Below are 72089 nucleotides of genomic sequence, written 5' to 3' on the forward strand. Positions count from 1 at the left end.
AAACCCTGCCATGGTGTTGCTAGGAGCGGGTCTGGAAGACTTAGCTCCAGACGAAAGGATAGTAATATTCCATATAACTGTTACTGCCATATCTCTAATAGCTACCTTATGGAAAACAGATAAAATACCATCCATTGCAGAACTTTCCAAGAGAGTAAACAACAATTGTATGTTAGAAAGAACGGTAGCTTTTATGGAAGACAAACAGGAAAAATTTTATAAGAATTGGAGGCTTTGGCTTCAGACTAACTACTATAAGGCCTCACCACAATATGCCTTTGTGGAATCTAATTACTTAAACAGAAATAATCTTTGATTTATAAATGCATATTCTAGATTAGAAGGAATGAGAAAGGAAAATAATTTATTATGGAAGCAATACCACATGTACTGGTGTAAAGAACAAGATAGATACCCTACCAAGCCGAATGTTATTGTTCAGAAATGTTGTTGTAGTTGCCATCCTATGTTTTGGATGACTGTTGGAATCTGTAATATGGAAAATATAGAACCAGTGCTTGATGTAAATGATTACAATATATGTCAGAATGTGATGATGTAAAATGCATAATCTTGGTTCTAATAAAAATATTTGTAAAAAAAAAAAAAAAAGACTTCAAATATGTTTTTCTATGTTATTCAAAACACAAAGCAAACACATCATGAAATTCCAGTCTCAGTCCCTCTTTGTACTTCCCATTCCTTTTCCATCCATAAACCTGCTTTTGTGTAAAAAAGGCTGCAACTACCATGCCTACTATTAAAAAAAATATATGTAAAACTACAAAAAAACACTTTAATAATAAAAACAATTTAATAATAAAAAATTAGAATCACAAAAATATGTATGTCTAAAAAAAAGGTTTCAGTTTGATAAGTTCTCTGAAAGAACGTGCATGAGCTGTATAGCAGTGGAAAGTGGCTGATACAGACATTCAATGTAGAACATATGGCTTGAAGTTTTACAACATATAACAATTCTATGTCGGAAACGTTGCTGTAGAGCAATTAAGGAAATATTGTTTGTTCATTAAGTTCCTAAATATGTGAATTTAGGTGTAATGGGTATGTGTAACATTTAAAAAAATTTCCAGCATCATTAACGCTGTTCTAAAAGTGAACATCCATGGAGGTTTCCAGTTTATTACATTTGGATGTGTTACACTTAGATTTACATAGAAGTGACGGCAGTTCTGCTCAGCAGCTTTTTATCATACTGAAAGGTGTGATTGGAATCCATCCAAGTGAAAGGAATGTGTCCATTGCTCAGATTTCCACTTTATTTATGAAGTTTATACTTTTCTTCATTTCGGAAACGAGGATTAGCAAGTGTGGGTAGTGTCACTTCTTACAAAAACCAGAAAAATCTGGTCTATAATAGCAGACCTGGTTTTGATTACATCTAATAAGTATGTAGAGAATAGATCAACTTAATGTTTTAGAAAATGTTAATGTGGGTATTAAAAAACTACCTTTTTAGTATTGATTTGCAGGAAGGAACCAGGAGTAAAACCAAAGTGTCAATCTTTTAATCACTTCAATCACTTAAGCAAAGAATAGTCTAAACGTGAACCAGAAATCAGAGTACCAAGAAAAAGAGATCAGGATAGAAAGATAATCTAGAACTCTAATCTCTACAGTAAGCAAAGAGTGCTGAATCAGAAAGAGTTTAAATGCTGATTCATAGAGGTGATTGGAGGATCCCATCAATCACAGCAGGTTAACACTTAGAGAACCAGAACAGAGCATGCAGGAGAGAGGCAGGTCTGGAGCATTATAATCAAGACAGCAGTTTTCACATAAATTATGTCAGAGTTAACTATAATAACACAACCATCCTCAGCCTTACTCTACAGACAGAGGATAATACTGGCACAGATGTTACACCTCCAGTGGTCCCTTACACTGACTAGGCCTATGTCCTGAGAATCCTTGGACCTGGCATGGGGTGATGCAATGATGTAATTGCATTTGTCTCCACTGGACACTGTTAATGCTTTGGTCACCATTGTGGCTGCAGTTTGACACTGCTACTGGACATAGCTAGGAAGAGGTTGCTGCACTTCATAGGGTCAGTCAGACAGGCAGGTTAATATAAAATTAGTCTTTCCAGCTCACCCGATTAGCTCTTTGCCTTAGCACAGATTAACCGTAGCATGGATGTGTAGGCCTCCAGCGGAAGAAAAATTAAAGAAAAATGGTAATCATCAAGCATCATAAAAACAGCTTGCTCTTTTATTGTAGATAGTTAGATACATCTCAAATACTAATGATTGCCCTTTTCAGGACACTGTGAAGAACTGCACTAATCTACTGGTTCAGGACTAAGTACTATCAGCATTTACAGCATCATTCAACCAAATCTTAAAGGCACAGTCTTGGTATAGTTAGCAATTCCATCAACATCCTAAAGGTGCTGTTGCATTAAAGTATGCAGCTCCATCAAAATCTTACAGGTGATGTTACAGTATAGTTCCATGAAAATATTAAAGGTGCTGTTGCATTATAGTTTGCAGTTCCATGAAAATATTAAAGGGGCTGTTGAATTAGTAAGTATGTAGTATGTAGCAAGTATGAATATTTTAAGTATCAGAAAAATCAGAGGCTCAACAAAACCACAGGTTTTACAAGGGTGTGAACCACACATGAAAAAATCCATGGTGGTGTAACCATGTATGTCTTTCATTATCACTAGATCCCAAAAAACCTTGGTGTCGTTGGTGATATACGATTATCTATGTTTGAAGATTTTCTAGCAACTACTGTGCATCCTCTGGATTACAACGACTTGTCTTCTTGAAGAATCGGTAAGTATTTGTAAATAATTTCTTTTATATCATTAAAATGGTCAGAGTGTGATGAAGGTTACCTGTCTCCCCACCAAGGGAGGATCTGACACTATTACCACCAGATTACAATCCTTCAAATAATGGGGAGAAAGTGTTGCTGGTATAACTACAAAAACACAAAGTTGATGCGTATTAAACCAAAAAGCATAACAAATACAACTTTATTAAATTATATCTATGACATACAGTAAATGTACACTTCATCTCAGAGCTGGAAAAATAACTGCCCAAGATCCCCCTGTAAATACTGCCTACATATTACTAAGCAAGACTAATGTCAAAATATGCAAATATGCAAAACGTGCAAATGTCGTTTTGCCATAACTCAAGATCAATACAATGCAGTACCAATGTCAACATAAGGTAGGAGATAAGAACAATGGCGTAATGAGTCAGGGGGAGAGAACAGAACCTATGTGTATCATCACACAATGGTGACTTCTTCAGGGGTAAGTAAACTAAGTAATACTGATGCCCCATATAAATACACCTCCTACACACATACCTCTGTTATACCATATCTGGAAGAATACAAGCCACATGGAAAACAGCATGTACAATAGTTTCATACTCAGGCCCAGAAGTACCAAGTCCGGTGCTTAGATCATTTCCTCTTGTTATCCGGCTGTTACCAAGGAGACACAGACAACAGGGAGTATACGCATACACCAATAATTTGACAAAAATTCCAACTATACCATAAAGAAAAGAACAGAGAACATTCAAATAAGTTATAGTCACTTCCTAATGTCAGTAACATAAATGCCCTTACCAATTGTTGGTGGTATACTGATGTTTAAGCCACAAATATAACCTATTATGTGGTTGAGCAAAAAGTAAGAATATTCCCTTGAAAGAGGAATTCTAAATCCCGAGTTTGGGTCCTGAAGATCAACATTTCCAAATTGCTGGCCTTTGAAATGCTGCCATTCAAGTTGGTGGAGATGGACAGATTTAAAGATCTGATGGCGGTGGCTGTCTCAAAGCATGGAGTTCCCAGGTGCCGCTACTTTTCCCAGCAGTGATTGAGCCCAAACATCTGGCTGAAGTATGAGTTTGGGTCACTGAACAACGGAACCTAACATTGCATTTTGGATCCACTCAAGCCTATTAGATAATGGACATCAAAAACCAAGTAATAATAATAATATTCTGTATTATTCTGTAATAATAATCTGTAACATATTTCTTATAACCTGACACTTCACACAGCATATAAACAGGTTAAAAAAATACATAAAAAGAGAATATCAAAAATGCTAAGGAAGCAATGCACATTATTTTAATTCATACATTAAATGACAGAAGTAAATGATATGCCACTTCCAACCATCCCCATTACATAAATAGAAAAATAGTATTGGACAAACCCCAAAGGAAACGAAACATGTAAACATAATGGTAAAGATTTCATACATAGAACACAGATGAGAAAACTTAGTGGAATATAGGGCAAAGTAAACAATACAGGCAATGGAGCAAGGGGGGAACCAGTCTCTGACATAAGTTTTGCAACACTTCTTCAAGAGACCTTTTTGGTTTCCAGTATCACTTTTTCAGTGGTATTTGTGGTCTAGGGGAGTGCCAGATATTGGACAAACCCATCCCCCTTCTGCAAATATCTTAATGGTGCTTTTTAGCGAATATACAGACAAAATTAGTCATAGCTGAGTAATTCCCCCAAATCAACAGATGCTCCCTGTAATCACAGTTCATTTGCCTGATGAACATGCCTTACCTTGATTCAAACTTTGAATCCTCCCGCCATGTACACATCAGCTTGCAAATGTTCTCCTGTAACGGATGTTTCTGTGCTGCAGAAACTACACTTCCCACAGTGCTTTCTGCTGTAAACACAGTGCAGAATGTATCCACCTATAACCTCCCAAAGGCCAGTAAGCCCTCCAGGCTCTGCTGCATCTAGTCCACTACACCTCAGACCTCATTCACACTGCCATAATTGTGGCCCCAATAGATGTGTATGGCACCTGGCTCCGCTGCGGTTAGCGTATGGTTCTCAGCATACCTTTGGTTTCTCCTATGTTCCTGTTCCCATCCACCTGGACCTCCCGTTGCTGACCCCGGATAGGACTTGTCGTTGCATCTCTGCCACCAGCCCTGACCCTGTGCCTGCACCCAACCACGAGACTGTCTTCCGCTAAGGTACCTCGGCCTCGGCTGCCACCACGGGCTAGTCGCACCTGTGGAACGACCTGGTGGTACCCTGCCGCAGTTTGTCCATCCTGCTTTGCGGTGGGCTCTGGTTAAGACCAGGTGCCACTTAGACTCCAGTCCCAGGTGTCAGTTAGTACCATCTCCCGCGGTGGTCCAGAGGATCCATACGTCTGCTCTGGGTTGTCTCCACTGTTCATATTCATATGCTTTGGGAGGGGGGGGGGGTCTCCTGAGAGTAACTCTGGAGAAGAAGAAACTACTCACTTTGGATATGTTAAGTATATTAGAAAGTTGTTGATTTTAACTTTGGTCCCGCAGAACTCATTTAAGTGAGTGAGAGCCCTGCTCTGTAGATCTCACAGGTAATTAGGAAATCGAAGTAAGGCCATCTTTTATTGGATAAGGTACTACTTGTAAATAAAGCTATATGAGCCATGTTACATATTAAGAGATATTTTCATTTACACTTCACACAAATATAACAGTATGCAAAGGTAATAGAGTAATATATGGTTTTCCTGTAACATCTCTTAGCAGCTGAAGTTATGATATTGGCTGACTACTTGAAGATTGGGGTTAATAGAAGCCAAGAGAGGACAGCACTAAGCTGTTAGCTGCCACAGTATTGTATGCAACACTATATGGTCCACCAGAAGCTATTCCATAATGTGGCCACAACTTGCTTCATTTTAGTTCATTTATTTTGGTTTGTGACTTGTTCTCAATGTAGTATTGGTTTATTAAAATAGGAGATCATTAGATAGGCCAGTGGTGGCGAACCTATGGCACTGGTGCAAGAGGTGGCACTCAGAGCCCTTTCTGTGGGCAATCGGGCCATCACCCGAGCAAATCAGACAGAACTCAAAGAATCTTCCTGCAGTTCCAAGCAACTTAAAAGAAGCTGCTTTCACTCATATATTAAAGTGATACGTACATGGGACTGTAGAAAGAAGGGAATGTGTAGACAGGGCCAAATTATCTTTGGAGGACCTTCTGCTGGCCCCTCGATTCTCTGAGTACAGAGGGACACTGGAAAGAAGCTAAAATGATGAAGATTTTCCATCTTGTCCTTAGAAAGCCAATATTATCGAACATTGTTAAGGAAGAGGGAGCAACAAGTTACTGCTTTAATTTTTGGTTGGCACCTCGCAATAAATAAGGGGGGGGTTTGGGTTGCAGTTTGGGCATTCGGCCGCTTAAAGGTTCGCCATCACTAAGATAGGCCAATAGATGTAAATTGGATATTGGTTTTTAATGTTTGTGGTATTTGGGTACACCTTTTTGTGTTCTTTTTGGGAATAAGTGCATACAAATATTGAAATACTTAGAACATTTTCTTGAAGACATCCTGCACACATTGCAAAAAATAGTTTCCATTTCTAACAAATGAAGGGAAAATAAGTATCACAAAAACAATTTGTTTGTTAAATATTTTTTACAGGGCACCTTGTCTCTCTTGACGCAATTTGAACTCTACTGGCTGCAGATGTGTGAAATGAGGCCACATGTTAATAATTTTTTCCATCAATATAAAATGATTGAGTGTTTTTATGAGGCCTAAGGCTATTATATTTAGACATTGCGGACGATGCAAATCGATGATCTGTCTAAAATCCCCGGGAAGGTAAGATGAGGGGTTCTGGTTAAAATGGATTTAAAATTAAGTATGCAGATCACATATCAACCAAATACCAAAGTTATCTTCTATTTTGTTTATTACTATATTACTTTAACTATTGGTAAACAAAGTATATGGAACCACTTTACGACCAATGTTAATGAAATTAAACTCCAGTAACATGCATAATTTAGTAGTCTGTACCACCAAACACAGATTTATATAAGAAAATTGCACCATGTTTCATGATGATCTGTAAAAGAAAATAGCATGTTTTGTTGTAATATAACAAGTCAAATCAAATACAGACACTTTGGGACTTATCTACTAAGGGTCCACGAATTGCACTTTCGTCAGATTTTTGACATTTTCGGGATTTGCGCTGCTGTAACAGGTATTTAGTTGGGGATTGTATCGCATGCTATCAGATTGTGGAGAAGCTGCGCTGGCTTTCATGCGACAGAAATCAGGGGGTGTGCCGTCGGACGATCCGACTGATTCGGACTGAGGGCGGGATTTAGGATTCGAACACCAGGAAGAAGAAGGCGAACTCCAGGGGACCTGAGCGGGGAAGCAACACATGGATGATATCGGGTATACGATATTCGTGAATCGCGGCATTCCTGACGGCAATGCATTTTTGTGGATTGCGATAGGACAGGTAAGTAAATGTGCACCTTTATGTTCATTGAACAAAGGACCAGTTACAAGCATTCTAATTTGATCAGCTATATGAATATGTATCTACATATCATCGCCCCTGTAATGTAAATGGTATTTAGCAATCTGTTGGCAGTTTATTTCACAATGAGGTTATCAAAATCTGATGTGTTGAATCTTAAAGGGGTATTCCTATTTTAGCAAATTAACGTTTATATGATCAAATATTATACAATTTTCCAAAATACTTTCTGTAAGAGTTTCTAGGACTCTGCTTGCTGTCATTCTATAGGAACATTCATGGTTTACTTCCAGTGGATAGAAATAAGACCATGGTAACACAGGTGCATGGCTCATTATAACACACAGCTGAGATTACTTGGCACCTACAGTGCCTACAAGTAGTATTCAACCCCCTGCAGATTTAGTAGGTTTTATAAGAAGCAAATAAGTTAGAGCCTTCAAACAGGAGCAGGATTTATTAACAGATGCATAAATCTTACAAACCAAAAATTTATGTTGCTCAGTTATATTTTAATAAATTTTAAACATAAAAGTGTGGGTCAATTATTATTCAGCCCCTAGGTTTAATATTTTGTGGAATAACCCTTGTTTGCAATTACAGCTAATAATCGTCTTTTATAAGACCTGATCAGGCCGGCACAGGTCTCTGGAGTTATCTTGGCCAACTCCATGCAGATCTTCTCCAAGTTATCTAAGTTCTTTGGGTGTCTCATGTGGACTTTAATCTTGAGGTCCTTCCACAAGTTTTCAATTGGGTTAAGGTCAGGAGACCTTGAACCAGGCCTTGGTTTTCTTGGCTGTGTGCTTTGGGTCGTTGTCTTGTTGGAAGATGAAATGACGACGCATCTTAAGATCCTTGATGGAGGAGCGGAGGTTCTTGGCCAAAATCTCCAAGTAGGCCGTGTTATCCATCTTCTCATGGATGCAGACCAGATGGCCAGGCCCCTTGGCTAAGAAGCAGCCCCACAGCATGATGCTGCCACCAACATGCTTGACTGTAGGGATGGTATTCTTGGGGTCATATGCAGTGCCATCCAGTCTCCAAACGTCACGTGTGTGGTTGGCACCAAAGATCTCGATCTTGGTCTCATCAGACCAGAGAACCTTGAACCAGTCTGTCTCAGAGTCCTCCAAGTGATCATGAGCAAACTGTAAATCAGCCTTGACATGACGCTTTGAAAGTAAAGGTACCTTACATGCTCGCCTGGAACGGAGACCATTGCGGTGGAGTACGTTACTTATGGTATTGACTGAAACCAATGTCCCCACTGCCATGAGATCTTCCCGGAGCTCCTTCCTTGTTGTCCTTGAGTTAGCCTTGACTCTTTGGACAAGCCTGGCCTCAGCACGGGAGGAAACTTTCAAAGGTTGTCCAGGCAGGCAGCTGTTCAGGCTAACAGTAGTTCCATAAGCCTTCCACTTCCGGACGATGCTCCCAACAGTGGAGACAAGTAGGCCCAACTCCTTGGAAAGGGTTTTGTACCCCTTGCCAGCCTTGTGACCCTCCACGATCTTGTCTCTAATGGCCTTGGAATGCTACTTTGTCTTTTCCATGTTGACCATGTATGAGTGCTGTTCACAAGTTTGGGGAGGGTCTTAAATCTCCCACAAATAAATTAGTATTTAGTACTACCTATAATGAAGATTTTTCTATGGTTCGCAGTATTATACTAAATAATTTTCCACTGCTGCATTAGGATCCCATTGTTAAACAAATATTGTCTAATGGAGTTCAATTTGTTGCCAAACGAGCCACCACCATTGGCAACATTGGAGCAGATTTACTTACCCGGTCCGTTCGCGATCCAGCGGCGCGTTCTCTGCGCTGGATTCGGGTCCGGCCGGGATTCATCAAGGTAGTTCCTCCGCCATCCACCAGGTGTGGTTGCGCTGAAAAGCATCTGAACGCGCTGGAGTTCACCGGGCCGGACCAAGTGAAGGTAAGCACATCCCAAGCGACACATTTCTTATTTTAAATGCGGCGGTTTTTCCGAATCCGTCGGGTTTTCGCTCGGCCACGCCCCCCGATTTCCATCGCGTGCATGCCGGCGCTGATGCGCCACAATCCGATCGCGTGCGCCAAAATCCCGGGGCAATACAGGGGAAATCGGTGCAAATCGGAAATATTCGGGTAACACATCGGGAAAACGAGAATCGGGCCCTTAGTAAATGACCCCCATTGTGTCACCTAATATGTTTTCCAGCACACAAGGCACCAACACATCCACCTGGCTTCATCTGAAAGGTAATTTTTAATGTTGTCAACTAAGATGTAGCACTTGCAAATTCATGTCAAAAACCACCACCTTTCATAGCTACAGCCATCCCAATCCCACGTCTTATATTGTGACAGTCATCATGTAGTGTACCTTATTAGCTGTACCTACTGCCACTTACAATATGTGGGTTGTACGGCTAGAAAATTCACGCCTATACGAGCACATTAATTATGCGAACAAAACATCTTTCCGCAATGTATCTAATGTAGCTAAACACTTTAAAACTATCCATAATGGTTCTTTTACACATTTGTCAGCCACCATCATAGAAAAGGTTTCTGCACCGAAACGGGGAGGTGACTGGCGCAAGATTTTACTTACTAGAGAAGCTTTCTGGATATTGACTCTTAATACCAGTCACCCCCACGGCTTGAACCTAAGATCAGATCATTTTTACTAATATTGTTGTTTATTTTGATGTTATGTTTTGCTAATGAATGTTTTCCTTACGTCATTTCCTTATTCCTTCCCCTGTGGGTGTTTCCTTACCTGTTAAATGCCTTCTGTCTCCACACGTGTACACGCCACTATGACTAAGGAGTAACTTCCGAAACGCGTCAATGGCTTTTCCCCTCTCCATGTGCACATGGCTTTTTAATCAAATGATTAAAAGTTAGGTTTTAACATGTCTTTCCAAAACATTTTTTGATATCTCTATTTTTCACCCTCGCTGGAGTGCCTGCTTACTTCTCCTATATTGACTCAGAGCGGCCCAACTTCCTTACTCCGTGCGACTGGTGTGATATGGCAGCTTCTTCAATGTTTGGTGAGCTGAAAAAAATTGCTTTTTCTTTTGTCAAGGGTCTTAAATAGTCAGAAAAGGCTGGAAAAACAGATAATTAATCCAAACATGTGAAGCTCTTTGTGCCTGAACTACTTCTTAATACTTTAGGGGAACCAAACAGAATTCTGGTGGTTTGAGGGGTTGAATAATAATTGACCCATACTTTTATGTTTAAAATTTATTAAAATATAACTGAGCAACATAACTTTTTGGTTTATAAGATTTATGCATCTGTTAATAAATCCTGCTCTTGTTTGAAGTTTGAAGGCTCTAACTTATTTACTTCTTATCAAACCTGCTAAATCTGCAGGGGGTTGAATACTACTTGTAGGCACTGTATGTGACCATGGTCAGATTTTTGGTTATTGGAAGTAAACAATAAAGCTTCCTTTAGAATGACAGTGAGTAGAGATCTAGAAAACCCTGAGGAATTGAAACAGAAACTATATTGAAAAATTGTATAAGTTTTCATCAGTTAAAACAATAATATTAATTTGCTGAAATGGGAATACCCCTTTAACTTTTACTTGTCAATTTGGTTAAGTCCCATGACCTTCTTGACGAGGCAGTATGTAATGGGGACACATTGGTGCGGTATGTCTGTGGCTTCCTTTGATAATAGAAAGTGCTGAGATATAGGTGTGCCACAAGCCACCAGCTTATTTTACAAAATACTACTTTTTGCTCAACTTGTTCACTTTTAGAAGAACACACATTGGATTTGCACTGTGTGAGGGAAAGACATCAAGACCTGCACTCCAAATGCTGGCTTATTAACTTGCAAAGTAGAGGGGTTTTATTTCTTTTTGTGCTGATTTACACCAATGTTATCAGGGCACATTTACTTACCTGTCCTGTCAAAATCCCCGAAAGTGCTTTTTCCGTCCGGAATGCGCCCTTCCGCGATTCACGAAGATCATGCGCCCGATATCCTGCATGTGTCGCTTCCCCGCTCAGGTCCACCAGAGTTCACCTTCTTCTTCCTGGTGTATGTAAGTGCATTGTCTTGCGACACAATTCTAAATCCTGCGCTCAGTCCGAATCAGTCAGATTGTCCGATGGCCTGCCCCCCGATTTCTGTCACATGAAAGCCAGCGCAGCTGCGCCACAAGCCGAGTGAGGAGGAGGGGAGGAGGCTTTAAGTAGAAGATGGCTCATGCCGTTTGAACTGCCTCTCCCTCCCTCACAACACACTGCTGCCACCGAGAAAGGTAATATTAAAGAAAGAATTAAATATATGTGGAATTATTCAGCTGCACCCGAAGGCATTTTTGTGGCATAGAATGAAAGGAGCACCATTCAGGGTAGATTTGCATTGTCATATATTACAGGCTATAAAATGTTTATATTTTTGTAATGTGGATATATGGGGACTTATTTTCTCCTGGACTAAATTCACTTTTTAGGTACATCATTGATGAGATTTGATTAACTATTTCTTGGTTGGTGTTTTAGCTTTTTTTTTTATTGCCCATTAACTATACCATAGAAATTAGATTATATCTTTATTTTATTGGTCACCATGATTCTGGCGATACCCCATTTATGAAACTATATTGAGACAGGAATGATGGGATCATTACATTTCTATTGCCTGAGCATCTAGATCCCCTGTTAATGCACCCTAGACAATGGCTAATAACTATACATATATCATATTGTACCTCTAGGGGACCCCCCTAGAGGAAAGAAGCCAGACTAGAAATATACACAAGTAATAGAGAAAAATACTTTATTTAAACAATGCATTAAAACATTAAAATATCCGGGTGGTGGCAAAAGCAGAGGAACAGAGGAGCAAAGTGGAGGAACATATATGCACATATAAATAGGTAAGACTTATTTGTTAAGATGAGAGTGGGACACTTAGTATGGGCCAACAATAAGGCTATATATCATACATGCGTTATACATAGTGAACAAGAGACATAGCAACTCATCATGAAAAAGGTCTTACCCTGATGTTTAAAGGTAACGCTCCACTGTCCGGGAGGGTGCTGGTGATTCCCCCCTGTTCCTCTGCTTTTGCCACAACCCGGATATTTTAATGTTTTAATGCATTGTCTAAATAAAGTATTTTTCTCTATTACTTGTGTATATTTCTAGTCTGGCTTCTTTCCTCTAGGGGGGTCCCCTAGAGGTACAATAGGATATAGATACCCCATTTATATAGCTTTTTATAGTTGACTTGTTTTGCAGCATATAGAACTCATTTGCTTGTTTTTGAATCACCATGTTCTAAGAGGCATAACATTTTTATTACCGTAATTTTTGTGCTGAAAATTCCCCACTCGGATATATTAAAAAAAAATAAACTGAATACTCACCATTCCGATGGCAAGGGCAGCTCCTCTTCATCTTCATGCTGCAGGTCCACGACAGCTCCATGGGCAGCGCCTCTTCTCCGTAGGCCCCACATTTATCAAAAATAATGCGGCAAGCTTACTACTGCTACTTCCGGATATCTGAATGTACATTAAATCCTCATGACGTTTCGATTTAGTTGAAGTGGCTAATCTATCTCTCTATGTACATACATTTATGTAGGTACACTATCTATTTTTCATATATCTATCTATGCTGTGGATAGATACATAGATAGATAGATAGATAGATAGACACATGTGTGTCTGCAGAGATAACAAGAGATGGCGAGGGATAGATCTAGTTTTTCAAGCTTAGTGCCTGTCAACACATATTCAGCACCTTTGCACTTTTTCTATATCCTTCCAGAACTGGCTAAAGCCTTGTTAATCTATTTAGAACCTATCAGCTCTGTTCATCGGCTTATAAACGTATTACCTCAGAGGCAATGTGCTGAGGGACACAGGTGCCAGACCAGTGCACACAACCCAATTGAGTTATGTAGCAGACAGTAAGGGACACAGAATCATGAATCTGACTGCATGGGGAATTGCATGCTCTGTGTGGCAGCAGCCACTTTATTAAATATCGATTTAAATCACAGCCCTTAATCAAATCGGAAAGATTTTTCCACCTCTCTCTTTTCTCTTCCTTCCCTTTGTCTGGTAATAGAGGCTCCCTGGAATGAATAGTTAGCAAATAGTTTAACTGCAAACCCTTATCAACTGTAATGAGGCATTTGTGATAATCGGGTGATGAAATGTAAATGGGCAGTAATGAGCACAATTATATCCACTGGGGAGCCATCAAAGCGGCTTCTTTCCTCACAGATAGATGAGCTCTTTCACTGTCATTGCCCATTGCTGACTTCAGCGAGAGCTCTTGATTTGGGGGGGAGGCGTTGAAGATAAAGAGAGTGTCTCTGAGAACAAGCTCGATGACAGTAGTCAGGTGAAAGTCTGGCTCTCTTTAATCCTACCTTTGATGATTATCCATTGCTCCATTTGCAGCTTCTTTCATGCTCTGCTGCAGTCTTCTTAAGGGATGATTTGATTTGCAGTAATGTTCAGAAATTGCCTCATTGTGCTGACATGATTTCGATGACCCTCTGTGTGTTTGTTACACTGACAATATGCCGGGTGACTGACGCTGGTCTGTAGAAAGACTTAGTCTTGAAAATAATTGTTGCTGAAGAATAAGCTTACCATAAATAGCGACTCCCATTAAAAGAGTTAAAGTTTGACTGCTTATTAATATACATGTCATGTCCAGTGTCCAGCATATAATTTTCTGGAGTATATTATGTGGATTAGAGATGTCACAGTGCAGGAATACTGACATCAGAATATTCCCTAAAGAAAACAAGCAGTCTAGGGTGATATCAGATCAAGGTTGGTAGGGTCCCTGGGCTCAAAAACTGGTGGAGGCCCCCACTGAATATAGCCCATTTACCATCCATATAAAAGGTAACGTGCCCCCTTAGTCGGTAATTCATTTAATAGGCAGGATCCCTTTGGTTAGCAATCCATGTAGTTGGCAGGGTCCCCTCTTAAACAGTAATCAGGGTTAGTAATCTGTTAGACAGGGACCCTCTTTAAAATCCGCTAGGCAGGCCTCTCCCCCCTCTTAGTTAATATTTAACCCCAATGCAACATAATAAAATAACAAAATGTACTCACCTCCTGTGTCTTCTCCGGTATAATCTGCATCTTCATTTGGATGAAGCAGGAGCATAATGCCATCCTTGCACTCCTGTGTCTAAAAGAGGTTGTATAACAGGAGTATGTATTAAAACCCATTGCCGCACTTAGGCATTGCACAACATTTACAGCCTCCCCAGGTCCAGGATAGAACTTACCTCCTCATAGAAGCTGATCAGATAAGTCTGATAGGACCGATTCCTCAAAAACCTTTGCTAATGCTGGTTGCTGATAAGGTTAGTTACATTGGGATGCTCCAGGTTAGCATTTCTAATAAACCCCTCAGATATTTTCTCAAAAAAAAACAATATTAAGCTCACAGGTCTATAGTTCGCTTTTTTAAATATTGGCACCACATTTTCTATGTGACAGTCCTGTAAAAAAGAACCTGTCCTTAATGAATCTTTAAATACAAGAAATGATGATCTCCCTGTTACAGCATGCAATTTCATCAGTTGCCATTTCAAATCTTCCTTCATTTACACTACTAGGCGGAAGAGATAATGAATTTCTCCATGGTTCACTTTTATCTGGCAGTGTGAACAATGGTCTAGTTAATGCTGCTGAGTAAATTCATCACACCTGTCTCTCCGCAGCCATGAACCAGCAATTGTTAACACCATGTGACTGCCCCTACCACCTGGGACAGAGTCCCTGATCATGTTAAATACCCTGTGCTCAGTTTACCTCCTGCCAGTTAAAGTTTTCTTTGCCTGATTTTTATACTGTGCAAATTGTTCTGTTATCCAAAATTCTGGTTTCACAATCTGGGCTTACATTTTGTGATTATCCCTTTGTACCTCTGATTCTGTTCTACATCGCTATTTCTATTGTGACCCACATTTTTGGCCATTTGCTTGTTTTGTGTTAGTTTGTCTTATTTTTGGTTTCATTTTTGTTATAATATTTAGCATAAATTGTTCCTAGAAAAAAAATCCTTTCATCCATCTGAAGAAATGTCACTTTGATGTTATTGCTTGCAATTCATACAAAGTTTAATGCACATGCCAGGTGTTTTTGGCACACATCAATGCCAGCAGCGAATTTGTAATGATAAAAAGCTCTTAGACTGCTAAAGCAAATGCGATTTTAATAAAATGTAGTTGTTATCGCAGATGAACCAATGTTTTAATTCGCGGAGACAAAGGAATGCAGGTTTTATCTATCTTAAATCCTAATGACTGCTTTATTTTTAACTTTAAGGGATAAAGCGGTGTCACCTCCAAAATGTTTGCTAATATTTGTAACATATGCAGAAATTTTGGGAACTGGTTGAAACTGTTAAATGTATTTAGAATGCATCCAAAATACTTGTGTTATACAGTAAATATGGAAGGTCATAATAACTCATAATATAAAAAGATGGCAGTACACTAGGAGTGTCACCAACTCTGCTTTTTATATTACTTGTATGTGGAATTATTCAAGCATTTCCCCTCTCTGATTCTTAGATGTCACAGAGTTCTAGGTTTTATGACATTTCACATAAGCTACACCAGTGGTTCTCAACCTTTCTAATGCTGTGACCCCACAATACAGTTCCTCATGCTGTGGTGACCCCAAACCATGCAACTCGCAGTAAAAACACAGTAAAATTACGGCTCCGATGGCTTTAGGCGACCCCCGGTTTTGGTCGTTCGACCCCCGCTGGGGTCCCGACCCACAGGTTGAGAACCACTGAGCTACACAAACAGACAATAATATCAAAGTCCATGGAGCTATGGAGTTATGTACAGCAGCCTCTAGTTGACATGATCTTTGTTTCTCTCATACTCAACACCCCCCCTTTCTAGATGTTGGGATTTTGTAATGTTCTTTTTCATAAATTTAAACCCCCAAACAGATCAAAAGAGATTTTACTTAGTGTGCAAGGTCAGGAATTTTCCTTTTTGATTTAACCCCATTTCAGTTAATTTTTAGCATTAGGAAGTTGGGAATACAGTGGGAAATCAGACCTGTACTTGTGCAAAATTAAATTAATAAATATATTAAAAACATTTACAACAGTCCTGTGATGATGGTCCAGTGACCCCCCCCCCCACACCAAAAAAAAGCATAAATGTAAGGGTGGCCATACCCTAAAAGAAAAGGTGGCAATTATAGGTGTGGACACATATTGTATGTTACATGGAGATGATCATTTTTGTGATCTTAAAGATTGCATTTGTATAATTGCTGATTATTTCATTTGGATTTCTGAACATCAAAATTTGCATATCTAACCAAATTCCATGTAACCTCCTAACCCAATGTACAGATAATACGAAGAAATTAAATAAACTCATAAGCCTTGTTAGTTAAGGGCCTACTGAGATTGAATTATCAAGAACTCGGCTCAGTTACATGGCACAAATTAAAAAAAACAAATGTTCATTTTGTATTTATTACACAAGAAAACTCCTCATACAGGGTTAAAAAAGTTATGGGTATTAGAATATGGTCAATGAATAGAAGAAGAACTGCAGCACTGCACAGATAAGGTGAAAGTTCTTGAAGTGTTTTATTCACTATGCCAGAATGTTTTGACTACATTGCAGTCATTATTAAGCTAAAACATCTGTTACAATCAGTGGGTATAAAAGGGCAACATATACAGTATATACTCATCAGTAACATGGAAACCAGAAGGCATGTTGCCAGGCCGGGCGGAAGATGGCACAATAGCCATTGCTCTGCAAATGGAAAAATCAAAAAGTTATGAATTTTGGAGGGGTGCATATTACAGAAACACAAATATGGAAAAGGGTTGCATATTAAATACTCTTTTTAGGTAATAAAAGAAATTTAAAAAAATGTGTATAAAAATATGTACAAGGGGCCTTACTATGTAATACAGTGCTCACAGCATCCATAAGCAAATTGCATCATTATAAACAAATGTGGCACAGCTACTTAGCCACCTCATACTACACTTAGCTTTTTGTCTCTTTTCTACTAAGACATTCTAAAACTTCCAAATTATATGAACCTTTTTGTCAGGCAATGTGTAAGTATTTGTGTTTTATATCTCATGTCAGCTTTATCCTGTTAACATATCTATTCAGTAAGCTTGAAACTGTTCTATTGGCTTTAAGCAAATCTGTCACCAGGAATGTAATTTTTAGCTGGTGATAGGTTGCAGTAACCTTTGCTGACTTTTAAAAATGCCTTTTTCCGCAAAACTTTATTTTACATTACAGGGTTCCCTGCCAACAGTGTTTGGTGAGCCCCGGAGGGGAAACAGGGGACAGCCACCCCAGCCTGTGCCTCAGTCTCCTCAATGCATTCTTTCTCTCCTCCATTTCGCCCTGCCCTACCCGTCTCCCCTGCCTGCTCAATGCACATGACAGGAAGAGGAGGCTTGCAGTGTTGAGCTGAAGGGGGTAGGTACAGAGGTAGCTACATGAGTGAGGAGGAGAGGAAGTATGCATGTGGAGACTGAGACACAGGCTGGTGCAGCTACACCCCATTCCTTCCTGGGACTCACCACACGCTGCTGGCATGGAGTCAAGTAATCTGAAATAAAGTTTTATAATGTACTTAAATGATTCAAAATGCAGAAAAAGGCATTTTTTTGTTCAACATAGCATTGTTAAGGTAAACCTAGCTGATAGATCAAATCCTGTCATTTCTACTTGTTCTATTTTCCTAAAAGCATTGTAACAGAGACTTCATTTTAAGATGGCGCCGGCCTCGTGATCATAACGAAAACAATTAAGGCTAAAGAATGTCAACATGACGTCAGTAAGCAACAGCAAGGAAGTTCTCCAATCAAGAGACGACATGAGCTGGGAATTCTCCACCCCCTTCTGCTTCTTTCCTAATTTCTATATAGTTTTGTGAAACCAAATAAAGCTTGCGCAGTGCAGATTTGCCATGGCAATGATCGCATGAGTGAGATTTAAAGCAGCAATTTGTCTGAATTAATTTCTTATGATGTGCACACATGCTTATTGATTAGAAACACGCAGCCAACACACACTAAAAGAAGATGTCTTGAATCCTACCCTAACAGCATAGGCTATTGGAAACTTCCATCAGCTAAAAACAACATTCCTGGTGATAGGTTTGCTTTAACTATGAATTGGTGGACCCAATAGTGAATATTGAAAAGATTGTCCATAATTTTCAATATGTTATCACTATTGTATTTCGCATAAGCTTTCTGACCCTCCTGACCCCTTGGGCCCCAAATTAGATACTGCAGTTCCACCCTGGATAATACATACAGTACAAAAAAAAAGCGTATAATACAACCCTGTTCCAGATACATTGCAAAGATGGAGACTATGAGGGCCATTGGTAGTCTCTTGACTGCCGTAGAAACGTGATGGAAGAGTAGATGATGGCATTCACCTTTTAAAACACTTTAGATGATTTGGTCACTATTGACTGTATCTAAAGATTAAAACAAAGGATACAGTTACAACTAAACTACCCAGAGCAATGACATGGCATGGCTACTGTGTTTTGTACATACATTTTACATGAATCTGCAGTAAGAATAAACCAAATATGACATACATGTATGTCATTTTGTTCCAAGGGGTTAAAGCTTCCTGTACCATATTAGTGCTTAATTGACAGCTATACGTGAAGTAGAAGTATAATTTGGAGATAAGATATAGAACTGTAGATAGAACTATAATATAAAGGCTGTCCCCTACTTAAGAACACCCGACTTATAGACAACCTCTAGTTACAAACGGACCTCTGGATGTTGGTAATTTATTGTACTTTAGGCTACAATAAACAGCTGTAACAGTTATCACATGTGTCTGTATTGAAGCTTTATTGTTAATCCTGGTTTTTATGACAACCCAACATTTTTAAAATCCAATTGTCACAGAGACCAAAGGTCACAATTCTAAAATATACAGTTCCAACTAACATACAAATTCAATTTTAGAACAAACCTACAGAACCTATCTTTTATGTAACTTGGGGACTGCCTGTAGTTGCATTTATGAGTTCCCAACATACATTTTTACTGAAAAGAAATAGTAAAACATATTGTTCAGCAGACCGCATTTTAATTCAAACTAATTTAAATGCCTTTTGGTCATTTATTTTCATTTCCAGTTTCCAAAATAAATTGTGTTGCCTGATGTCAACACGATGTATAATTGTATAAGTTTTATTCCAGTGCTAGAACCAGTGCTAGATATGAAATATCTATTAGCGGATTTATCTTGCTGTAATCCTTCATTGGAGGAAATGACCCATACACAATTTTCCTTTGATCAAGAAACTGTTAATTGCAATTACTTTTCTCTCATGATTTATGCCCTGAACGGTGACAAATTCATACGGCACAACCACAAAGAACAAGAAAGTAGAAAGCATGCAACTTTTTGCCTCCAGCCAGCCCAACTTTGTTATTAACATATTCATGTCAAACATTACGCATTATGTGGGAACATTAATAAAAGTTTTAAAATTCAATCATTGCTTTAAGATTTTTTTTCTACCAGGAAATTGATAAATGTTTCTATTAACTAATAACCCGAGAATCAACAGCCTTATAATGCTGGTTTATTCTGCCTGGAAAATTAGGCAATCCATCATGACTGATTTGCTCTCATTTCCTTCAGCAAATAAGTGAGATGAAAACTTTTAAACCAATAAGATAATGCACTTAAGAAATTCAGCAGAGAGATAGATGTACTAGCTTGCCAATAGCATCAGCTCCAAGAATAAAGTAGAAATAATATCAAAATCAATCTACACAGCCCGTGTGTAGAAAAATCACAGAATCAACGGATTATAACTGGCAAAGCAGCTCAGTACAAATGTCAAGTAGGAAATTTGAAGATGGTTACATAGTATAGGGATACAAAAAGGAAATTGTAGCAATATTGCTATTGTTCAAGGTAACAGAAGAGGCCAGAGCATTTTTAATCAAGGTAAAATACTCTCTGTAAAAATTTATAACAGCACCTCCTACAGTTTACTGAATATAACCAAAATTCTATAATTTATAAATTCAGTAATAGGAAGCCCCCCTTTATAGGTAGATGTTTCATCAATGCACAATGTATCATCTCAATCCACTCTGCAGTAGCCCTGCTAGGTTAAAGCAACTCACCTCCTGTTAAAAGGGTATTCCCACAAAGACAAGTTTCTTATATGTACTCAGCATAACAAAATAACATATTCTCTAATTCACTGTTATTAACAAAAATGCAGCATTACACAGATAAGTCCAACCTGTCTCTATCAGTCCTGGTTACACAATTTCAGTTGCCCTTAGACATGACCCTGTAACTTCTGACTTAGGGTCTGTGTGATTTCTCTCTCTCTGCTCTCTGCCTGTAGCCCTGCCTCCTTCAGTTTAGCCCCACCCCCCTGCAGTACAGAATGGAGCTCACAGACACTCACTAATCACTTCCTGCCAGCAAACACATCATGAGAAAAAAGCATATAAGTCATCCGCGGAAGGGGGAGGAAGACAAATGTCTCTGAGAACAGAGATGTAGCAGGGCTGATAGTGTAAAAGTTTGTCAACCTCTATGGAATAGGTATATCATGCATCTCCTCATCTCTCATCTATCTTTTTATGTGTTAGTACAATGTCAGAAGACAGATGAAAGTGTATTTACACCTGTAAGCTGATAATGTTACCATATTGTCACCCCACAGAACTAGAGGGATCATGAAGTGTCTGCTTAGAGAGTCCCCACTCACACCCTGGGATTTTGCACTGACCATCACTGAGTGATAGCAGCTAAAACAGTTGTAAAGTTGTAAAGTAAGAGGTTAAAATGATAGGAGATTTGAGTATTTTCTTTCATGGGAAACCGCCATTAAAGGGGTTGTCCGAGTTTAAAAAAAAAAAAATATGTGGCCGGGAGCGGGGTTACTAAAACAATAAAGCTGTACTTACCTCCCGGTTCCCTCCCGTATCCAGCGCTGCTGTCGCTCCGGGGGCCATGTAAACAAACATGGCCGCCGGAGCAGCGCTGGATTCAGCTTCCGGCCGGCCGTGGCTGGGTACGCCTATCCGTCCCTATACACAGCATTGTGTATGGGGACCGGAAGGTTGTCGCATCCGGCCGGAAGCTGAATGCAGCGCTGCTCCGGCGGCCATGTTTGTTTACATGGACCCCGGACCGGAGCGACAGCAGCGCTGGATACGGGAGGGCACCGGGAGGTAAGTACAGCTTTATTGTTTTAGTAACCCCGCTTCCGGCCACATATATTTTTTTTTTTAAACTCGGACAACCCCTTTAATTGATTTGTTAAGCGCTACAGAATTTGATGGCACTATATAAATAAAGATTATTATTATTATTATTATTAATTCAAAACAAAATAAAGGGATTGTTGGGTTGTCAGACCTCAACAAATTTAATATTGATTATAAATATATGTTGTGCCCATAAAACATATTTAAGGGGTGGGCCACTGATACAGAAGTATATGAGGGTAAGTACAAGACACTAATAAGGTCACTTGGTTCATGTGACCAACCGGGAGCAAATCTGGAGACTTCCTGTGACGTCCCGTGCCCTGCAGACTTCCAGAGGACAAGGGGACCAAGTGCTCATTACTGTATTAAAGCCTCCTCTGTGCACATCACTCCCATACGGATGTCCTTAGCAAACAGGGGCTCTAATGGAGCTTTTATTGTGTTATTTCACTCAATCATGTCCCATTTGTTTTTGTTCCCCAACACATTGTTTGCAATAAATGGATACCTATTATACACATGGAAAAATGTAACAACATAGTACAATTTTATTTAAAGTTCTATCCGTTCACACAAATTTGATGTAGATGCAGTAGAGAAGTTGTGTGGCACTAAGTCATTTGTTCTTCTAGTTAATTCTATGATGCATTCCTTGGATAACATTACATTGACGAAACTGAATGTAATAAAAAATATACCAGGATGCATAGAAAAGCACTGCAATATTGTAGTCAAGTAATCCTGCTGTTGGTAACTGGGATAAGGCACAATGATTCTGACTGCCGGACAGTTATGTGCCCTATGCATGTGATGTCTGGCAGCCCTGCTTTTCCTGTTAGTGGTCCCCCTGTGGCAGCAGATGCATAGATTGATGCATTACATATTGCTTTTGAGTTCTTTTGACAGTTTATACTATTACCTGATTGAAGCTGCAATCATTCTAGCCGTTTCTAGTCCTTTTGCTGCCTGAGGACAAAACTGAAATGCCGCTTCCTTTAAAAATGTCCTTCCTTATTCAACCCACTGAATTTACAGACACATATTTAAAAAGCATTTAAAACCTTATTAAGTATGCTGACAACATTACTGACAACATCCCCACCGGATCACTGACACCTGTGACTAACACTACATAGGCTGATTCTGTCTCACACACTAGTAGGTTCCTCAGTAACGCACATTAGTGGCATCTAATACCTTACAGGTGGCATTCTGCTCCATCAGGAACAGGGCTTCATATCAATTTCTCCCAGTCAAGGTTTATAAGCTCAACAATCACATCTCCACACTGTGTGCATACAAATATCACAGTCACTTGCAGTGTAATGTCACCTGGAGAGATACACTGTGCTCCTAAATAGTATTTATCCCAAACTACACAGTATTAAAACATGCCCCTATTCATAAAACATACACTGTTTGGTAGTGTCCAGAGGCTGGCAGGAGACAGGCCAGTACACCAGGAGATGTGGAGGGGGCCGTAGGAGGGCAACAACAAAGCAGCAGGACAGCTACCTCCGCCGTTGTGAAGGAGGAAAAGAAGGAGCACTGCCAGAGCCCTGCAAAATAAGCTCCAGCTAGCCATGAATGTGCATGTGTCAAAGAAAAGATTGGGCATGTCCTATCTTTTCACGGCTACGGAATAGTACGGTGCCGCACATGTCACGGCCTATGGGGGACGTATATCCGGCGTATATACGTCGCCGTAAATACATCCCCCAGCTGCCGTGTGAATAAGGCCTAATTCTGTTCACTGCGTGTATATTTTTGCTTTCTGTGCTCGCTGAAAGTGATTTTTCTGAAAAACTGAAAACCCATCTGGAGTTTTAATAATTAGTAAGAAGAGGTTTATGTAAAATCAGAAAGCTCCACTAAAGGTATTCAGGTTTTGAATTTTAATTTAATTTTATGCCTAAGTAGATATTACCAATACTTTGTATAAATGCCTTTATAGTTTTCTCGAAATAAAATATTCTTCAGATGATTTCCATTTTATTTACATACACGCCATACAAGGAAATATTACCGCTCAGTTTTAATTTTTACGGCTTACCTGTCTGCGTATGTTTTATTTTTTCACAGCTGTTGTGGTTATGGTTATGTTAACACAATAATTATTTTAACAAATTAAAGGTAAAAGCTGAAGTCTCAGAATGCTCCATAAATTCAGCAGGGTCTTTGAGGTTTAGTTTTATTATTCACAAAGTGATTACATTATTTTTGGATTATATTTTTCTTTATAGTTTCTCATAAAATGTGCTATCTATACACATTGTAGTAGAATATATCATAATATGAAAACAGTTTACAGAATCTTTGTGAACCTGGACTTTCTTTCATCCAGTACAAAGTTTAACTTGACATATTTTTCCCCCTTATATATACCCAATGTATAAACTGTGGCTATATTAAAAAGTGTACTTAAAAAACACCTTTAAAATGGATATATCAACTGTTTAGCCTAAATGGATCTTAATGACTCCAACACTGTATTCTTTTGAGTTACCTCTCGAGAATTGAAGTATTAGTAGTAACTAGAGATGAGCGAGCACTAAAATGCTCGGGTGCTCGTTATTCGATACGAACTTTTCCCGATGCTCGAGTGCTCGTATCGAATAACGAACCCCATTAAAGTCAATGGGAGACCCGAGCATTTTTTCACTGAAAGAAAACATTAAAAGAACAGTGCAGAATAACACATTACAGATGTTTACAGATGTTTTCCAAGAACACATTGAAATAACACTATTCTTCACTTTGCAGGTGTTCGTGCGTGTCTTCCGCTAAGTTAGGAGATGCGTGCGCACATCTGGAACGTGAAGAATAGTGTTCTTTCAATGTGTTCTGCACTTAAATGGTCCTGTGTTCACTGTTTTCACAGTTTTTATTCTATTCTTCACATTGCAGGTGTTTGCGCGTGTCTTCCGATAAGTTCGGAGATCTGCGCGCACATCTGCAAAGTGAAGAATAGAATTAAAACAGTGAAAACAGTGAACACAGGACCATTTAAGTGCAGAACACATTGAAAGAACATTCACATTCCAGATGTGCGCACACATCTCCTAACTTAGCGGAAGACACGCGCGAACACCTGCAAAGTGAAGAATAGTGTTATTTCAATGTGTTCTTACAAGGAAAACATCTGTAAACATGTGTAATGTGTTATTCTTCACTGTAAACACTGTTCTTCACTGTCTTTTATTAATTTAATGCTCGATCTCGAGCCGGCGAGATACTCGTCCGAGCAAGGAGCCAGTCCGAGTATGCTAATAATTACTACGATACATATGATTGTCTTGTCGCAGTGCGGCAGGGATATTTTCTGCCCTGTGTTGCTACCCTAAGTTACAAGTAGCCAGTAACAACATCTAAGATGCTGAGATGACAAAATATAGCGGCCCTTGCTACTGTATAATTCTTCATTGGAGGGATGCAATATTGATTAATCATATGGTAGCCACTGTTCATTATAATGTAATCAGAGATGTATAAAATATCAGTTACTCAGAAAAGGGCTCTGTTCAGCGGGTCACTGGGGGTGATGTGTGAGGTCAGCAGTATGAAATAATGGCCAGGAAAAATTTGCTATGAAGTTCTGGACCTGAATGAATACAAATATCACCAGTAAATTACTTGATGTCACTTTTTCTTGTGTTTGATCAAGACTTTAGTTACTAACTGTCCTTCTAAAGTTTGAGATAATAGGAGTAATTTATCTTAGATAAATTTTATCTTTTTTTTCCTCATTTAGGGCAAAATTTGCATTTTTCCCACTCGTGAGCATAGTTCGCTGTGCCAGTGTTGCATCTGATAAATCTTTATAATACACATGTGGACATATAAAAAAGTTGCAATTTTGGCGGGAAATCTCAGCTTTGACGCAAATAAACTCCAGGTACAAGCAGGTGTAGGCAAAAGTTTAGAGGGGCTTGCAGCTGAATTTGTGACTTTTATGCAACCTTTAAAGAAAGTTGCAAAAAAACCCACATAATATAAATAACCCCCAATGATGTGAATGTGCCTAAAAGTAAGCTGTAATCTGCACTAGGATGGTTCCCCAAAATTTGCTCTGTGTAATGACTAATGTGCTGTTACAAACTCAGCTCTCATACAAAGAATACCAACGTGTGGAGTTACTATGCTGGCCACTACACAGACTGCTCCTGTCTCCATGATTTATGTAATTGCTGGACCCAAGCAGTTATAGTGGGTCTGCTCCCACCGATCAAATATTAAAGGGAACCTGTCACCATATCTTTCACAAATACAGCTTGTGGCAGCTTCCCATAGAGTCCTGGTAACTAACTGATACCCTTGTTTTTAGCTAAAACTTAGTTCCCTCAGATTCCCATATATTCAACTTTATAATTTTACCGGGTAACCAGATGTATATATATAGAAAGTCGAGGCGGTGTGGCCTCCTTTTGCGTAAACCAGCAGCTCATCCCCATGCTTTCTCAGCATGTAGCAGTAATGTCATGTGACCAGGGTAACATCATCACAGGTCTTTAGCCTTCTAACATTAGCTAACTGTACTCCATGCACAATCTAAGCACATGAAATCACAGCAGCCTGCATTGAGAGGGTAAGAAGTGATTTTATGGTCAGATATTTGCATCGTGTAAAATTTACTAATGTAAGGCGGCTAAAGGACCCTGGTCACGTGACATTAGGCCACTCTCCCCGAAGCTCTGTAGATACTCCTGGATACCAGGAAGTTTATGACTTTGATTTTATGGAGATGTAAAGGAAACAATTTTTAGCTTAAACAAGGGTGTCAGTTAGTTTATAGGGCTTTATGGGAATCTGCCACTAACTGTATTTGTCAAACTTTGGTTACAGGTTCTCATTAAAGTTCTAAATTAAAGATATGTGTCAATATTACTCCTGTACAACTCTTTAAATTTTCCTCAGTGGTAGCATTGGAGAAAAATAAGAATACAGATTACAGTTGAATATTTATTTGAGGTTCCAGCAGGGAAACACTTTTTTATTTGCTCAAGTTCAAATGTCAAGTCAGGATTAAGCAAAAATGCAATAATTACCACTTCATATATTTAAAAAGTGTGCCCACATATAAAGGAACAGCATACCTCTATGTCAGTCTGTGCAAGTATTCCCTGATGCCGGCGGTACAGAGCCTTTATAAAACTGTATGCATCATAAAACTGTATGCATCAGGCCCAAGGAGAAAGGATAAATTTTTGACTAGTAAATGTATGTAAAATATTCCAGTTTAGTAGATATAGAACAACTAGAGTAGTATTAGATGGATTCACGCAGCCTGTGCCAGGACAACAAACTTATCTCTTGCCATTTGTTTTCTTTATGTGCGTTAGTTGCGCTCCCTTGTAGAAGATGGCAAAAAGAACAAATATTTCTATGTAATTGAAACACTAACTTGAAGCCCAGATGCCATATTAAAAGCAGAATGCTTGGTCCCCTTGCTGTCCACACTTACAAATGACACTGTAAAATGGTAACTTTTAATGCTCACACACATTCACATATACATTACAAAAGGGACTGCCTGGGCAGTTTTGACAAAAGAGTTCTAATACAAAATTACAGTTTTTATACTGTAGTCAGTAGAGATATGGCTCTGTAGTGTGTCTTCAGTTCTCTTACTTTAAATCTACTTTATTTCAGTTTACTAAATTCTGTCAGTAAAGACACATAATATGTGATGTGATAAATAGGAACCTATAATGAATGCAGTAATTCAAAATGTGACTGTAAATTTACAAATTTGTGACATTTCCAGTTTTAAAGTCTGTTTTTAGATACATATTTTCTTCTGGACTTGAAATGGGACCTCACTCACGAGCAGTGACAAAAATATTATCAGAGATTTTATCCAAATAAATACTGTCAGTTTTGGGTTTAAATGGACAAGCTTTTTGGATTTATCCATGACTACTAGTAATGGTAGGAGTTTTAAAAGACGTTTTTATAAGAAAAATTGCTCAAAAGGTGACACCTAACCGAAAATGGTATAAAAAAAATGTTAGCCAGTGCCCCAAAAACTAACACTTAACACATCTCCAAAAGTTGCTGATTTCAGAATGCAGACATACCACATTATTTCAAAAGATTTTAAGGAGAAGCACTGCCTGAGCCCCCTCTAGGAAAATACCTTTAACCCCTTGCCACCGAAGTCACTTTTCACCTTCCTGACACGGCCCTTTTTTTCAAATCTGCCCTGTGTCACAGAAGTGGTTATAACTTTGGAACACTTTAACATATCCCAGGGATTTTTACATTTTAAACATTTTTACATTTCTACTTCTCGATTTTCTAAATTCAAAATCTTCTACTTTTTTCGACACATAGTCATAACAGCAAAAACAGTAGATAACTAACATTTACCAAATGCCTGATTTGTGTTGACTTTGACTTTGTGTTTTTTATACATCCGCTCATTTTTATAGAATGTTATGAGGTTCTGACCTTTAGGTACGATTTTTCACATTTCCATAAAAAATGCAAAATCACACTTTTTAGGTCACTTTCAGTGCAGGAAAAATCACACAGGAATGGACCCCCGGAGGAAAGGACCCCTCTGGTAAGCACCGATCCAGTTTAGAAGCTCCTTACATGCCACGGTCAGGCATGACCACAGTGTTTGAGGGGTTTAAGCCCACAATCAGAGAAATCTCAGTGTTAGAGACAAGTATCAGCTGTAATATACAGCTGACACCTGCAGCTTCTGGCACTGATTGCTAGAAGTGTGACATAAAAGTACTGCATAATGCAGGAACTCACTTCCTGCCATGCAGTGCTATTAAGTCGAATATCGGGAAGGGGTTTAGGCCTATTTAGAGGAATGTAGAGACTCAGAGGTAGCTCATAAATAACTAAGACTCTTGAAGTCCTGCTCCTTTGGCAATATTTAGCCCATGAAATATGGTTGCCGCGTGGTCTTTATTTCAGACCTTTAAAGTTGATTTAATTAAATCAATTACACATTAAGACCTATAGGGTAGGAAGGGCTTATGATAGGTAGGGAGAATTTTACCATATTAGTGATATAAATTAAATAAAAAATAATGCTTTGTTTTATAATAGCTTTGAAATAGCTTTTATGTGAAAGTTACCATAATTTTATATTGCATAGAAAGAGACATGCATTTTGGATTTTCACATAATTTTCTGCTTTACCTGTAAACTGAAATTCTCTGTGTATAAACAGCAGAATATGATTAAAAATCTATAGTGAATCTTCATGTATCACATATGAGTTTGCATCCAGAGACAAAATCTGCAGCAGATTTTACATGTTGTGTACTAAAGCACACAGGTCAATTTTTGTGCATAAAATATTCACAACCTCTGGTTGACATTTATGGCAGCATTAAATTAGATGTGCATTCACAGTAAATTACCAAACAGGTTAAAGTAATACAGGTTAAAGTATAGTTTCTTATAGTAGAGTAAAGTAAAGTTTACTTTGTGTACAGCCCACCAAGAATCAGCTAATTGTCACTTCAAAACTGATGGACTGCTTTTTGCTGCCTTTAACGCGAACAAACACTTTAGGTAGATGTATTTAACAATTTCATATTATCCTGTTAGTAAAATCTTTGGTGCACGGTATGATTTATGGAAGAATATCTAAAAATGAAATTAATTTTACCTTATCGTTTGGTGCCATAAGTAGTCTAATCAAAATATTATACCTTAAGATTTGAAAATGGAGGCATTGCCTACAATTGGGCTGCATTGGTATTAGAGTTATTAAAATATTATAATCTAATGTAATTACAAACACTGATTTGAACAAGACCACTTGTGTTAATTGTAGCCCCTTTCCTGCAATTGGAGCTGCTGCTGTGTTTTGAAATATAATCAGTTTTTGTAATTTTATCTGATTTCTTAATGAAGTTTGCCCTGAGCAATTGCTCTATTTGTTTCTTAGCAAACAGCATGTGTCATAACTGCTTCCATTAATCTTGATTACTTTAGTTAAAATAAATAGTTACACTTGGGTGGCTTTTAGAAAATATGTCTCTTTAATTTTATTAAGATACCAGTTTCATTTTATTTTTCGGGGAGATTATTTTAACAAATCAATACATGGCTTTTCACAAGGAAAGTTTATTACCAGAGAGCAGTGTAAAAAAAATTTATAAAACACACAATCTTATGCTTACCTATAATCCTTGTTGGCTGAAGAACATATAAAGAAAGGTAGGATTGATATGTTCATACCATGTGCAAAATATTCAACATTATAGTACATGTTGTCAGTGTCAGGCTGGGGTTTCTAGGGTTCACCAGTTGATTCTTGGGGCCCACCAAATATTACATGCACATTTTTAAGCTGCATTCACATTGTGCATTTTCATTGTGGTTTGACACGATTCATTTTTTTAAAAAGGTAAATCACGGTGACTTTTTTGTTGATACAAGACACTTGTAGCTAAAACTATCATTTAACTATATGAAAGTTCATATTATTATATCACCGTTTCAAGAATAGATGCTGCAAATAGTAAAAAAAATTATATAAATAATATACAAGAAGGTGTAAGAATATGTAAAAAGTGTTATGAGCCTAAAGTGCATTGTGTATAGAAAATGAACCTTTTTTAAAAAAATTAATTGTGTTTGTTAAAAATGTGCTCTATGAGATGGTCACCGCGATGCTTGGGGTGTTTATACTCATGACAGGAAGGCGATCCCTACCTCACTTCCGGTGGGCGTGCTTAGCTGCTCCTTCATTGTTTGGTAGGCGCTGCTGGAGCTGTGACACTGGCGGGCAGATTCTAAGGTGTTGTGGATGCTTTCTGACATGCGCCGCAACAAAAAAAGCCCCCACTGGTAATTATCTCCACCTATATATGGTCTTTTAATGGTTGCTAAACGTACGTCGGTGTGTTCGGCTGGACTCGTGGAGTATGGCCTTAGGTTGGCATTATGGTTGCGTCATAGCTAGTTCATAATAATTTGGGGTGATTTAGAGTATTGGACTAGATTATGTGTATTTAACCTTCTGTGTTCCCCTAAAATGTGTAATTGCTGCTGTGATATTTATGATATGTTACCAGGTCCTTGTTATAGATTTGGTATATGATAACTCCCAGTTCAGATATTATCACACTGTTATTGAGGTTTTTTTGGTTAAATATTAGTTGAGTGGTCCTGTACTGAACTAATAGTCGCCAACTAATTAACCCCTTACTATTTGTATTATCAATTCCTCGTGGTTGATATTTTTCTGGTGACTTATATATTTGATGAGGAGATGCTCTAGATGTGCTTGAAATGCAACGCAATTTAAGCCCATTGTGTGAACATGGACTTGGTGTCCTGCATTAGACAGCACCACTTATCAACATCAATGTGTCCTTCCAGCTCCCATCACACTGTGGCCCCTCATCTTTCACATAATCTACCCCTCATATTGCGGCCTCTCTCAACTCCCCCTCATTTTGTGGCCCAATCTTATCTCCCCCTCTTATTATGACCCCTCTTCTCCCCCTCATATCTGTGGTTCCTCATATAACAGTCATATTGGGGCCCCTCTTATCCCCCTCATATTGTGGCCCCTCATTGCACCCTCATATTGTGGTCTCCCTCATCTGCCCCTCATATTGTGGCCCCCATCATCTGGTGGCAGGCTCTTATTTTCTTCTCATATTGTGGCCCATTCATATCCCCCTCATATTGCGTCACTTCTCATCTTCCCTTATATTGTGGCCTCTCATCTTGCCCTCATATTTTGCCACCCTCACCCCCCCCCAAATTGTGCCACCATTACCCCTATATTGTGCCACCAAACCTGTGGGCCCCAATTATCATCACTTTATATTGTGCCATCCTCCCCATTTTCTCCCCTTTATATTGTGGCCATGCCAACCTGTGGGCCCCCATTATCCTGTGGCCCCTCTCATCTCCCACTCATAGGCCACCATAATCTCTACTTTACATTGTGGCTCCCTCCCCACCTGTGGGCCTCCTTCATCTTTAGGGCCTCTCTTTTAATTTTAAATGGGAAAGAGGTAGTATGGCCTCCATTTAATAGTATTGATGGCATCCCATTCTTTTCCAGTCTCTTAACCTTCATGCTTCTGACTTTAGATCAATGATTATCTAATTCTGAAGTGTAGTGGCAAAATGGAGCCAATTAAACCTACATGTATATGACTTTAGCACAATCAAGAATTTTGTGTGAATAACTGTCCCAAACACTTGGCAGGTGAACAGAACTCACAAGCTGAAGTAAGTTTAGCTGCTTAGGGTCCGGGATCTACCATATAAAAACAGCAAGTTTGTCTGAACAAGTATCTTTTTCCCCTATATTCCTTTTCATAAAGGTATATATATTTCTTGATTTCTTTATATCTTGCACAAATGGCAACTAAAAGTCATAATGGACTATATGCCTATTCAAAATGCTTCTAACCTTCTGTACTAAGATTCCCTCTTGGTTTAACACATCATTTGTATCAGAAATAAAGTCCCTTTACAACTGTACTCAGAAATCTTTGACATACTTCATATTAATAGAATATTGATATGGCTGTAACCCTGCTAGAATTCATCATTGGTTAAATCTTCTGCCGTCTGCAATTTTACAGATCTATTTAATTAGCAATTTTACTACCTTACCTACTCTCATTAAATCAATTAATAATTAAGTTCAAATATAGGCATTCTTAATGCCATAATTATATTTCAGTTTTATGGTCACAAGAGTTAAGCTCATTAGCAAAGGTGATCATAAACGGGTGCTTCAGAACTTAGGGATCTTGAAGAGCCGTAACTGCAATATCATGCTCTGCGTTCTACATATTTTTATGATGTTTCTTTTTCTTCTTTATTTTAGGGATTTTTTTTTTATTTTATAATTTCCATCTGACAGGTTGATATTGGAGTCGAAAATGATAGATTAATAGAATTTTTCCTGGAAAAAGACAAAAGTGATGTATCTCTGTGAGTCAGAGAATATGACTTCTAGATAATATCAAATGCCCTTCAGCACCATCTAACATTGCAATATAAAAAGAAAGGTGGTACTTATGGCCATTCTGATCTAACTCAGAGTTATGGCTGTAAGTAATTATTGTTACAAAATGCTGTGTGGTTCTTATGGTAAATTTCATATTCTTTTGAACATCTTATTATATAATTTTTAATTTAACATTCTAACACAGCAAATAAAATGTGAGAACACTTTAACACTATAATCTATTAGGCTGTGCAGCAAATTATATGTGGGAATAGTAATGGTAGTAGTAGGTTTCTGGGATTAGAAAATTGACCTTCTTTTAACCCCCTGATGACCAGACCTGAAAAGGCTTTAATGACAGAGGCAGTTTTAGCAAATTTTTGTACATATTGTACATATTTTGTACATATTTTTGTATATATAACTTCTTTTTTAGCGTGTTACCTTTTTTTCAACATTTTTTTCTGTGCTACATAAAATATAAACAAATGTTAACAAATTTTCTTTTCATTTTTAGTTGTTTTTGTGGATGAAAGTAATAAAACATGGGGAAAAAATACTTAAATATGCTTAAATACTAAAAAAAGTTATAGTATACATTTTTAAACGTTTTCAAATGAAATCAAAATAAACATAATAATTAATTCCTTAGTGTGTGATGTTATATGTATTGTCTTGGGCAAATGGTGCAACTATGGTTAAGTCTTTTGTAGTGTAGAGGGGATTTTTTTTATTTTATTGGGTAAAATTCATGTTTATTTAAAAATATGTATTAATATTTAATGTATGTGTTTTTTACTGTGTATGTACCCCAATATATCATAAAAGACCCATGGGGGACATTTCTGTCTTTTTTTTTTTCTACTGTAACTGAGACATCAACAGGAGCCCCAGTTAAAGAGGAACACAACCCCTGTAGGAGAAAATGTCTGGGGCAGAGCTGTACTTTATCTGATTAGATCCAGAAGTTCTTCTTTACTCTTTTTTAGCCAGTGATTACATGACTACGACTCCGTGCACAACAAGTCAAAGTACTGAAAAGTGGCACAACATGAGAAAATTTCCCATTACTCAAAAACTTACTTGGCAAAAAATAAGATAATTCTTGCCCAGTATTTTTTGGGGGAAAGCAATCTTTTATGCTCTCTCAATGACTATTTCTCTGCATTATTACATATATAGTCATCATAAAAAAAAGCTTGAATCTCAGTTCCAAACTTTAACATTTCTTTTGAAGAATCTACATGGCATTTATCAAAACTTTTTTACTATCCGATGCACAGTATAAGTAACAGATACATGCTGCAACATGTAATATATGAGAAATAAAAGTGTCTTGTTTGCAAAGAGAAAATTGCTGAATTTATGAAGGAAAAGGAAATGTGTGGAGTGGGAAAAATAATGAAACGTTTTACAAAGAATTATTGTTTCGTATTATAAAGCCTATTTTCATTGTTGCCTAATACATATATTGTCCGTTGGAAGATCTGTGCATTTTTTCAGATGACATTGCCAATTGTCAATTAAAAACGAAATTAAATTTAATTAACCAACAATTCCAGATTCTGTAATTATTTGCAATGGTGCAGTGTTGCAGGTCCTCATAAATACTATCCAGGGTAATAAGAGGTGCATCCTCATACCCACAGCCAGCAATCCTGTTTGGTCCCAACAGGTATGTTAGTAGAGCACTTAGTGTACATTTGGTCCCAATGGTATCTGAGGCAAAAGGTTAGAGAGTGAGTCTCGGTACCTGCAAGGACAGCGGATGGTACGAGTAGAGTCGCACCAGCCACTAGTTGTAAGTAGTGGCATAACTGATAGGGAGATGTCCGCCCATTACCCAATAAAAAATGTTCTACAATTGCCTTGCTAGGTAATATAAGTAAAAGTCTAGGAGAGCCATGCCGGCTTGCGCTTTGGGGGAGTCAGTTGGACCTGGAGTTCCCCCACAAAAAATCAGCCTCTACGGGAGTGCAATCCTTTAAAAAACTTTTTAGGCATGGGAACCACAGAGTGATAATAATGAAAATTTTAATCATAATTTTACCATTGGTCTGAGCTCCACTCCTGTCTGAATTATCGTAAGAATGAAAACAATCCTTCACCATCAGGACACATCTTTGTTTTTGCCATAAAAGCACATCAGACTCCACCACACTTGAGGCAAAAAATGCTGATGCAACTTCTTGGCTTCTTAATGGATTTAGTTAAGTAATTCATCCAAACTTAGTCATGAAGAAGTTAAAAAAAGAAGTTAAAAACCAACTTTAACTAGTTAAAATCCAAAGTACAAGTTGGCAAACGGTGTCTGACCCTGGGTTACCTTTATCAAACTTTTGAAAACAAATAGCAAAATGGATGAAACGTAATGCATGTGGTCTCACTACAACACACACAAATACCCAATGGATAAACTGTAAAATGTACATAGTATTATTTGCTTGCTTTTTAATGTTCATATTTGCTTCTACTCTTAGAGCAGCAACTTATAAGAAATTCACTAGAAGAGGGGTAACATAGTCACCCATACCAAGAATAAATTGCAAAGATTGCAGTGATCTAAAGTGCACTGATACATTGTAACAGTCACAGGCTATTGAGCGCCTTTGTCAGACAAATGTGCACACCTCTATTCTGACAGCACAACAACAGATGAGCATTTGGAAGGAATTTTCAGTCATTGATTTGTCATTCACTTGAAAAGAATGACAGACACAGCTCATTATTCTGCTCATTAGTTAACTATTGAAGGACATAGACAAGTCAATAAAATGTAAGACCGTAAATTCTCCTACTAATTAGAGCTGTATCCTGGGAGAAATATAGCATGTTTTATCATGTTGCTAGTAGTGGTTGTGCGATAGTGGACAGCTATCTGTGGAAAGTAACTACTTACTATAATAATTCTTATATGAAAAGGATAAAGTTACAAATATGCCTCTCAAAATTTCAGTAAGACAGTATTCAGGCTTGGCTAGCCAGAGGTCACTATCACGGTTACATCTTCATACTTTTCAGACAAGGAAATTTGTTTTCTCTGTCTATAGATAAAAGTCCACTGAAGAAGTATGGACACTTGTTTGCTACTCATTCTTCCTATCAGACACCTGAAGAAGCACAACATGCAAGGATCCGTTACTCAGAACTAATGGTAGATGTCTAAATTTATATCATTATACTATACAATTGGTTTAACTAATCCTCTTAAGACCATTTTCCTCCAACGCTTATATAAAAGACCTCATTCACATGTGTTTGTCCGGAACATATCCCAAGGGTAGCACACACTGGACCTGTGTTAACTGAACCATGATCCAGTGCTACAGACCTCTATGGGGGCTGTGATCTGGCTGCAGATTTTGCACAGATACATATCTACATATGGTTGTGTGCATGGGGTCTAAAGGAAACTGAACTTTATCTCTAGAATTAGGTTCACTTTCCCCTGGGATGTAGTGTACTTCTTAATGTAGCTTTTTTTCAATAATTTACTAAAGGTACAATAATACAATTATTTGTAATTTAATCTTTTGATTAAAAACCCACCAAAATGAAAACTTGTAATGGTTGTGATTGTACACAAAGGATCCAGTTTATTTTAAGACAAAAGAAATTTACCATCAAATAAATAGGTCAATGTACCTAATTTGCCAGGGATGTCCTTTTGGCATATGTTTGTCTGGTATATCTGCACATCAGACTACTGAAGCCAAAAGTGTAGTTCAATTTTAATTCACTTCATCCTGTGAAGAAACCTAAAATGTTAATGGCAGATATAAGCGACAGAGCTGTAAAACATGGTATAGTAAGGATATATTATATATACTACTTATATATATATATGTGTATATATATATATATATATATATATATATATATATATATATATATATACTACTTATATGTATATATATAATTGTCAATAATATCAAGTTATAGAATATTAATAATAATATACAGATATAGAATATTTCTATTGGATGGTTGGTCCATAACAAAGCTTTTGTGTCAATTATAAAAAGAAAAGGTAACAACTGGTTATAATTTTGACAGTTTTCTCTCAAGTCTGAATTTAACTCCTTTAGATAAAATGCAGCTGACACTGCATAACTTCTTTATATATTCATAATTGCAAGGAACTCCAGTTTGTTTTTGTTTTTGAGTTTTTATATGAGTTTGAAGAAATGTTGTGATAAAATATAGTCATATATATATATATATATATCAGATATGTGAAAACAGGCAAGTACTTATGAACATACATACTGTAGTAATTAAGCGAACAAAAAATTGTAAAGGGAACTTAATAAAAGTAGATTTCAGCAAACAACACACATGGACTGTGGCCTCACCTTACAGTTAGTAAAAAAAAATTATGGTAAGTAGAGCTTTACGGTTATTGTATAGCACATAAGTGTTTTTATTTGTAAAATCATTTCAGTTTTTGATGTAAGTATTTGAGACAGAAATAGGTTTAAATATGTGAAATATCCGTAAAGCACTACTTTTAGCTACAGCTGGCTGCATCCATAGCTAAAATGGCTTTTATCTCAAATAAATGATGGGTGCAATCCTCCCTTTGTGGTTCTGTGTTACATAAAGTGCCTACAGATCGAAAACACTAAGCAGCAGGGACTCTGTGCTTGTCTATGTGGCTGTATGAGGATTATTCTCCTAAATAGTACTAATTGTTCTACGTACTACAGACAGCTAACAATTGAAGTCACAGTTTAATTTCTATAAGGCCATATATGTGTTTTTTTGCATTTTGTTTTTAGATGATAGTTCACAGTATGATAGTATAGATTATCAAAATGATGTGCAGGCGTTGCACATTTAGCGGCAAACTAATACATCTTCTGTGTAGATAAACAATGAACTGTTGCCTTTTTTGCTTTTTTGTATGTATCTAATCCAATGAATGGAGAGGTGTAATTTATGCTGAGGAAACAAGGAGAAACACTTGCATTTAAATAGCTGGCAGGGATAACAGGCTGTCAGCTTTGAGGGAACAAAGTATTAGTGTCATGCTCTTAAAGGGTGTGACTCTGTGGGCCTCCTTAATTCATGTAAGTTTTTCACCTCTCAACAATGACTATTTTAAGAAAGCAGATTGAATTCACTGTGTTCAAAGAGAACAATTGTGGTGTAGGATGACCAGAAAGATGTTTTCACACTGTTCCTGACAGACAATCCCTGGAGACGTTATCATTGTATCTGTTAGCTTTGCATTCATTGCCTCTTCACCGAGTTCATTATTTTGGTGCAAGCTCCTAAGCACCTTTTAGGAAAGCCTTGGGGAGGATGTGACAGAAGGCCTGCCTTATTTACCTTAGTGGTCTGCCCATGTCATCTGGTTAATCATGTGGCTAATCAACAACATTGAGGATCCCCCCACACTGAGCTTTACAATGAGAACTCATTCATATTTAATACAATAGAGCATTTAAGTCATTCCACGCTTGTCCAGAGATGATGGCCCCGCTTTGTTTTCTTCTCCAGAGAGTTTTATTTTAAACAGGCATATGTTCTCGCTCCTTCCACTGCACAGTCTGCTGCAGATGGACAAAGGCCTGGATCTTTATTACTATTAGGAAAGTCAATGAATCGATTAGTGTGGCGTGAAATGTGGTTTGGAGATCAGCCCCACATGTACACATATATTAATGATTTGCTATTGTTAGAATTCCCTTGAATACATAACAAATCATTTAGTCCAGGTTCAAGAAAAAGCTTTGGTCCTTTAACGCAAGAATGACAAAAAAAACTGTATATAGAAAATAATGTTACGTTGCAAGTTATTCTAGTAAAGTGTTCACATAGCTAGAAATAGACAATAATAATTACAAAATACCCTTGTCATACACTCTGATAGGAAAAGAGGCAGTAATCTCACAAAACAAAAACAACCCTTTAGAATTGCTCCCACAAATGTCTACAGAAACCCATACCAAGTGGTGATATAATATATCATATAAAAAAGAAATATAAAAAGGTTAGAAAAAAGAAACTGTGAAACTGTGATGTTACTCTCAAAATAATTGTGGAATAAACCACTCTCTTTGTGACTTCTATTGTTTTGCATACAAAGAAAAAATAAATTCAAGGTGAGGGATTTCATTAGCAGACAACTAATAACTCAAAAAGTAAATCACCCACCTGGAAGGATTTTTCAGAATGTTTTATCCTGCTTCTAATCATAAGAGATTTTTCTTTTCAGATTTTAATATAAAACTAGTTTAACAAACCGATGTACTATTTGTACAGATTTGGATAACTAACGTCTCTAGACCTGTAAAGTGCAGACAATGTAGTGAAAGTATTTGCAAAGGAAAAAAAATTGAGCCTGAAAAATGGCAAAGAAATACTATTAATATCCACTATAGGTAGAATTTTCCATTTTAAGGGATGGTTTCCATGCATAGAGGTTAGGTTGATCTTTGTTTTGCCCAAAAAGTCAGTTTGAGATGGTACCCTACCATTTTGTTCACTGGGTTCAGTATCAATCTCCAATTTATTTTTTACATAAAAAGGGAGACATATTTTGATTTAAAATAATACATTTAAATTAAAAACACTGGTGCCTTAGTTGGTTAACTGTTCAGACAGCTTTCTGACCCTAACCCTGAAGATAGGCCCTCTAACGCTAAACTGAGAAGTTTCTATGAGAATATAGTGAGACTGTGGTTAATATGTATTTAATACCACAAGGAATAATATGCTGGGCATGGAAGTGGAAATATGACTTCAAGTGGATACATTTCAGATCATAAACCTTGACAAGGCAACTTATTTTATAACTACTTTATTCTAATTTTCATATGAGTAATTTCATACCTATGATAAGGGAAATTCACTAGGTTTAAAAAAAATAAAGTTGTTACTGATATTGTATAACTATTATGCAACATTTGTCCTACTGTAAAGGTGTCCACTGTTGGGGATTGGGCCTATTATTTAGAATCTTATTAATCTTTACTAAGGTGGTTAGAAGTTTGCTGGCATGTAGAAGCTAGAATTAGTTAGTTAGCGATAGCTATAGCATTGTAATGTTAAGGATTGTAATGTCTATGACATCAGTGGGGAGTGACAGAATTTATAAAAAGAAGATTCTGCACCAAAATAGGAGAAGTGGAAGAACCTGTGAGGACACTAATCCCTTAGATGCTTTCTCCAAGGAGGAGGCACAGAGATTCTGCGTGTTGAGAGGAGACAGGAGGAAACCCTGTACCAAATGTGAAGTGTAGGTAACCAATACTCTCTCTTTCCTTTGTGATATTTTTCACATTTTTCTCCATTCTGTTAATTGTTCCTAATAAGCATTACCACACTGAAAAGGAGAAGAAAAAAGGAAAAAAACAAAGAAAGAATCAATAATTTTCAGTAAATTCATTACATGGACAATTGCTATCCCGAGACAATGACAAGGAAGTTTGTGATCCAATTTTACCACCTAAAGTCAAGTTATTTTGTTAACAAATATCTATTACATAATTTTCTCTTATGCTTTGTGTTCTAGTTAAAATGTGTATACATTTTTTGTGGCCTATTAATAATATATTAAAGAGGGGCGAGTTAAAGGGATCATACTTTGAAGCCCTGATTATAATAGAAACAATGTAATCCGTTTTATCATTTTGTAACACATCATCTTGTACACCATGTGCTTCTTTGTGAAAGGTTGAAAAGACTTTCCATGATACGATACCCTTCATGTTCATCACTTCATTAACACATTCACAGTACATTATCTTTATCATAATTCTGCTGGCACTTTAAGAAATAAGGGTCATTTTATCACTTTACAGAGTTGTAGCCATTGTGATAAAGTTGTGAATTGATCACTAACATGACAACACTAACATGACAACCAGTGACAATTCAGCTTCATTAGTCTAGTACTTGCCTTTTAATTACAACTGATTAGCTTGTCTGTTAGTGGTGGCAAGAGCTAGAATTAACAGTTTCTGCTCTTGTCATCTCCCAATTTACTTTTAGTTAAGTGCTTAATACTATTTACATTAAAACTATCAATTCGCTAACCTAATTTAGATATTGTAACAACTTCCAAGCTTATTTATCTGTTTATACATTTTTCATGCACATCTTTTAACTAATCATTGACCAGTTTCATCCTTTAATTTTCTTTGGGAGGACAAGTAAATGTTTGATGATGCACCATATTGCATACATACCTTTGTTATACCCCTGACAACTTGATATTTGATGTATCTCCAATCTTGGCAACAGTATGGCAGCATAGAAAAGTAATGCATTATAGGTTTAGTGGCAGACCCAAGACATATAGTAATTGTGATGAATATATGTCTTTCATTCACCACAACTGTTTTAGTGGTCTTCCAGACTTACAGACTGGCTTTTGTACATTCTGGGGCACATTTACTTACCCTGTCCCCAATCACTAAGATCCCAAAATCACTAAGATCGTGTGCCCGATATCCTGCATGTGTCGCTTCACCGCTCAGGTCCGACAGAGTTGACCATCTTTTTGTGTTGCATGTAAGTGCTTGGGCTTGCAACACAATTTGAAAGTTAAATATGGATCGTCCGACGGCACACCCCCTAAATTGTGTCGCATGGAAGTCAGCGCAGTTGCGCCAAAATCCCGGTGCAGACACTTGCTAAATACCTGTGGAAGGCATGTAATCACCAAAACAGGCATACAGTCCAACGAAAATGAGCAGCTCGACCTTTAGTAAATGAGCCCCTCTGTGTTTGTCCCAATACATTTGTTTCGGGCATAGGGTATCTAGAAAGAACATGAATAAAGTCTACCATCTCTCAAATATCAGGTATTAAAAATTTACTATCATAGCATCACAAATTCTTTAGTCTTTATTTAGTCTTTCTTCTAGTGTAGAAAACCTTTAATAGTAGAGAATAGGTTATACAGTATGTGGAAGAAAAGCTGTAAGGTTTTTTTTTACTTCATGTCAAGATGCGGCTTAATATGTTTCCATATTCGTGAGAGTTGACTTCTAGCTTCTCACAATTGACTTTTTTCTATAGTAACATGCAAATAATTGGAAATACTATATGACTTTTCAAAGGGGATAAAGATTTAGTATTCAGTGTACTTTCTGGAAACCATGTGTTACCTGACACTGCAGAAAAATCCAGCAGGCAACAGGTACCTCTGATCCCGGCTCTCACCACAAATTCTGGACCAAACCTCCTTCACTGGAGTGCATGGACTGGTCCGGAGCCCAACCACATATATACAAAAACCTTGATAAAGACACTGCAGTGTTGAAACGCGACATTCTGTGACGAAAGCTGTGTGATCCAGACAATGGTTTTACCCCTTGGATAATAAAAAGAAGCTATTTTACCACCTATCGCTTTGTGCTGGACTTGTAGCTGATTGCTACATGGATTTGTATATACCTGACACTGCACCCCGCTCATTCTACTGTTTGTATCATGCACCAAGCCTTTTCACTCTTCAGCATACAATTACATCAGTTTTGTGCAAAAATTACATGTTTAGTACTTAAATACGGTAACCCTTGGTTTTATGGTGATCAGAGTTAAATTTTGACCTTTCAGAGAGATTTGGGACACTAAACTAAACATACATCATCATGGATTTGTATCTCGGTTATCTCTGTTCATGGCCATGATTATAAAAACATACACTTAGACTTACCTAGAGTTTAGGAGCCATTTCTGGTATTCCCTGTAACTGTGTGTTTCTTAAATGAAACCACTGTACTTTACCCTGACTTAATTGCATATGTGATGGACCTATAGTACAGGCGCAGTGAAGGCAGGCTGTACTACACAAGCTTTATGAAATGACTTTGAGAACTGCTGACCAATGGAAGTATAAGTTATTTTTTAAAATTATCTAAATCCCTTCATCATCCAATCCCTTCCCTTCCTTGGATGAACTTGATGGACATGTTTTTTTTTCAACTGTATAAACTATGAGACTATGATAAGAATACACAAAAATTTGAGAACTACATTATGAGCAAACATTGTGCAATTTGTAAATTATTTTTTGATATGTCCATTATTTGTAACATGATATTCTATTTGGCAGCACTATTAATCAACATTTGATGGTTTTTCTTGTAAGGGATACACCGTGCAACTAGATCAGTGTTTTACAAAAAGTATATAAACATAAAAACATTATTTTGCAAAAAATGTGATGATCACAGCAGTGACTTAGCAGAGAATAATTATAATTATATTTTCTGAAGGTTACAGCCATCACCAATCACTACATGCACATGTCTTTGTTTTAAATTACTTTAGCCCATCTGTGGCCACAAAACATCACTAGTCTCTCAAACTGCTCTGGTGTGATTCTCATCCACTCTTCTTCCAGTCTCTTCCACAGTTATGTGAATGTTGTGGGTTTCTTGGCCATAACTTCGTCAGCAAGGCTTTTCCAGAGGTTTTCTGTTGGGTTTAGATCAGGACTCTGGCCTGACCATTTCAGTATTTCAATGTTTTCTGTCTCAAGCCATTGATTTCCTTTTTTAACTGTGTGACAGGGAGCACTGTCCTACATGAAAATTACTGGCTGAATAAGGTTATGATTCACACTTAGGTTCACTCTGTAACTTCTGCTGCAGAAAACATTCCCCAAACCATGACACTTCCTTCACTATCTTTCATTACATACAATGGGCTTAGTCTTTCCCCAGTTTGTCAATGAACATAACGGGACGCATTTACTGAAGGCTTTGCGCCAGTTTTCCGACAGACCTTGCACGTTCTTTCTAGTGTAAACTGCTTGCACAGGTATTTAAAAAGTGGTTGTACCACAAATGTTTCGCATGTGACCATTTTGGGGCGCAGCTGCACTAGGCACCATGCGACACAAATAAGGGGGCGTTGCAGTGCTCAGTTGGACCTTGCGCCTGATTTAACATGCAAAGTCTGTCGCACCCCCTATGTTAAAGGTGCACCACAAAAAAGTTGGTAAACTCTGTCGGGCTAGTGCAGGGAAGCCACAGATTCATGATTTCTGGTGCACGTTCTTAATGAATCTGTCGCACTCAGCATTATACACAGGCAGAGCACTTATAGTGCAGTTTCCCACATTCTTAGTAAATTTGCCCCAATGTTTTCCATCAAATCCAAATAAATTAAACTTGCTTTCATCACTTAATTGAACTGTGAACCACTACTTCTTTCTCCATACAACATGCTCAACAGCAATGATAAGTCTAACCTTTTGATTCATTCTGCTGATTAGATTTTTGGTCCAAATGCTCTTAAACATTGTTGCACCGTATGAAGAAATGTAACAGGTGCTCCTGCGACCCATATCTTGGGTCGTAGGTTCACCTGTGCCCCTCTCTGTTTGCCATTGCTGCACTCGCACGGTTTACCTCTCCCCGCGGCTGATTCAGGACCTCGGGTCATGTGTGTGAATTTAAAGGGCCAGCACACTGTTAATTGGCACTGGCCAATTCCCAGAATTACATATAAATTGGCCTCTCCCTGCACATCCTGCCGGATCTTTCAGCCTATGCCATAGAGAAAGCTCCCCTGCGATATCCCTGAGTATTCCTGCATTCCTAGTTGTTCCTGTGTGTTCCTGCTCCTGAGTGCCCGTGTTCCTGTGTTACTGTTCCCGTGCTTCGATGTGTTCCTGTTCCTATGTGTTCCTGCGTTCCTGTTTCCGTCTTACTGCGGTCCTGTTCCCATGCTCCTGTGTGTTCTTGCATTCCTGTTCCCATGCTTCTGTGTGTTCCAGTCTGTTCCTGTGTTCCAGTTCCCCTTCTGCCTGTGTCTCCCGTTGTTGACCACGGATTGGTCTTGACCTTGTATCTCTGTCGCCTGCCCTGACCCTATGTCTGAACCTGACTGTCTCCTGCAAAGGTACCCCAACCTTGGCTGCCACAGCGGGCTAGTCGCACCTGTGGAACAACCTGGTGGTACCCTGCTGCAGCAAAACCATGCTGCTTTGAGGGGGAGGGGGCTTTGGTGATGACCAGGTGCCACTTAGATTCTGGTCCCAGATGTCAGCTAGTACCACCTCCCGCGATGGTCCAGAGGATCCACAGATCCTTACCATATTCAGTACTGAACTGACGTGAAATTACAGCTGCATCGTTGGACCGATTGCACATGTAGATTCTTTACATTATCCTATCCTCTATTGCATTTGTCTTTTAAATACAACCAGCCTTCTTGGGATCCTTGAATGAGTTTGTGATGTACAGATGCAATATTCTAGAAATCACAGATTTGGAATGGTAAGCTTATTTTGGCCTTCATCTGGGCAACCTTCTGCATTAAATATAAAAACATCAATTATGTTTTCCCCCATAATATTAATAATAACTTGCCTTTTATCTATGGGCTGATTTTCTTAAGATAAATCATGCTCTTTGTTGTGTCAATTTTTGCAATTTCTAAAATTTTTGCAATTTTTGGTGAAACCTATATACTGTTTCCTAGGCTTGGTAGGGAGTATAGTTGTACTTATTTTTGCAACTTTTAAGCGCAAACCATTGATATAGCATGCAGCAAAATCTGCCACCAGCACAGGCACAATTCAAAGATGAATTAGGCGCAAAACAGGAAAACCAGTGTGCCACAAGCTTCAGAGAATGCATGAAAAAGTTGCAAAAATGTAAAAAAAAATCCAAAAGGAATACAAATAAAAGATGCATGTGCCCCAATGTGTGATTCCCAAGTATCTATAGTTTTTCCAACCATATACATTCATATTATAAACTGTCTAGATGTTTTTTAACACAATCAGTTTGAATTATTGACGTGTGCTCTGTACCACTGGTTGCCCTGTCTGCTTTTATTGTAGGAAGGCTTTTCTTAATAAGAGTCAGTACTGTTGACAAGCTGTTAACTTGTGCCAGATCTCACATTATTTCCGCAGTGTTCAATTTACAGATTGGTAATTAAACATGAGCTGCCCTTATTCTTGATGGTTCTCCATACCGTTTGTATAATTACATTGTTAATCCAAATAATTATTATTTATATTCAGGAAATATTGTTGTAATAATACATTTATGAAATATCATATTAAAGTGTAGGTTTGTGCAACCTATAGTAAGAATAAATGTAGTAATCGTAAATATCTAAAAGTATGCATTTATTTAAAATATCTATAATTTGGAATAATTGGGACTCTCTGGAACCAGTTTCTTATATTACAGAGTATTCAGTCCATGACTAAAATGCCTCTTTGCCACGTAAAAGAGTTATAGTATTACAAATAGTATATGATACCTGTTACAGTATTCGTGGACCTTAAGATCTTCAAATTACATCTCTGCAGGCTAGTATAATAGTTAGGCCTCTTTTACACTTGCGTTGCAGATCACGTCAGAGTCTGATCAGGGTGCGATCAAGGTTTGGTCAGTGAAAAACTGACATTTCTCATCAGAATTTAATCAGTTTTCAGTCAGAGTTTGTTCTGTGTCTCAGTTTTTCCCGCATGTTTTTAATGCATTTTTAATGCGTTTTTCACATGCAGATCACGCACTCAGGATTGAGCTCTATCTTTTCTATGGCAATTGATCACTGAAAAACGCATTTTTGTTGTGCCTCCAAAGACTTGTATGGTGCATTTTTCATGGACTTGTAACTTGCAAAAGTAGAGCATGCTGAGATTTAAACCCGTGTTAAAAAAAATGTGTGTGTGTGAAAAAGAATGCAAGTCTGAAAAAAAACATTGATTACAAGGGGTCAGAGTGCAATGCAAGTTCTGCATGTCAAAAGCACGCGCAGAACACATGCGTGAAAAATGCAAGTGTGAAAGGGGCCTTAGTGTATACTGTGCATGAGAATAATTCATGCTGCTAACATAGCAGATATACTATTTTGGCCTCTCAAGATGGTAGAGAATGTTATAGTGGCATCATATATATGTTAATTTGGATTTGTTTTTGAAAGTATGGCATAAAAACACATCCTCCATTGTTATTTTATATAAGACTTTAACCATACAGACAATGTCAGGCAAATCATGAAATAAGGAACCCCAATCAGATCAGTCTCCAGGATTAGAGGATGTTAGTAAGATTACAATGAGGAGACTGCGGAGCCCTAATCAGCAGCAGAAGTATGGATGCAATTATTATTATTATGAAATGGCACCAAAGTTTGGACACGCTCTGACTATTTTATTTTAGGTGATGTTCTGTATATTTCCACAAAATTAATAGTACATAATAATGTCACAGGTTTTGATCAAGGTATTGTGATGGTAGAAAACAATTGTTACAGTGAGATGGTATCTATCTATCTGTCTGCCCATTCCACACCTTTCCCATCACTACTACAGCCAAGGAAAAATATTAAAACACAAATCAAAGATGATAACTTTCAGCTGTAATTTACCACCTGTGGTTCTCAATTGCAATGCAATTTGGCTTTTTGAGTCATATTTATCTGTAAAACACAGTTTAGCAACTAGTTGTTCCTATTGCCTCACAGCAAATTATAAGTTTAAAGGTGTATTCTGGGAATATAAACGTCTGAAACATAAAACTATGATGTTATAAATAAATGAATAGAACAAAACTCAATGTTACAAAATGGAGCATAAATACTTTGATTTTATCATTCACAAAATGTTATGGGCTTTCTAAAATAAGCTGAGTTATCACCAAGATGACCACCACTTGAAACTTAAGTCCCATGATCCTTAAGTTCTCAGTAACCCTTCCTCCCTCTCACGCTCTGCTCCCATTGATCTAACAGACTTTCTTGTTCTGTTACCATAGTAATGATGTGTAACTGCCATCACTGCAGATTACCTCACTGAGATGGGTCTCACCACAACACTGGCCATACTGGAAAACACTGCACTGCAAACAACCAACAACAGCCCAAGCAGGTGCAGGACATGTGATGTGGACATGTGACCAGCGGCCATCTTCTGTCCAGTTTCTGCTCCTTGTGTAGAAAATCAATGGACTGATTAAAGGGCCAGTAGGATTTTGATTCTTTATCACATTTTCTGCTAAAGGGAGTAGAATTTTAAATAACAACTATTTACATATTAACTTATATTTTAAGGACCCATTTGTATATAAATTATGCTTATTCCTGGAATACTTTAACATCCTTTAATGTTATCCTTTAACATTATTACTCTACTTGCCAGCATAGGTATTTTTTTCAATACTGTTTAACAAGTGTTTCTATTTTGATCTCACCCTAATATGGGATCAGATGGGATAGTTATTTTCAACACATACTTCAATTTGACATGCTGAGTACCAGCACATTATCAATGGAGCCCTGGACGTCATCACACTACATGTATTTTTCCTGCACATACATTCGTTCTTACGTTGGAGGTAACATTCTATAAATCTTATGTATAAGCCAATGGCCCTTTTGGTGATGTTTTTTCATTATTTAAAAATGGCAGTTAATCAACAAACATACATTTTTGGTAATTCTAAATAAAACAGTATCTGTCCAAACCTTTTATCCCTTTATCTCACAAAGGTCCCTGCTTAAACATTGCGTCAGACAAAGTTTTATAGAATTTTTCTAAATTCCTGGCAATAAAATCCTCCTTACTAGAATGCCTTTAGCAGCTAATGCTAGGTACATCATTCCGTCACTTGCTAGGTTTGAGAAGTGATATAACCTTCCTTTTCCTGTAAAAGACATGTAGTAGATGTGTAGGATATAGCCAGGAGCCATTATGCTAAGCACCAGCTATGAGATGAGAAAACATGGCAACCTGAAGCACAACACGATCTCCATCCACCTTAATAAGATTCACAATCATGTCCTAATACAATTTGTTCAAATCCATCCAGGAGAAATACAATAATATATTATTTCCTCTGACACGAGGGAGCATCTATATAGATATCTTTCAATACATCCAGAAACTATATTTTACTAGTTTATGAAAATATAATTGATATGGTATAGGTAAATTTTATTAAAGCTGCAACAAGTGAATGCATCTTTGCCTCCACCAGCTGGGATAAAGATGAAGCCGTGCTCACTATATGATTGAGTGTAGTGATTCTCAAGCTTCATAACAGAGCAGTTCTGTCTGTTTAGCTGAATCACAATAATTTACTCCTTAATGTAAATGAATGATAGTTGCCAAAAAAGCCCTGGCTGCATGTTACAATGAAGATATATTTTGGGAAATAACTCCTAATTTCTATCACTGTTACTGCTTTCTTGAAAGTATATTGATCTACGCCACAAGAACACATTATCAAATGCTGATTGTAGATGACCTGCTTCTAAGTACTATGAATATTAAGAAATATGAATTTGGAGATGTGATTTACAAGCACAGTCTTTGCTTTCTTCAGAATTATGAATCATTCTATCTAGTAACATAAAAAGTACAGGCATGGTTAAAATACTTAAAAGGACCTAACTTTTACTCATACTCCACTAAACTAGTAGCAACCTCTGGCAGGGTATGAAATGTCCTGGAGATAGAGGCGGCCAAGAATGAAGAGTCTGATGTGAATTTGAAGACCCTCCCAAGACATTTCAAGCAACATCACAATTGCGATGGCTCGCTTCTCAAGGTAAAAGGTATTGACAGGGTATTATTTGACAATAGAGGGGGAAACTGGCGGCGCATATTGGCGCAGAAGGAAGCTAGATGGATTTTTAGGCTCAAAACTATGGTCCCAAATGGCCTGAATGAAAATCTCAGCTTTGCATCATTTCTGTAGGTATATTTGTGTTTTCTTTAAATTTGATCCAGGTGCCGTTATTTACGGAACATAGGTGTAATAACCGATTTTAACATCATTATATATATTTTTTAATTGTTTTTAACTAATTATGCGTTTTTTATTTCCCCTTCCATTTCCCCTTTTTTCTTATGTTTGTCAGTCTATTAAATTTCTGCAGCAGATTCCTTTCCTATCATGTGCAATCTTGACGTGCCTAGGAACACATTGGACAAATCTGACATCTTTGCGATATATCTAAAGGATCCTCATTTTCTCTACACCAAGCAGCACACCAGTTCTGAAAAGAATTTCAATTGCATTATATAAATTTTTATTTTTCCACGGTTTGTATCACCACATCACTTTTCACTAGGGTGGCACTGCATGACACTGTTTTGGCTCGGGCACCACCTTTTTATTTTGATACTGTTTGTGCCTTTGTTTTCACTTTGACGATTGTAATGATTGTGCAATACTGTTATATATTATATAGATTTCATATATTGTCACTTTTTATCCTGTACAATATTTGTAATAAGTATGTATGTCGAACTTATATTGTATCTTAATGCTATTGTCCTTTATATTTTACACTTATTGTGCGCCATTTTACTGTGTTTCATACGTTTACACTATTTAATTACATGATCTCATTACATCTATGTGACTTTTGTTTTGAATATAATTGTCCTTTCTATTCCTATTTGGGATCGGCATGTAGTTATACTTACCCTTGTCAGGTTCCAACACTTCTCTATGTACTCCAGTGGTTGTCCCCGCCGTCCGTTGAATACTTACGTGTCGCTGCTCTGGGTCATATCATGTGACTTCAGTCACGTGATTGTTTCTCGCGAGATTTCGGCATTTGCGGTCCAAGTCTATGTTTTCCTTCTGCAGACGCTGTCTCCATCTCCAAATGGATAGGCTCTATGATTGGTCAGGGTTTATTTAAAAAGCTCTCTGCTCCTCCTTACCGGCACTCCCCCAGAAGAAGCCAGTGTTTGGCGAAACACGTGTCGGGGCTCCCTTGTCGTGGTCCGTGGTTTGTATGTGCTTTTACATTGTGTGTTCCCTGCTGGTTTAGGCTGTGGGTACTGTGTTTCTTTGGGTATTTTGGTTTTTTAGCTATCCCCCTTTTTACCTTGTACTGGACTACAGCCTCACTTGCTTAAGACAGCTTATTACTATTCCCCCACTATATTTATGCTGGATACATCTGTGATGATATCTTATTGTTTACACCCGGGCCATGTGCAATGATGTTTTCTGTTTGTTGCTCCAATATCTGTTGTTTGTCTATTATAACATATTCTTGGTAAATAAATTTGAATAAATAAACTTGCAATTTATGTGATATTGTATATGTATACACATCTCTTTGTTTTCTCTTTTCTTGGGTAATATTCATGAATAGTGGGGGGGAGGTGTAAGGCCCTATACCTCCATTCCCTACTGATTTTTGTGTGTGACATTAACAATTTTGTGTAAAATCACACCCGTTTACTTGGAAAAAAATATCTCATCCAAAGTCCTGTGAAAATTAGCAGAAAACTGTCATCTTTTGCTAGAAAGAGTCAGACTCATCGGCTCAAGGAGGAGTGGAATTTTAGATGTCTATGACTTTGGCTGTAAAACAAAATTCTGGTATCATTTTAAAGAGAATTATATCTTTCAAACCGCATCAGGCATAACCAGAAAAATCATAATTAATAAAATCATCAGGTCCAAAATCAATCAGAGCTCAGCTTTAGCTTTATAAACAGCTGTGGGAAAATGAAAGCTGAGCTCTTATTGGTTGCCATGGAAAACTTTAACAGTTCTGCTCTCAGACTCCCACATTGACTCAAATTTATTAACAGTATGGCAAACTGTATATAGTGCAGTTTGCCCCACTATCTTACAGAATGCACCAGATTCATGAAGAACATACAGTTTTTTTTTCGGGTGCACTCAGTTAAATGGCGTGCAACACATTTATGTTGGACTTCCAGTGTAAAGATGTACCGGATCGCCCCTTTCTGTGCACAGTATTGTGAGCCAATACTTGCACAAACACTACATAAATAAATGTGCAACCAGTTTTCACGTGTATTTATGTGCAATCTATGGAATCTGGCATAGATGGTTTCATAAATGTGGCCCATCATGTTTAAACGGCAGGGCTTATAATGGGTGTTTGGGGGAATGTTTTGTCTAGCCCTACAGATGTTGCTGCTTACTACTACATCCCAGGGGTTACAGTTCCAACATCAGTTTTCATATCTTAGCTCCTAGAAGCTGGTAGCAGGTGTCAGCTGCCATATATTATATGAATTAAGAAACTGCTTCACTGCCATATTGAAATGAGGCAAATTCCCTGTACATTTATAGCTGGTTTCTCCTGCCATAAAGATGTATTCTTTATGTAATATTCAGAGATTATATTCATATTTATGGTTGAAATGGACAATCATATTTATCATATATATGCGCCAAAAAAGTGTCAGGAACTCACTTTTTTTAGGCGCAAAAGTGTTGCGAATCAATTATAATGCGTTTGCGCCAGAAAGAACAGATGTTTCCAAGTGGGCGTGGCCTATATTTTCCACATCATCTGTCACATTTATGTTGAGTTTGTCTTCTTTTTAGGTGAAATTTTTGGCGCAGAAGAGACTAGGAAAAAATGGTCTGAAATCAAAAGAAAAACAGGCAGAGTCCATGTAAGATTTTGGCGTATACCTCATTTGTGTCTGCATTTTCACGACTGATTAGATCCGTATTCGCATTAATTACTTAGAGCCATGCGCTACTTTAATACATCGGGCTATGCTTTCCGTCGTCGGATCTCAGATGACGACTGTCGAGGTTGCGACAGAATAAATAAAACCCTTCCAATGTTTTGGTCATTTATAGGCAGATAATAGAGATTGAAAATTTTTATTGTATTTTGAAAGTAGGATGTGCAATAAAATAGGGAAATAATTTTACTGTTCTTTGGATGTCACCCCTGGATACATTTTATTCATATAATTTTCAAAGTAAATGGTGGCGGATAAGACTATAAGTGAAATTTCTGCACCACGTTACCAGAAGGAAAGAGGAATCTTTTTTGACAATTGGGACCCCAGTCAATAACAGTCAGTGCTACTCATGTTTTTTAAGTGAATATCCCAGAAATACTTAGTGCCAATGATTTTAGTACATTTTATTCTGACAAACCTTCACTTTTACTGTGTCTTTGTGCTTAACTTGGCTGTTTCAATCTTGACAATGCATATTTTATACAGCTTCTTTACTGAAAGATTGTACACTGAGATGAAGCCTGGATGGGGCAGGCAAGCGTGATTATTGATGCTCCTCTCCATGAAAGAGACACGAGAATAATTTTCTCTTGTATATTTTTTCATTGTAATAAGGACATGCACAAACAACTATAGCAATCAAATGACTAGTTGAGCTAATTTATATGCTGTGGGAGACTTACATTTAAATGCAGTTTTACAATGAGCAAATGAAAATCACTTGGCAATAAGAAAGTCAGTGAGCAGAGAGCGCTGCCAACAAACCAAGATTCAATGCAGATTTTATGAGTTGAGAGAGCATTATAGCAATTACGCAATTGGCCTGATTTCTGTCAGACTCTTACAGAATTTGGCAAGAAGGCTAAGTGTTCCTCAGTGCGTAAACAACACCTAGAATTATTTATAATGAGTCATTGGTGCTTGAGTTTGTTGACACAAGATTATGAGATGTCTTAAGAGCATCTTGTTTATCGCTTTCATTTTAGCATACATTTCCCTGCAGAAAATGTATATTTATCATATGTAAGACCAATGTAACTTAATTGAATCTGCTGAGGATTCAAATAGTAAATATCATTTAGTGACAGGGTGGACTTTATTACCATCTATAGATAATTTACATATCAAAGGATTTGTGTTCACAGACTGGCTTCTCCAAAATAAGGAATGATAATACATCATGAAAAGAAATATAAAAGGAAAAGATTCAGGATAACTTGTATTTTGTGTGCTTAAATACACTTTCTATGCTGTGAAGTCATGGAAGTTGTCCTATCAGTAAGTAACAGCCATCAGTCTGCTTACATCGATAGTTGTCAATCTCACTGCTAAGCCCTCCAAAGATCCTTTGTCCCCATCTTGCAAGGGAAAACATTCACTCTACCACTCAAATAAAAGTCTATGGGGAGAGGGGTATTTATCAAGGTTTATACTCTACTATTTACCCCCTGAAGCTCTGTGATTGTTCTAGGGGAGGGATAATAGCATAAACACTCACGTTACCCCTCCTCCAACAAAATGTTAAGAATGAGAGGAATATAAGTTATACAAGGAAAAGTTCATAATGTGTATTTTATTCATGCAGTATAAAAGTACTGCTTGATATTAAAAAAAATAGTTACATTTTTGAGTATGCTTTTGCGCGTTATCACATTCCCTACCCTCAAACTATAGAATTGGGTCCCTTCTAGGTGACATTCACTTTGGAAATAAAAAATGATTATGACATTGAATAAGACTCTGTCCACCAAAAGCCTGTCTCTTTCAATTGACATATACCCATTTCTGTAAGTTTATTTTCATCTAGCCTGCAAAGATCATATGTGGGTGGATATAGCCAGATCATGTCACTTTCCTTGATCTTATTACAGGATTGACAGGATAATTTTGAGAAAAAGATGCATGTTTATGTGAAATTAACTGTTTATGTATTTTGAGTCTAGTTTAATACATATGCTGCCCTGAGCAATCTCTGCTGGGGCTGTAACAAACAGGAAGAATGAAGAAAGGATTGTCACTCTATGATTGTAATGAGATGTATCAGTATTTGCATATATTGCATGCGGACTGCTTTTTTTTTTGCTCTTGTCAGAAGGAAATGAAAATGTTTGCTCAGCTTTATAGGATAAATTCCCTAATCTTGATTTATGCCACACTATATAATTTGATGAGCATTGGATTTTTAATAATGACTTGCTATTCTTTGCTTTCTATAAACATTTATCTTCATTCTAGGTAGAATCAAGGATATTCGTTGTAGGTGATAAATTTAGTCTCTCATTTCTCCTAGTGTCTTAAGATATGTTCACATAACTATGATGGTTAAGCTCGCTACTATCAATTTCTAATATAAAAATCAGAAGCAAATTGTAAATATTTAACATATGAGATTTAACATATTCTAACGTACAAAATCAGACATTAAGGAATAACAAAGTAACTGAAGGAGTTCTATGGCTCCTTTATAGAGCCCAAAGTTCTGAAGGTCCAAACACAAGTGACCCTCACTATTCACCCACTGATCAAAATTGACCACCCTCAAGGAGCAAGTATTAGGGTGTCAAACAAATTTTTGTCAAGGGTACCATTAACTTTACAATTGCTTGAATAGGGTATATTGTGCATTGGGGCAATCTAGCGGTTGTGCACATATGGCAATAGACCCTTCTGTGCTAGGGCTGTTGCAGGGCCTGGAGAAGAATCTCCAATAAAGATTTGGCCTTGCAGCACTCCTTGTATCACTCCTTGGGTCACATAAAATGAAATGGCCGATCATATTCAGTTTACAGGCCTTGTATTTGACATGTGAGCTGGAATATGATGATGCTATATAAATAAAGATTATTATTATTAACCGAAACAGTAGATAAGACTGGAAGCAAAGGGCTGGTTCCCTCTTACAGTGATATCAAGCGGAATTGTGGTGCAGCTGCAGTTTGTATGGAGCCTTTGGCATTTCTACAGTGTGTAGATTCCACAGCATAAACAGGTGTTTGGATATGCACCCCCACCCATTGGGTGCTAATAACCTGTCCTGCAGTATCAAAATGTAATCATATGCCTGAACTCATTTTTAACAAAAATAAGACATTGGGTTGAGTAAGGTATTAAAGTGTTTGATTTAATCAATTGTTCCACCACCTTCATAAAAGCAAGGCAATACATAAGAAGCTACAGCAACACAAGCTACTAGCGACTATAGCCCACAAAGGGGCTCAGAGTACTTCTGGCTCATTATAATTTTAAAACTTTATTCTAGAAGGAAGGAGGCCATGGATAACAAATATAAGATGATTATCACTGGTTTATCATGCTTGATTTTGATGGTACATTTCCTTTAAATTCTGGTTAACCTTGTACATAATTGTATCATATCAGGGCTAAAGGTCGGTCTATTCTGCTGATAGGAGTCAGTAAAATTGATACTTCACACAAATACTAAACAATATCATTCCACATCACTGTCTGTAAATCCACAGTTATAAAATGATGGTTCCAACAACTGAAAATGACGTGAGAAAATGTATTAAACATCACAATGACAAGTATAATTGTAGCAATATCATTTTTTTTTAGATTGAAAGGGAAATATGCATTATTATAGTTTTGTTTATACATCTACTAAATAGGAAAACTTGCTACATGCTACATGCTACATTCACCAATGATACGTTAGGTTTTTCTTTTAACCCATATATATTAAAATCTAATAACAAACAAAAGCAAAATGTAAATGCTCAGATTCGGATATTTAATAATTTTGCTAAGGATTTAGGATGGGCATAAGAATCCATTAGCACATTCATCACACACCAACGCTGTTAGTAAATCCATTTCGGTTGACCTGCTTTTTTTTAAAGTAAGGATTTGTGTTGCAGAGAGGATTTTCTTTAGGTTGCGCCATTAACTAGAGTCAGTGGACCAGTTATATTGAATCAGATATGAAGCTGTTAGTCCCCAGTAAATTCGCCACTTTGTGTTGCATTGCATACTCTCTCTCAATTATCATAGGCGGGAGATCCACTTTGTTCTGTGTATTGTACCATAACAAACCAATAAAGTAAATTCAGAGGAGCAACACATTTAAAAGGAAATCATTTCCATGGAAGTTATCTAAGTCGGAGAAATTGCCACTTATTTCTAATATTAATCAATGGATTTATTTTAAATGCCAATGTTCTATGAATCTGAAATGCTCAAAAGGTCATGAGGACGAACTGTGAACTTTTCTCTGATATAAGAATAAAAGCACATTTTTGGGGTTCCCCAAAGGGTAATATTTGTAATTTAATTATTATGATATGGTGCAAGTCAGGGATCCTACACATTGATCACATGTGTAGATGAACATGTCTCTGTATTGTACTTATAATGACAGATATGTATAGCTTTATTTGTTTTTTAACCCCTTAATGACTTGGTCCTTTTTTGTTTTTTCATTTCCATTTTTCACTCCCCACTTTCAAAAATCTATAACTTTTTTATTTTTACATGTAAAGAGCTCTGTGACAGCTTGTTTTCTGAGTAATAAATTTCACTTCATAATGATGCTATTTAATATTCCATGCTGTGTACTGGCAAGCAGGAAAAAAATCAAAATGCAGTGAAATTGGTGAAAAACCGCACTTGCGCCATTTTCTTGTGTGCTTGTATTTTACAGCTTTCACTGTGCACCCCAAATGACATGTTGACTTTATTCTAAAGGTTGTTGCGATTAAGGTAATACCAAATTTGTAGAGGTTTTATAATGTTTCATACATTTCATACATTTCTTACAAAAATTAAAACCTCCTGAACAATTTTTTTGGGGGATTTTGCCATCTTGCATATAACTTTTTCATACTTCGTTGTACAGAACTGTGGGTGATGTCGTTTTTGTGACTTTTGACGATGTTTTTAATGCTATCACTTTTAGGACTGTTTGATCTCTTGATCACTATTAATTGATTTTTTAAATATTTTTCAAAATGGCAAAAAAGTGACTTTTTCGACTTTGGAAGCTATTTTCTGATAGGGGGTTAAATGCAGTAACAAAATATTATTATATTTTGATAGAACGGCATTTTCAGACACGGTGATACCTAATGTGTTTATGATTTTATTGTTTATTTATATCAGCTCTAGGGAAAGGGGGGGATTTGAATTTTTAGGTTTTTTTTATTATTTGCTGATCGCACATCGTAATGAAAGGGTTAAAACGAGACAGCCTCCAGTCTTGAGAAGATCTGAGGCTGTCATGGCAACGGATTGCCGCTCCCCGATGACAACATCAGGGAGCGACAATCCTCGGCAAGATGGTTGCGATAACACCTGCTGCTAGCACTGTTACCGATAATTCTTTGTTGCAATATGGAGAGGGCTCAGCCCAGTACTATTACGTCGGTAAGGGGTTAACTACATTCTTGCAATGGAGAACATTTTATTTAATCCCTACAAATTCAATACCCAAATGTAATTTTAATTAATTTTAGTTAAAACCCCAAAAAAGTCCAAAACCCCCCTAAAATAACCTTTTGTCGGGTAATATATAAACTTTTCACACCTTTCTAATTTATCCAAATAAATGATAAATCCACAATAAATTCTTAAGCATGGTATGGCTCCACCTAATATGAAGATCTTTACACCGCCATTGTTTGTTCAAAATGTGTTTAAAAATTAGACAAAAAAAACATAAGTAATCCGCAAAACACTTATATCATTGCTGATTAAAAACTATGAAGGACCTGAGAACCACAAAGGTAATGGACTAAGCCCAGGGAAAAGATTAATCCGAAGTTTAAACATGTGTATACTGCATCTGCCCTGGGCCTGGTAGCAGTAATTTTAGATAAATATCAATTAAAGAGCTTTTGTAACTGGAACTTGATATTCAGAATGAACTGCACAACATACAGTGAGGATAATACCCTGAAATTCATTTGGCAGGCTGAAACAGTGTAAACATAAAGATAGTTCCACTAGCTACTTACACGACTTGGAGTTCTGGGTTCTACCTCAACACACATTTCGCTGGGCTTTCTAGTTTACCAGTGATATGGCATTGTAAGAAAGATGTAGTCCTTGTGGTTGCTGGTCTGTTAATAGTACAGACTGCTTTCATTTGATCAAGCTACATGGGCATCTAACTGAAATGTAAAATATATGTTAAACGAAGGTCGACCAGCTCCAAAAAACTACATTTTTTATATCAAGTAATGTACTTATATACTTTTTCTTAGATTTTTCTGCTGTTTTGTCCATTGAGGAATGTTCCTAGAAATGTAGTTTGTTAATTTGTAGACACATTAACAAAGGCCCATGTAATCAGTGGTAGCCCCATCCTTTACCAGGGTATGACTGCTTCAGCAAAGCACATGACTAGCTGGGCCAATGTATGAAGATTCTGGCTTTATATTGAGTTAATCAAATATAAGCATCTTTTTGTTATAGAGGCTCGGTGGATTGTTTTAGTTCTAGGTTTTGTAGACAGAATTTGCATAAACCTATGACATCACAGGGCAAGAAAGCAAAAAATAATCTTACTCAGGTACAGATGAAGGGATGGGCCACTTTGTCTGATGTGGTCTGTGAGGTGTGCGCCTACATTCATATATGATATTCCACTAGTAACTGATCAATCAGCAGTCACAGATTACAGTATCTAAGACTTCAATTGGGTGTCAATCCCATATCTCAGGGTGCACAAATGAACAAATCTATTATGTGACAGATCCTATATTCAGCACTGCCTATGTATTAATATCAACTTCTAAGTAAAAATTCTATTTCAATGAAGGTGTGAAGACTATGTCCATCTCAGGCTTTTCTGCTCTATTTTATCCTGGCCTCTTATATCAATCTACATTTTCTCCCTGGATATTGATTTCCCCTCTATGACCTTTTGAAGCTGGAGCACTTCTAGATGGCATTAGATCCCAGCGTCCCTTGTTCTCTTCATAGCTGTGTACAGAGTATTTCTTGTGCAGATTAATGACAGCTAATAATATCTGATATATCTGGACATTGCATCATAATGAGATGGAGTCCCTCTGGATTTCTGAAGTGTCACCACTAACAAATTCACTAGAACTGCATATAATTAGCATGTAAAGGGAGTGATCATGCAGTAAATCTGTAGAGAAAGATGAATAGTCAGTAAGAAAAAGTAAAGGGTGAAAACATTCACTTCTTGACACTCAAAAAAAATATATTTTGTAGATAACAAACTGTGGACAGGTTACCTTTGTAGTAACATTATTACTGCATGGCTGATAGGCACGATTTCATTATACTACTGCTAATGTTACAATATTTTCTGCAAAATGTCACCCTATGTAAATGAGCTAAAGGTTTCATTGTTATTCATAGCTTTTCTTTAAAGATGCACTACCCCTTTGTGGATGTAGCACCTTTCATTTCAGCAAAGAGTCCAGCCTTCTATGAGCGATAACCTTAATTTATAAAGAGAAGCGATTACAGAGCATTGGGATTAGAAAGGTATATTATGTTTGTATGATTATAGGCTTGTTCACCTTTAAATGTGATCTTAAGCTTTTGCATGCTCGCAGAAAATCAAATAAAATTTCTTTATTGAAACTGTCTTGACCTAGGCCTCTTATCATACTAGTTTTATGCTCCCTCCAATAGACTTATTACCATATTGAATGGAAACTACAGTAGTTAAAAGCTGAATATGTGAGTACTGCTGCTATTGTCTATACAACTAATATACGTTTTAAGTTATTTTGTCAAAAGCTTCATTGTTATTTGAGTTTTGTGTGAAATGAAAAAACATTCAAAAGTGACTCAATGGTACAAAAAAATTGCACTGTGCCTGGGTAACAAGTTTCTTAACTACCTGTAATGTAATTTAGTGTCAGTCTTCTGTGTTTGACTTTGACTGACTTAGATTTCTTGACTACAAAATTGTGCTTGATGCATGAATTTGTCCCTTTCTGAATTGTTTCACAGTAGCATTAACTCTGCTAGCCTTGTACCTTTGCCTGGTTGACTATGATTTCTGTCTCCTGATTTGTTACTTCAAATAGGTTTTTACTCATGTGACCTATTGCTTGAGTAGTCTACACCTAATGCTGACCTCCAACCATGAAGGATCTACCATTCTAAACATTCTCTCTTGCGCCCCTATACTCCGGACCTACCAGGTATACCCTATTATTCCTATATTGTGCGCACTTTATACATGCACAGATATGTTTGTTATTAGGATCGCTTGTGATATATTTGCACTTTCTGGCTGTGCACTAAGCACTTTAATATCTCTATTGTACTGTAAGCCTTTGTGTGCCCGCTGCCCAGCACCCATATCTTACTACCCTATTGTGACGTCCTATTTTTAAATTGACTTCAATAAATTTTTGACCTTTTTATTATCATTTTTGCTAAATTTTTTCCTTATTGGTACTGCTTAAGCAACTATCAAGGCAAATAGATTATTGGCCTGGGTCTGTTTCTGAATTCTTCAAACGTCTACTGTAATATTTCAAATGATTGGCCCCCACTGATTCATAAGGACAGCTCAAGTCCACCAGAATGGCTCTGGCTTATTGGACTCTTCTTTGTTATGTCTTTGTGCCCAAATGAGGAATATTAACTGTGGATGTTCTTAGGTAACAGTACCTTTCCATATGTCCTTATTGAGAATGTAAATAGATGAAAAAAGAGTACATTTTTTAAAAACCTTCTTTACATAAATTATATGTAGCTTGAGTAATAAGCCATAGCCACATTTTCAACCTAACAGGCATGATCTGTTTTCGGCATTACATATACATGCCCTAAGTACAATGTTTCTGGCCTTACACAACTTTACTACTTCCAGCTGATCTAGCTATTGTTGATTATGAATGACGACACTCCAAACAATTGGGTGTTTGCTTTTGGCCAGATGGAGGATGTTTTCTAGGGGCAATAGAAGGTGTCCTTTCCTCAAAGGAAAGCCATCCCATTTAGTCCTCCAATGAACTGCACCCTTTTTAGTAATAACAATGCACCAAAAAAAAGAGAAAAATGTGGACAACAACGAAAGTAAATAAAGTATCTTCCTTTATTAGCTATCATATATTTAAATTAGGTACAAAATGTGTATTCAAAGAGAGGAACTCAAAATATACAGAGGATTCAGGCAGTGTTTCCATATGCAATATATATATATTCAAGCATAAAAGACATGGTGAAACAAAGTGCTTCACAGAACAGCTACATTGTTAACCTTACCACCATAAGTCATATGAATACCATGCAAATATAGGTGTGGGGTGTACTTTTTAAGTGTTTTTATTTACATGCTTGTTGACATTTGTTCATTGATGTTTAGAACACCATTATCTTTTCTTTTTCAACAGTAATTTAAAGTAACAACACATTACTATGTGGATTGTAATTTTACTCTAAGAAGAAACTGCAAAACATGTAAATGGTATCATTTTCATTACTATTGTCAAGTAGTAAATGCATCAAATACAATTAAAGATGAGAAATTTATGCATTGTGGAAATTATCTTTTTTTGCTATTGTTAAATTAATTATGGGTTTTCAAACCTACAATAACTTTTCACTATAACTGTAAATGAGCCCACAGGGATTTAACCACTGTGATAGAGAATTTTTATGTTGAATATCATATAAAATATTTAATCTGATAGGAAAATTAAAACAGTATGTTAGATGTTTATGAGACATGTGACCTATATATAATTAAACAATAAAATGGAAAAATGTGTTTCAAAACACAATACAATATATATCAGGAATATTTTAAAATCATCCTACATGTAAATAAATCCACAAATCTTTATACTATTAAACTATCAAAACGTGATTTATCATTTTTCTACAATAAAAACACAATTTACACTTTCACATTGCTTATTTCATCACAAAACAATTAAGGTCATAGTGAAAATGAACACATTCAGGGCATTTTAAAAGTAAATGTAATCCAAATTTCATCCTTTTCCCTACTTTGCATTAATGAGTCTTTTCAAGAATATATATGCAATAATATAACAAATTAAGTTATAAATGCAGAGATATGCTTCAAGTCACTCTCAAAATCTGCATAAGGATGCATAATAATCACATAGCTACAATATTACAATATTAAAAAATACTTTACAATTAAATTATCATGGGGAAATAATCATAATGTTATTGGAAACTCAATTATTATGGCAACTCTTGTCAGGAAATTAGCAGGCTATGGCAGTGGCAAGTCAGACCTGAATTCATCAAATATATATTATCACAATATTACATGTTCACTTCGATTGTATGCAAAGACAAACATCCTCACTCACTGGTATCTGTTCAATGCATTTGTATTATTCATGAACAACTCTGTGATCTATTATACATACAAAACTGATTGTACACAGTTTGCCGCAGGCTACTATGCAGAGACACAGAATTAATTTTATTATATACACATGCATGATAATTGTGTAGGATTCTGTGAAATATCAAACCTTGTCCCCTTGCAACATTATTTTACTTTACAAAATGGACTCTTTAGATCAACAGGCAAGTTCCGCTATCATGTAAAGACCTGGCAGGTATATTTTAGCTACATATTTGTCTGTCTTGTACCGAATATGAAAAGTTCCAGCAAATGTCTCCACTCATCATCTAGATATGAGTGTTTTGAAAGAACATCAACGATTAGTGCACAAGCAATCAAATGTTTTTCCCTAAGTTATAATCCATGTAGATACCCTTCTCTACAACAGGCTTAGGCCCTTTTCACACAGACATTCTGGGGACATATATACAGCCGCAAATTTACGGCAGGATATATGCCCCCATAGACACCTACCACGCCCGGCCATGGTACAGTGAACTCATATGTCACCATTGCCAGGAAAAAGATAGCGCATGCTCCATCTTCCCCCCTACATATGGTTAGACACCATGGAGAGAGGATAAGATCCAGCGCTCATGCTCAGTCCCATTCATTGCACACTTTCATGTGAAAGTAGGCTTAAGCTTGGTTGTGACCATGTGAAGTTCTACTGATTAATTCCTTTTATCTGACCTTGACCGGCTATAATTTAGTGACGGTAATGCATGGATGATTGCCTTACAGTTTGAGGATGGATTTTTTCAATTACCTAAAGGTGAACAGACCATCTTAATCTAACCTAACCAACCCACATCTGCTTGATGAAGTCAGCTCTCAAGCTCCATTTTCAAGAAAGAAAAGCACTATGACTATTCTACCTTTTGTTCAGATCAGTTAAGGTTTCTTCTTGGTCTTTGTCATGCAATGTAGCTTCAGATCAGGGGTAGGGAACCTATGGCTCGAGAGCCAGACGTGGCTCTTTTGATGACTGCATCTGGCTCACAGACAAATCTATATTAAGAAATACTGATTGGGGTGTTGTGCATCTAAGATACACACAGCTATGATCACTAGACGTGTGATTCAGGTGTCGTTGCTGCCAGCATCATTGCTTAGGTGACAGTGCCTGGGTCATAGAGTGGAGTGGACACCCAATGCCAGCATTCATTCCTCTCTATGACCCAGACATTTTTGCCTAGGCAGTGATAGCAGTGCCTGGGTCATAAAGAACAGCAAGGGAGTGACAAGGAGCCAGCTGCAGGGAGCATAGGTAGCTTAGTTTTTTTTTTTTCCCTGTGACTACCTATCTACTGGTGGGCAGGTGTTGTGACTACCTATCTACTGGAGGACGTACTGTCGCTATCCATCTACTGGGGGGCATGTGCTATGGCTACCTATCTACTAGAGGGCATATTCAAATTGTATAGCTCCCACGGAATTACACTTTAAAATATATGGCATTCATGGCTCTCTCAGACAAACAGGTTCCTGATCCTTGCTTTAGATTTTCAGTAGTGGTATACAAAAAAGAGTAAGACCTATAGCAAAGATCAACTTTTTAATTGCAGTTATACCCTTTTCATGTTCTTCTCATTGTTTGGGCATTCAGGAATGTGTTAACACAATAACAAGGAACCAATTATTACTGCCTACGATTTTCGGAAAGATTATAAGGCAAAAATATTCACAATTTGGACCCTTAGACAGTTGGCAATCTTTTCAGAAATGGATATCCCAGCAACATCACCCATGGTTCAGACCATGTAATGTTCAGACAAATTGTAGACCTTAGTGAGCAATTTAAATGTTCAAGTTTATCACAGTTAGAAAAAGCTGAACATATAAGAAAACCTACAAGCTATTGTTTCATGCATTGTGTCACACAAGGCTTTTCATATAAAGCTTTAAATATTCATTTGCAATTTATATTTATGTTCTAGGGTTATTTCATATTTCTTTTGCTGTATATATGTTTCCCATGTGAGATACATCATGTTTTATTGTTTATAGCTATTGCATGGTGAAAAAATGTGTGGGTTTCAAGTATGTCTAAAATAGCTTTTTAAATAAACAACTATACTATAAAGATTAAGATGAAAAAGACTAAGGACTACATATGGTATGCAGCATAGAGAGTAATGCATCAAAGGATTTAATTGCAATTTTAATGCAACAGCAATTTGCACATTAGAGCTTAGGAAGGTGGAGTTGCGTTTGTATATGAAACACCTGCCAAGAAGACATTTTACTGAAATCAAATATTCTTGATCATCAAATGTAGCTTTTAGATTCATTTACCACTATTCAAGTCATTCACAAAATATGTAAATAGACGTTACTTAAAAAACAAATTAATATTTTAAGCATAAAAATGACCACTTATTACAACAAGATGTAACAAAGATAAGTTTGTCATCTGGTATAATAAAGGGAGATGTTGAAAAGTGTGATATGAGGTTGAAAAGACTCAAGAAAATGGCTGTACTATATTAATAGGGTTATCTTAGAAATGCTCAATCCCTCTAAAGTACCATCATATGTCTTTAATTTCTCACAATTTCTTTCTCAAATTTAAAAATGAAAAAATGGCTCCATTAGAATCAGCATTTGGGAGAATCTATATTCATAGATTCCAATGGAGTCTATATGACAGAGCTCATAGGATGTACAGAATGTCTCTGTACTGAAGTACTTTGGCTGATTATTGAGCAGGACAACAAGTAGAAATGTAGCAACTAGAGATGAACGAAGAGATCCAGATGAAGTAAAATTAGTTCTGAAGTTCAGGAAGCCTTAGATTCATCAAGAATAGGCAAAAACTGAAATAGGCAAAGCAATAAAGTAGTACATAAAATGCAGAATGTATTGAATGACTTTAATCAAATAAATGCAGCAAACTTCATGGTGATTCACAGAAACTCAGTTTTCCTAAAATGATAATTAACACAAGGTTGAACACAGAAATGAAAATGATACACTACATAGATTACGTAGATATTCAATCAACAGCTACTAACCCACCACTTGTGCTGTCAAAATCGCTTTAAATGGTTGATCCTTCGACATCTCTGCCATTTGTCTGTTGAGCATAAGGAGAGAAGCTAAAAGCAGGCTATAGGGACTGTGAAGGCAAAGAAGAGAAGAATGAACCTGTTAGGGGAAGAACTGGAGTATTGTTGGGGGAAAAAGACAGAGTAATTGATCTTTTAGGGAGATCAAGGTACTCAAGACTGGTCAATCAGTTCTACTCCAGATGGTAGCAGCCATGTGTCTATACCAGACACTATCTATTGGGCTGGGAAAAATGTGGCAAAAATATTGTGGTGTAGCCGAAGATAGAAAGTTCTGCACCTCCCAGCAGCATGTGCCCTTTCTCCAGCAGTCAGGTCTTCTTCACTTCAGCAAGCGATTGCTGTGCTAATGCTTCCATCCCTTCATCAGCTGGTCATGATCCTCATCCTTCTGCTTCTGCCCATTACTACATTTTCCAGCAATCATCATGGCTTGCAAAGAAACAACAGTATGCATGCACCCATTCAATGAGGGAGAACCTGTACATGGACCTGTAGCTTATCTTTTAGTCTCTGCCTTTCATAGTAATGATAACCTGTGCTTTTTCAAGATAGAGATATCTAAGTCATCATTATTTCTCTTCCAAAGTTGTGCCAGCCTTTATTAGAAGGTAATAAGGTCGTTCACTGTTGAGTCAATATCTTGCACAATTCATGCCAAAGCCAGAGCTGTATTTATGGCCAAGAGAAATTTACCCTTTACCACCCACTGGATAAATGAAGCTAAAAGCTGCTACCCAAGTAACCTGGACAGGCGATAGCGATGCTGCATCTGTGTTCTTCTTCCTCCTCATTCATCACCAAGTTCTTCATATGTTTAGTGTGACAAAAGCAGTAACACAGAAGAGGACCTGCTCCACATGCTTCAGAAGGAAATCCAAATTTGGTTATCTTAATGACAAGGGAGGGAGGAACCAGGCAAAAGACCCAACACACCCCGGCATTATGATGTAGAAATGGAGGCAGGAATTCCCTCCAATTTCCTGGTGGAATGGCTTGGCCCTTGCTACCTTGTTTGCGAAGAGAACGCAGCATAATTATGATTTGGCAGCGGGACAAATACTGACTCTACTGCTGGGGGAGGTGTTAGGGGGGCACAGTTTGGCAGAAGCAGTGTTGGCTAAATCTACAGCAGCAGCAAAATCAGCCTCCAGTCACTGATGAGCACTTTCTTTAACCCACCAACAGCGGAAACCAGCCAGCATCAGCATGACATGGAGTAGAACCTGCAGCAGCAGGTGCAACATATTTGGACTGTACCATTCCACTCCATATCCAAAATCCCTTGGAATTGTGACTGCAACTTGCAAAGTTTTCCTTGTGCTAGCTGTTCTGCTTTGTGTGTTTCGTGTGGCAAAGGGCATTGTTACCATTGTTATGAGCTTCTGGGTGCTATGTATTCATTGGCTGGCACGGCATGCCTTTTTATAACTGGCAGCACCTTGACTTTTGGATATTGGGGGGCTCTATAACTGTTAAATAATGGGGACTGTCTTTAAGGGCTAGGATCTGCATTTTGCAGGAACATACTTTGCTTTAAAATAGCGCTTTTAATACACGATTAGTGACAGATTTTTTCCAAAAATTTTGCGAATCGATCCAATTCATTTCTTAAAAAGTTCCCTTATCTTTAGTAGAAACCATTACATTGACAGCTTGTCAGTTACACTATTTGTCCAAAACCAGAAATGGATATGTATTAGTTTGATACTAAGTATGTGAAGGGGGAACTATTGAGACTGTACAGTAGGTGCGGGACATTAATGACAAATTGTTGAGCTGAGTGTTGCAACATCTTTAACCCTGCTGATGCCGCCGAACGGAGCCACCGACAGCATTTAAGAGGCTGTCTGGTATTTGCAGTCTCATTACAATAAGCCAGTGGCTCATTGTAATGAATACTGTGTAAAAATGCCATATAGTGCAATACAGTAGTATTGCAGTATATGGTAGGAACGATCAGACCATCAAGGCTTAATGCGCCCTAGAGGGTCTGAAAAATAATAAAAATAAAGTTCAAAAAAAGTTTAAAAAGTAATTAAAAAAACTAAAAATTCAAATAACACCCCTTTCAGTAGAACTGAAATACAACGTAATAAACAGTAAAAATCACAAACATGTTAGGTATCCCCACATCTCAAAATACCTGATCTATCAAAATATAAAACCGGTTATTGCAGGCAGTGAACTTTATAACAGAAAATAGCGACCAAATAACCAAAACGCGACTTTTACACCATTATTTATCAAATAAAAATGTAATAAAAAGTGATAAAAATATCACGCAGTCTTCAAAATGGTAGCAACGAAAATGTCAGCTCATTTTACAAAAAATCTCACACAACTCTGTACAACATAGTATGAAAATGTTATTATCAGAAGATGGGGAATATTTTTTGTACACATTCCTTTCATTTTTGAAAATGTATTAAAACACAATTAAACCTGCCAGATATAATGGCGTATGAGCTGAGCTTTTCAGCACAAAAAATGTGCTGAAAAAACCTAACTTGGCTTATACTCAAGTCTGTTAGAAAAACAAAATGTATACGGTGCATACAACGGACTACGTGGGGACACAGAGCTGAAGCCAGAGCATCTATTGAAAGAAGAGAACCTGCCACAGGAGCATCGTAAGATAAGTACGCATTTAGTTTTTCTTATAGGCTGTGCATACAGGCTATATACTGGGGGGCATAGGCTGCAGGCCTGTATGCACAGGCCTGGGCTGGGGTGGTATATACTGGGGGAGTAGGAGCTGCTGCTTTTATATGGGGTGGCAGGGGCTGTATGCTATATATATTATATGGGGGGCAGGGACTGCTGGCTTTATACTGGGGGGAAGAGGGTGCAGGCTATATACTAGGGGGCAGGGGCTGCTGGCTATATACTGGGGAGCAGGGGCTCCTGGCAATATACTAGGAGGGCAGAGGCTGCTGGATATATACTGGGGCTAGGGGCTGCTGGTTATATACTGGGGCAGGGGCTGCAGGCTATATACTGGGGGGCAGGGACTGCTGGCTATATACTAGGGGTCCTTGGCTGGCTATATCCTGGGGTAGGGGATCAAGATATATACAGGAGGCAGGGGCTGCTGGCCATATACTGGAGGCAGGTGCTGCTTGCTATATACTGGGGAGGGGGGGCAGGGGCTGCAGGTTTTATACTGGGATGCAGTGGCTGCTGGCTGTATATTACAGGGCCTGGGCTGGCTATATATTGGGGAAGGGGATGCAGGCTATAAAGTGGCGGGCAGGGGCTGATGGCTATATACTGGTGGACAGGGGCTGCTGGACATATACAGGAGGGAAAGGGGCTTCTGGCTCTATACTGGGGCATGAGCTTGCAGGCTATATACTAGACTAATACTGAAGTTAATAGGTTTTCCCAGTTTTTTTTGGTTAAAATGAGGGGGCACGGCTTATACTCAGGTAGGCTTATGCTCGAGTACCCGTGACGTACCGAGCCAAAGAATAAAGCAGAAGTGTTATTTAGACCACACAGTGAAAGTCGTAAAAACTGAGCCCACATGAAAGTGACACAAATGAAATTTTTTTCAATTTTACGAATTTCGAATTGTTTCCAGCTTCCCTGTACACAGCAATAACGCCACTGAAAACTAAAATTTGTAATGCAGAAAATAAGCCCTTTCACAGCTCTGTACATGGAAAAATGAAAAAGTTATGGGTCCTTAAGGAATTAAAAACTGCATTTTCTTGAAGGATTTGTATACACTATTGAAAATACATGTTATATTCTATAGGGTAGCTAAGTGATATAAAGTTCCAGTGACATTTACTGTTTTCGAGTTGTCCTTTTTGGGGTTAAATGTATAAAATTGACTAGGACCTCTTAACAATACAATGTTGTATGCAGTAAATTATACATTTATAATCATTCTGCAAGTAAATTTCTTTTGCTTTTAATAGGTCAAATAGTATATATTATTAAAATATATTAAAAACAACAGGAATTGTTTTTTCAACTGGCTGACAGTACAAAAGAAGGCATCTTCCCTGAATCATGGAAATAGGATATCTAAAAAGATGCAGTAAAAGGTCACATTGCTTTATATAATTCACTACAAATATGACTAATCATATCTCTTCTCATAACATTGCATACTCCACCCAACAACCAGCACTCCGTGCGTGACTGTGTCATGAGGAAAGGGATCACCAGCATGAAAAGCAGCAACTCCAGGATTTCTCTTACAACACCATTAGGCTTTGCATTTGTCAAGAAAAGATTTAACTTTTTGTGTACAGGTAGAACTTGTGTCCTTTCAAGGTTTCCCATCAATATTAAGTTGCTGTTACTGAAAAAGCAAAGATAACAAAACATATCATAAATGTCAGTTATTGTCTTCACGGCTTAGTTCATTGTTATTTTAGTCATTTGCAGATGCATTATGAATACACTTTCACTACAGTATAATAATAAAAGGCAGAAATTGGCAGTAACTAGAGGAGATGAAGGTTTTTCAAATAGCAATGTACAGAGCATGTGTTACAGTCAATACTTACAAGGAGGACTTGCTGGATACTTGATAATGTGCAGTGGTGTAGATGGTAGAAATTTGGATAAGAATGCAGAAAATAATGGCTGTGTTGGGTTATACAATGTATTTGATTCATTCAGCTTTGCATATACAAATAAATGACTTACTAGCTGTAGCCCCTAGCGTTGCCCGGAAAGTAAATTACTGCTCTTAGATAAAACAAAATAGAATGGGTTAACAAAAATATTTTTCTATCTATCATCTATCTGTCTCTATATCTATATAAAAAGAGAGTCCAGAGCAGCACAACTGAAATTGGGTACAAATCTGTAGACCCTTTGAGTCTTTAAAAAAAAAATGTCCAATGAAAAAATACAGCACACCGCTATAGAAGAAAAATACCTTGGTGGATTTATTTCATGTACATGAGCAACGTTTTGGCTCCAATATATATATATATATATATATATATATATATATATATATATACAAATATAAGGAAGGTCACATGACTATAAATGACCAATAGAAACAAAATGCAAAGTGCAACAGTGCATAATGTTTACATAGTGTTATTAGGACAAAATATCACTTAATGCATAAAACTACATCAGTATACAAAGTGCAAGTGCATGTACGTTTGTAATGTGTGCATATTCAACTATTATTTAGTTATATAGTGAATGGATAACAGATTGTGAAATACAAAGACATAATTATGACTCCAGACACATATAAATAAAAATCTACCGCAGGTAAGCTCTAAACATGGTCTCCATCATCTCTAGCACTTTTAAATAAAGTAAAACTTAGCCGACGATAACTGTGTTCCACATCCCTCTGTGCTGACCCGCAAGGTGGAACGCAAGCATTAGATGTCTTCCGCGCATGCGCAATGCCCAATGGAAGTTTAGGGGGGAATTCTGTCAATACATAATGGCAGCTATATAGTCTGCCGTTATGTCATACATAATAGTCTATTGTATGTATGTAGCTGCCGTTATGCATTGACAGCAATCATATGTGACTTCAAATCATATAAATCCACATATGACAAAACTCACACATGGGTCATTGATTCACTCCATTAAATAGGACTTTTTGATACCCTTAGAGATCAGAGAACTATCCCCATCCAAGCGTCTTTGCTGGAACAACCGCTTTCATTTTTTTTAGAGATGAATAACACAAAAAGAAATAAACAAATGAAGCATTGCAAAATAGTAAAACATATATTGAAGGTACTTGATTTCAATGCCCAAATCATTTTTTTTTTCGATTGTTCATATACAGAATTTTCAGAATCCCTAAGTGCTGTCATGATTTTATTGTATATTTAATTTATTGTTGCTGCAGAAATATTTGATAAGTATAGTGTCGACTTTTATTGAACTGTTGAACCAATTTTACCCTGCATACATTGACATTCATAAAATGATCTTTTAACTGTTGTTTTAGATAGAAATATGTGAATGTCCTTTGAAATGAGATGATACATTTGGAAGAATAATAACTACAACAAAAGACATTTAATTGCTTTTAAGTGTATCAAGTATGTGGTTTATTGCACATATATAGATGTAACCTGAGCTGAAAAATTCTCGTAGTAATTGTCTGTGGTTGTACATTTCACTGCACAGTTAGTCAATCGACCTATGCATATATTGATATCCAAACCACTGATGGAACAATCTGCAATATAAAATCACTTACAAACTATGGGGGAAATTTATAAGTCCTTCTATTCCAGTTTTCTGGTGTATAAGCACTTAAGTAACTGGAATTTTTTAAGCATTGCAGGAAATTGCAATTACTCTTCCGACTACGCCACCTTCACGCAATGTGGCCATGGTGGGGTGTGCAGGAGCAGGCAGCCAGTGGAGTAGGCCAGCATTGAACACATTGTGCACAACTTAAAAAAAAATAAAAACAATGGTAGGTTGGAACAAGTGTAGTGTGTAGTGTGAACCCCACAACCCTCACACGCCAGATTTATTAGGAGACTCCAGCCTTTTGATAGATTTGGTAGGAGGCTTCATTGCTGAACTATTCTATGCCTGGTCCTGGGGCAGGCTATAGGCAGTGCTCAGATGGGCAGTCCCTGCACTGGTCAAGTCCATAGCCCT

At 37.4% G+C, this 72089-nt stretch overlaps 1 long non-coding RNA gene across 1 annotated transcript; it reads right to left on the reverse strand.

Moving 5' to 3' along the window:
- Positions 1 to 16985: 16985 nt before the first annotated feature.
- LOC140134070 (uncharacterized) lies at positions 16986 to 36313 on the reverse strand. Its single transcript, XR_011856066.1, has 3 exons — positions 36224 to 36313; positions 18789 to 18830; positions 16986 to 17125 (listed from the first exon to the last, which is right to left on the reverse strand). It is a non-coding gene; the product is annotated as an uncharacterized lncRNA (long non-coding RNA).
- Positions 36314 to 72089: the final 35776 nt, after the last annotated feature.

This window comes from Engystomops pustulosus, chromosome 5 (assembly GCF_040894005.1).
Source record: "Engystomops pustulosus chromosome 5, aEngPut4.maternal, whole genome shotgun sequence".
Lineage (NCBI taxonomy): Eukaryota > Metazoa > Chordata > Amphibia > Anura > Leptodactylidae > Engystomops > Engystomops pustulosus.